General features: G+C 44.5%; 1 protein-coding gene across 3 annotated transcripts; it reads left to right on the top strand.

Moving 5' to 3' along the window:
* The first annotated feature begins 9,606 nt into the window (after positions 1-9,606).
* GARS1 (glycyl-tRNA synthetase 1) lies at positions 9,607-52,897 on the top strand. 3 transcript variants are annotated; one of them, XM_036247026.1, is made up of 17 exons: positions 9,607-9,845; positions 18,774-18,875; positions 19,629-19,731; positions 21,043-21,184; positions 22,674-22,762; positions 23,153-23,229; positions 27,373-27,518; positions 29,451-29,600; positions 34,997-35,159; positions 36,242-36,406; positions 40,307-40,414; positions 41,103-41,248; positions 46,085-46,170; positions 47,713-47,822; positions 50,385-50,478; positions 51,111-51,301; positions 52,605-52,897. In XM_036247026.1, the coding sequence occupies exons 1-17, from the start codon at positions 9,612-9,614 to the stop codon at positions 52,728-52,730; spliced, it is 2,232 nt and encodes a 743-aa protein (XP_036102919.1). In that variant the 5' UTR covers positions 9,607-9,611; the 3' UTR covers positions 52,731-52,897. The 3 variants fall into 3 exon arrangements, with proteins under 3 accessions (XP_036102919.1, XP_036102920.1, XP_036102921.1); XM_036247028.1 differs by lacking the exon at positions 9,607-9,845 and adding an exon at positions 14,906-14,924; XM_036247027.1 differs by lacking the exons at positions 51,111-51,301; positions 52,605-52,897 and adding an exon at positions 50,798-50,814.
* The last annotated feature ends 8,972 nt before the right edge of the window (positions 52,898-61,869 follow it).

The following is a 61,869-nucleotide window of genomic DNA, read 5'->3' as shown; positions in this document are numbered from 1 at the left end:
CGCCCCGTCTCGGCCCCCAGGCCCGAGGACATAAACTTCCGTTGTCATCCTTTCGGCAGCAAAGGAAGAAACAAAGTGAAAATTGAATCATGCAAATCATCGCAGAGGCCGGTGTCTTCACCTTCCCGGGAGAGCCCGTGCTGAGAACTGAAGACCCGTCAAGCTCATCTCTCAGACCCTGGGTCCGGAGGACAACCCCGGCCGGCCGGCGGGGTGCACTGCCGCGCCTCTCCCACGGGCGCTCAGCACAGCTGGTCCAGGGAAAACCCCACGTTCAGAGATGAGTATCCGAAGGAAGCGCCAAGGCCCTCGGAGCTTAGGAAAGGGACAGGCGAAGCAAGGGGCAGGCGTGGGGTCCTCACCAGGAAAACGCGGCCGCAGCGTCACCCCAGTACATTCCTTTAAAAAAAAGAATTGCATAAGAAGTGCAAACAAGGAAAAGGCTGCCGAAGAGCAGACGAACACTGTAACCAAACAACTGCCAGGCATTTAAAAACGGAACGAGATGCCTGCCTCTAGGAAGGAAGAGTACAGCAAAACGGTGGAAAAACAAAATGACGGGAAATGGAAGTTAGCCCGAAATGGGGTGAGGTGGGGGGCACTGCTGCAGATGCTGTAAGGCTACTGAGGCCAGGAATCACCCTAACTCAGCAAAATGGAATGCAAATAAAAGACTTTCAAAGAACGAGCTAGGCAAAGGATGGGTAAAGACACCTAACACCTGTGGATTTACTGAGCACCCACGATATACCGGGCATGCGCTAGGCCCTGGGAATATAGCAACTCTGTAACCAGCACAGGCCAGGCCCTTACAGCCCTTGAAACAAAATGTGTCTTGTTTTCAACTTTTCAGAGCATCTGTAGTAAAAAATGCAAAGACCACCCCACAAAGATCCCACAGTTCAAGTACCTGTGGCTCTCTGTGGGTTTTTCATCCCTGTCCACAGACAATGAAAATCGGGAAACACGTAGACATGGCTATGCTGCTTCTGAAGTAGCTTCTGGGCCTGGCGCTGCCAACGGCAGCCCGAAGGTGCCTCCCAGCACCCTGCATATTGTTCAGACGCCCAGACAGTCCAGCCTTGTTTCTGTCTGGCGCAAAGTCACATGCTTCTCCCAGTGCCCTGGGTCATGCCGTGTCCGGTCGGCCACCAGGCTGCAGGGACTTGGGGACCTGTTCATGTGCCTTAACCAAACCAATGTGGCGGTGATCCGTATGAAATTTACCGGCCAATCTCAAACTGGAATGACCTCTGCCCCTGTGAATGGCCTTTCTGCTGGGGTCTGAATCTCAGCCTTAGGGAAGGGCTTTCTTTCCAAGGTGGCTTCATCCTTGGGTGCCCAGCTACAGGCCTAGAGCTAGCTCCTGTATTTGTTTATTTCATCTGTTGTGGGAAAATGTACATACATAAAACTGACCATTTTAACCATTTGTGAGTGTACAATTCGGTGTCAAGTATACTTACCATTTTGGGTAACCACCACCATTACCTATTTCCAGAACTTTTCCATCATCCCAAACTGCAACTCGGTACCCATTAAACAGTAACTCCCCATTCCCCCTCCCCCAGCCCTGGGAACCGCTATTCTACTTCATCGCCATGATTCTGCCTTACCCGATTCCTCACAGAAGTCGACTCATACAAGATTTGTCCTTTTGTGCCTGGCTCATTTCACTTAGCAGATGTTTTCAAGGTTCCTCCATGTTGTTGCTCGTGCCAGAATTTCCTCCCTTTCTTTGGCGGAATAATATTCCATTGTATGTATAAACCACGTCTTGTTTATCTGTTCCCCTGTTCCTCTATTCTTTAGAATCTTCTTTACCCCTTAGTGGTTAACTTTCTGTTATCAGTTAATAATTATTTATATTAAATGTTCCCTGGGAACACCGGATAGTTTTTATCCCCTGACTGGGACCCTGACAACACACCTGCCTTTGGGATCTGCCTTTCCTTCCTCGATGTGACTCTGATGGGCCCATCATGGACCCTCATGTCCTGTGTCGTAAATCATATCGCTTCATCACTCAAGTAAGAGTGCCGGTCCCAGGGCAGGCACATCACCCGCCAGTGCGATCAGAATTCTTCCCCGGGACCGACAGGTGCATGTGGGAGACACTGACCTATACTGGGGATCCATCCCCTGGGGGTTGCTATGCTGGGGTATGGCAGCCATGCTCCCAGAAGTGTGCAGGGGGCTTATCTTGGGGTAGGAGACATCGAGACCAGTGTGCAAAGAGGCGTGGAGAATTAGTGTCTGCCTCTAACACCGAGAGGGAGGGGAGCCGGAGAAGGGCAGCATTAGGGAAGAGAGGCAGCAGTGAGGGTCAGGGCAGTCGGACTGCAGGAGAAACACAGGAGCCGGTGGCATCGTGCGCTCATGGTCGTCATGCCCTCAGGACAGGACCGGTTAGAGAAGGGAGGGGTCAGGTGGGCTGGAAACTGCCCCTGGATTGGGCGGTAGGTGGAGGTGGACACAGTGAGGGCCGCTCAGCGTGCGGGGGGGGGGGGGGCGCCTCGGGCCTCCCGTCTGGCTCTAGCCATATGGGCTCGGTATGTACTTGCTGTTCCCCAAAAGTTTGCCATGGCTCCCAAGCTCCCTCAGCTCATCCTTTTGACCAAGTCTGACCGATTCTCTAAATTCAGCTCTAGCTCAACTCTTCAGAGAGGCCCGCAGGTCAGGTTCTGGATCCCAGAGAGGAGGAGCCCATCCCACGGCACTTGGGTAGGTTCCCCTGGTGGGTTGCTCACTCGGATCACTCACTGTGCCAGCTCCTTGGGGCCGTGGGCTCCCGGAGAGCACTGACCGCGGGCCTTGCACGTCCTGCTCCTGCAGGCCGTGGGCTCCCGGAGAGCGCTGACCGCGGGCCTTGCACGTCCGGCTCCTGCGGCCCGTGGGCTCCCGGAGAGCGCTGACCGCGGGCCTTGCACGTCCGGCTCCTGCAGGCCGTGGGCTCCCGGAGAGCGCTGACCGCGGGCCTTGCACGTCCGGCTCCTGCAGGCTGTGGGCTCCCGGAGAGCGCTGACCGTGGGCTTTGCACGTCCGGCTCCTGCAGGCCGTGGGCTCCCGGAGAGCGCTGACCGCGGGCCTTGCACGTCCGGCTCCTGCAGGCCGTGGGCTCCCGGAGAGCGCTGACCGCGGGCCTTGCACGTCCGGCTCCTGCAGGCCGTGGGCTCCCGGAGAGCGCTGACCGTGGGCTTTGCACGTCCGGCTCCTCCGGGCCGTAGGCTCCCGGAGAGCGCTGACCGTGGGCCTTGCACGTCCGGCTCCTGCAGGCCGCGGGCTCCCGGAGAGCGCTGACCCAGGTTGCCCGTCTCTGCAGCTGGAGCACTCAGCACAGGCCTGGCCTTGACAGGAGCTCTGCGGTGGACCAGTGCCCACAGGGTGTGCTCACCGTCCTGCCAGGGAGAATGTGACCTGGTTGCCATGGTGCTCAGAGAGATTTCTCCACCTGCTGTTTTCATGAGGAGCAAATCAGAGAGGTGACTGCCTTTGACCCCTGGCCAGCAGGATCGGCAGGATCCAGCAGGACGGACGTTGGGCCAACACTGATGGTCAAGAAAACCTTCCCAGCCACACGGTCCTGGCTGCCCTTTCCTCGCAGCATTCCCTGTTTGTGTCCCTGGAAGGTTTCGTGGGCCCCTCTTCGCGAGCCCTCCCTGAGCTCTTGTGCCAGTTTTTCCTCTGCTCTCGCACTGTCCTTCCTATCTCCTGGCGGCTGTGACCTGGAACACAGGTTTCCACGCTGCAGCCTGGGAGCCACAGTCTCCGAGGACGGCAGTCTGTTCCTGAAGGCCTTCACCTGACTGAACGAGGCCCACCCACAGGCGAAGGCTTACTTTACTCCACATCTACTGATTTAAATGTTCACCTCATTGAAAACATTTCTGCACAGCAACATCCAGACATGTTTGTTTTTTTTTAATCTTCACCTGAGGATATTTTTCCATTGATTTTTAGATAGAGTGGAAGGGAGGGAGAGCCGGACGTGCAAGGATGTGAGATGGTCACATCAATTAGCTGCGCCCCGCACAACCCCGACCAGCAACCCAGGTTTGTGCCCTTGACTGGGAATTGAACCCATGATCCTTCAGTCTGCAGGCCAGTGATCTAACCGCTGAGTCAAACTGGCCAGGGCAACATCCAGACGTGTTTGATCAAATATCTGAATACTGTGGCCTAGCCAAGGTGACATGTAAAATGAAACATGACACCGTGTGACCCAGTTCTGGTCAATGAGATGTCAGCAGTTGTTGAGTGGGGCTTCCAGGAGGGCCCCTGGGGAGTTTCCTGTTCCGCATCTTTCCCACCTGAGGAGCAAGCCCAGGGGTTGGCACTCCGCCAGCCATCTTGTGGGAAGAGCCAAGAGCAGCTCAGAGAGCTCAGCCCCACCACCCTCACGCCTTCCACTGCCCTGGGTTTCTCACCTTTGCACCTCGTTTCAGGTGAGAGAAAACGGCACGTGTTGTGCCTGTCCCTGTCACTCGTAGCCAGATGCAGTTCCTAACGAATTCACCACTCGCTGCTGCTTGGCCATTCGAAGCCGCCTCAGGTCTGAGCATCTTGGGCCTGGCACCCAGGCCTCATCGACTCTGAGTCTCAGCTGTCCCTCCAGTAGATGTCTGGTCATTTGAGCTGGCCTGAAGCGGGTCCTGTTTGTATAAGCAAGGTGGAAGGGACTGAGAGATGAAGCATGTGATGGGCAGGTGGAGATGAAAGAGATGTTCCAGGTGGAGGTATGAGTATGTGCAGAGGCCAAAGGCAGAGGCCACACCCCCTGTAAACTAGAAAGGCTGGATTACAGGGTGTGGGGGGGCTGGCTGGAGCGAGGCTGAGAGGTAGGCTGTGGGGAGACTGGATTTTATCCCCAAGGATATGGGGAGTTGGGGGAGGTTTTACCTGAGTGTGTGTGCGCGCGTGCGCCTGTGTAAGTCACATGATCACATTTCAAAGTTGGAAAGCTCACTGTAAGTGTAGCCAGAAGGAAGGATTGCAGGGAGCCATCTGAAGACAAGGAAGCTTGTTGCAGGGACCCAGGTAAGGGGTGATGGGGGCAGTGGGGAAAGGAGAAACAGAGTTTAGAGAGTACTGGATATAAATAAAATAATCAAGAACTGGATTGGATAAAGGAAAGAAAGAAGTCAAGTTCAGAAATAAGAATTCTGGTTTGAGCTCCCAGATGGATACCATTCCTCTAGCAGGCAGTTTATCATCCTCATATCACACCCCTGAACCCATGCAAGTTTTTCTGGTGGCCAAAGAACCCATCATCTGTCATCCTCTCCTGGAGTCTCGATAGTCACAGTCTCAGATGGTCTTAGGCTACATCATCAAAGGTATTAAATTCAGAACCGGGGAGGTGATACTTTTGCCCTCTTGACTCTGGTTAGAACACACACCAGGTATATCATGCATGTCCAGTCTTGGCTCCTAATATGAGGGGAAGTTTGACAACTGGAGCTTGTCCGGGTAAGGTGACCATCAGGAAACCATACCAATGAGGAACTGCTGAGGGACATGTGACTGGACAGTTTTTAAGGGGACAAAACTCCAGTGCAAATGTGCAGAGGCAGAGGGAGCAGAGTGTTCTGTGTAGCCCTGGAGTACAGAGCAAGGGCTGGGGGTCAGAGCTGTAGTGGGGGCAGGTTTTTGTGCAACCTAAAGAACCTTCTCTGGGTCAGAGTTCCCTGTGTGGATAGGAAGCCTGGGAAGGGAATGAAGAGCCCAACCTGAAGGAGTTTGGGAGGAGGCTGAAGGGTTCCTCCTCCTAGACCCCAGGAAAGAGGGAGCAGGGACCACAGCTCCAATGCCAACAAGAGTCGGGTGAGGCATTGGTAGGAGTGGTCCTGCTAGAGGAACTCAGATTTAAAATTAAAACCAACCACAGCAACAACAAACACTGTGCAATCAGAACAAAACCTGCTGCAGAGGTAGGACTGAGTCAATGCATCGCAAGGTGGAGAGATGCTGACCGAGAGCCGTGCACCATCAGCCAGGGGAAGCGATCCCAGCTCTGCCCAACTGCACAGTCCTACAAAGGTTTGTACAAATGGAACCTTTGCAATCAAATGCTCTTTTTACCCTCTCCTTCTCCTGGGACCCAGCTTACCAACTTGGTCATACATGGCCCAGTGGTCATAGAGAGGTTAGGGCAAGCTCACTACACTAACAAAGAGACCAGAATGCATTATAATTCAAATGCAATGAAAAATTACTTTGTTCATGTCACCAGTTCAAGGAACTTATCAGAAAGAGGTAGGGCAGCCTAATGGGTTCTATTCCACAGTCACTCAGGAACCAGACTCTGCCATCTTTAATTCATGGACATGAATTTCCAGCCAGCAGAAAAGGGGCCAGCATGGAGGAGGGCACACAGGCAGACTGGGAAGCGGTGTGCGGCAAGTTCAATCACATTTCACTGGCTGGAACTCAAGGGAGTTAAGGAGTGGGTTAAACTGCAGGAAACTTCCGGAAAGGAGAAGGAACAACAAAGGGAAATAGAGCCCCAGAGGTTCCGCCTCGCCTCTTCCCTCTCCTGTGGAAAGGGTGTAGGAGAGAGAAAGGCCTCCCTAACTTCTATAGGAATATTATGTGGATGTATGTGAAATGGATTTGTATTTGGTTAGAAATAATACAAGTTGTGGACCCAACTAATAATCATGCTCATCACTGAGGAATTCAATTTCGGAGGACTTTCCATTGTACCCCATTTAAAAATACTCTCAAAATGCAGAGGTTTATTCTATAAAACAATGCAAACAACACAGATACATTTATATAGGAAAAAATATAAGGTTCCCTTTTCCCTTTCCCTCCTTCTTGTCCTCTCTGGCTCTCAATTTTCAAGTCATATATTGCTGTGATATTTGAAATTTCCAAAGAGCAAGTGTACTTTATAATCAGAAAGAATAAAGATTGAAAGGATGAAAAAATAACCATGGTCTCTATGTTAGTTTCCTAACCTGTCATAAAGTAGGGCCAACTGGTGGCTTAAAACAACAGAAATGGATCCTCTCACGGGTCTGGAGGCTGGAAGTCCACAATGAAGGTGTCAGCAGGGCCAGACTCCCCCTGAGACTCCGCGTAGAACACTTCCTTGTGTCTTCCTTGCTTTGGGAGTAGCCATCAACCCTTGCTGTTCCCAGGCTCACACTGGTATCACACCATCGGCACATGGCCGACTCCCGTCTGTCTCTACGGGAAGAGACAGGAGGGGACTCTTGGAGGTGAGGGATGTGTTCTTCATCTTGATTGGGGTGTGGGGTTATCAGAGAGGATTCCTTAACCCACTGAGCTGTACACTTCGGATTTGTGCATTTCAGTGTATCCACAAAATGTGTTCCCTCAAATAAAGAAAAGAACTTTAATAAAGAAAGAAAAAATATTCACCATGTGCATTCAGTATTAGGGCCCCTGTGGGAGGGCCTTGAAAGACCCCATGCAGGTCAGGTGTCCTGAAGCTCACTCAAAGCTTCCAGAACTTTTATTAGCTATTGGTACAACGGCCTCTGCCCAACCTCACACTCTGGCTCTCCCGTCGCTTAGCAGTTGTGTGACTGTGGACACGTTGTTTAATATCATAGTGCCTTGAATCCCGAATCTGTAAAATGGGGATTATTATGGAGCCTATCTCCTTGCGTTGGTGGATACATTACATGCGAGTTTGCAATGCTAACTGGTACGTAATAAGCCCTCAACAATTATAAGGTAGTAGTATTATTATCTGCAGATGTATTTTTCTAAGGAAAGCCCCTTAGGAAATTCTGCTAGGGGCCACGTGGACCTATTGAAGCGCCCTGAGCAAAGGAACAACGCCAACAGCGCTGCCTTTTAGACACAATCGCTGAGGCAGCAGTGGGGGCATGACAGGACCGGGAAAGGATGGACTTGGAGACCACCAATAGGACTGTCCTCACAGGAATGTGGATGAGACGTTATCTATCTAAAGAATTAAAAATACATATATAATTGTATGCAAAATATAATTTTGAATGTTTTAATAAAAATGTAAAGAGCTGATGTAAAAATTAAAATTGTTTTTCATACTTAAAAATACTAAGATAGCCCTGTCCGGTTTGGCTCAGCGGTTACAGCATCGGCCCCATGGACCAGAGAATCCGGGGTTTGGTTCCCGCTAAAGGCACGTACCTCGGTTGCAGTTTGTCCCTGGACCCAGTTGGGGTCGTGTGGGTGGCAGCCACTTGATGTGTCTTTCTTACATCGATGTTTCTCTCTCTTTCTTCCTCTCACGCTCCCTGAAGATAAATGCAAAAATGTCCTCGGGTGAAGATAAAAAAATAATAATAAAATAAAATATGGGGGATTTAAAAAAATACTAAGATAAATTCAAAATTACCCGTTAAAATAAAGCCAAAGAAAACTTACAAAGAATAAATATTAAATCTTGAAATAAAAGTTTTAAAAAGATGAATTGTTCAATATTGCAGAAGGCTCTTCAGCAACCCTCCCAGTTTATGCTCAGTTGTGCGCACTTGTCACGTTATATGGTTTTACAAATTGAAACAGGCAGAAAAGTCACAGGGACTTTCATACTACTGGGAAAGGTGACTTCATTCTGGTGGCCAGTCTTCTCGCGTACACTCCTGGGGTTGGTCACGGGGAAGGAGTATATGGTTGGCTTCGGCAGACACTGTCAAATGGTTCTTCCACTGTGGCCGCATCAGTTGACACTCCTCTTAGCAGGTGGGAGAGTCCCAGTGCATCACTTGGCATTCACCAGTATTTTCATTTTAGGGATTCTCTGCCGTGTGCGCAATGCTGTTTCTATAACCGGCGTATTCTTTACCTTTCTATTCCCCTATGCAAAGGAAATTCAGCTTTTCCAGCTAGCCCACCCTGGCACAGGACGGAGGGGGGGAGACCTCTCTGGATGGTGGTCAGCAGAGGCCCAACCACAGGAAGCGGGTCGGCTGGTGCAAGGCCATGCGAGGGAACGCCAGGCTCCCTTACACTATCATGTTCCCAGCCTCTTTTCCTCTTTGCCTCCTGCCTCTCCTCATCTAGGCTGGTTCGGATCCGGCTGGCCTTGAGTAGCACTGAGCTCTAAAAGCCCGTCCTTCTTCCTCTCCTTCCCCCATTGGCGGGGCCTGGACGTGTGCAGTCGGGTTATCACATTGACCCCTTTTGACCTGTTTTCCCATCTGAGGAGCGTCTGACCTAGAGCAACACTGAACCTAAGTCCCTATGTGACCTGATGTTTCACGACCCTTTCAGGCCCGGGGGCGAAAGAACAGACGCAGATGTGCGGTTCCTCGGGGGTCAGCCCGTGTCCAGGCCCGTGTCCAGCCCGTGCTTTGAAGGTCGGCGTGAGTTTCGGTCCGCGGGCGTCGGAAGGACCGGGCGCATCGTCGTGCAAATGTTCGCAGGGCAGCTCCCTGGGTCCCCGCAGCTCTCCCGGGCGCCCCGGCGGACTCAGTGTCCCGCGGCCGCAGGGCCCCGGGTCCTTCCGCGTTCCTGTGTCGAATCTGCGGCCGGCGGCGGCGCCGCGGCCCGGCGTGTGGAATGTGCGTCCGCGCGCGCGCCGCGGCGTTTACGCGGCGATTTCATCATGCTCCGGGCCGGGCCGCGCGCGCCGCTTCCGCCGCCGCCCCATGCACTCCCCGCGCCCGGCGCTGCTGAGAGCCGCCCGCGCCGCGCTGCTGCTGTCGCCGTCGCCGCCGCTGCCGCCCCGGCCGCCGGCCCGGCCTCCGCTCCCGCCGCGCCGGCCGCTCGGCACGCGCGCCCCCGCCCCGCCCGCCTTCCCCGCGGCCGCCTCCCGGAGCAGCATGGACGGCGCCGGGGCTGAGGAGGTGCTGGCACCTCTCAGGGTAGCCGTGCGCCAGCAGGTACCGGCTTTCTCTCCTCCTCCCCTCCAGGTTCTCCCCTCGCCTCCCCGGGCGCCGTCACCTCGCCGGCGTCCCCTCTCCTTCATCCTCTGCGAGCCCAGGTTTCCTGGCGCCTTCCTCGCCTCCCCCACTTTGGACCCAGGTCCCCGCGTGCGTCGGCCACCTTCCCTCCCGCGGACCTCTGTCCTCGCCTCCTCTCGAGTGACTCCCGCGGGTCCCCGTGGACATCCCGCGTCCCGCCGCTCGTGGCCGTTCTCCCTTCCCAGCCCTGGGGATGGCCCGCGCCTCCTCTCCCCGCCGGGGCTGGGACCCGTGGGTCCCCCTCCTGTCCTAGCTCAGCACCCTCAACTTCAGTTTTCCAATCTCTGCCGCGTTCTTTGTGCGCCGGCGGCGGCGGCGAGGTCCCTGGTTCTCCCTGGGTCAGCCACGAGCTGCCGGTTCGGCCGGACTCGCTTTTAATCCTCGGGATGCTTTGAATCGTTTCCTCCTGGACACCTTCCTGCATTCATTGCTTCGCAAATGACAGGCTGGGAAATACAATAGTTGGAACGTGGGTGTGCAAACGCCCCCCGCCGCCCCCACCACCTCTCATAGCTACGTGGGCTCTTCGTCCTTCGCCCCTGTCGTCTGGTCTCGGTTCCGAGAGGGCCGTGTGGAAGGAGCGAGCGCCTTCGGACCGTGAGCCTGGAGAACCGCGAATGTTGCTGAGTTACTCAGCCTTCCGAATGGAACCTTTTGAAATTGGCTTTTGCCGAAGGGAGGGAGGTTTCGTGCGCTAGAGGGCTTGGTGATTTGTACAGGCCTCCTTTTCCTAGGGCAGGGCATGGATTTCAGAATTTAGAGCAGACAAGGAAAAGGTGATTTCAAATGGATTCTCACATCCAGCCAGGTAGATGCCAGAAGCTTGGGATCGATGACCTAGTAGTAAACACCAAACTGGTTTCTCCTGCACGGGCGGGCGCCTGCTGATGCAATAACTTGTCTTAGCTGGGGAGGGTGGGATCCTCTCTAGGAAATAATTCACTGGGGGCAGATCTGCCACCAATCCAACAAATCCTGCTACTTCGCAGTGTCTACTTCTTGCTGGTGTGGCCCAGGCAGGTTCAATAGTGTTTTATTTTGCAGTTTTCTTCTTTATTGGCATCAGAACGCTGGGTATGCTTATTCTTCATCTCCCTACATCCACTCTCCTCAAATTAAATTTGGTGTGGTGCCTTTGTCTTTTCTGTAACTCTCAATTTCTTTTTCATATCCTTCACTTTAGAAAGGAGAATACATCTAATTAAAAAGAAAAAAAAAAAAAAAGGCCCCAAACCCCTCCCTCTGCCACGTTAGCCTGGAACTGCAGTGCACACTGTCTGTCAGCAGTGAGGCTGGAAGCAGTGAAGTGCACTTTGATGGGTTCCCGTGGGGTTACTGTCCTGCCTGTTGTTTATGTTGGCTCCGTTAAAATTTTACAGATACTTTCTGAATATGTAAGTTAGTTTAGATTCTTTTTTCTAATTTTCCAGGACCACGCATATGAGTTAACTACCTAGGACTTTGGATCACACTGATTCCAGGGTGAGCTGGAAGGGGATTTAAAGATCATCTAGGCACCACCCCTCCTTTTTTTTTTTTTTGCTTATGACAAAATGAGGCACACTGTCACATCTATACATTTTACATATTTCCATTGTGAAGTTTGTGCAATTGAAGACATCCTCGGAGTGGGATTTGAAGGTGCTTAACAACTGGTCTTGTTAGTAGGATGTGTTTCCTGTAATAACATGTTTCATATAAACTTGCTAATCTGCTAGGCTACGTGGATGCTGTTGCTTTTTTTTAAATTTTTAAAAAAAAAAAATAATTTTATTGATTTTAGAGAGAGAGGAAAGGAGAGGGAGAGAGAGCTAGAATCATCGATCAGAGAGAACATCGACTGGCCGCCTCCTGCATGCCCCCCACTGGGGATTGGGCCCACAACCTGGGCAGTGCCCTGACCGGGAATTGAACTGGTGACCTCTTGGTACATGGGTCAGTGCTCAACCACTGAGCCACACCGGCTGGGCAGTGCTGTTGCTTTTTAAAGGTTTGGTTTGTTTGACCAAAATGTATTTTCCTGAGGCATATTCTTAGTTGCTTACTGGAGAATTAGTTATGGAACTTCTAGGAGGGCCTCAGAATGTCAAGAAAAATATGTTAATTTTTGAATGAAGGGCACCCTAGGACAATTGAATTTTTTTAAAAAATTAGGAATTACCATAGTGTGGCCAGCCTTTATTTTGCCAAATAAAGACATTAAAAAAACTAATACAATCATCAAACTGCCATCTGAATTCTGTTTCATGTAATAAAAGAAAAGGATATTTTAATACAATAAAGGCAAACCATAACTCAGAATAAAGAACAGTCTTTTGTATTTAGTAGGTTTAACTTTGAAAAAAGGTCTAATACATTGTCTTTTTTATTTTTATTTTTTACCATGTATTGATGAAAATCTGTCCTGGAGTGTCTTGTTTGAGAACTACTGCTGTAGGGTGGTAGTTTTAAAAGTGTGGTCTGGAAATCCTTGGAAGTCCCCAAGGTCAAAGCCATTTATAATATAACGAAGATATTATTGTCCTTTTTCACTGTGTTGACATTTGCGCTGATAGTGCAGAAGGTGGTGGGTAAAATTGTCCACCCTTAGCACACCAAACCAAGTCATTGTCTTCTCCATCACACTCTAATAGTTAAAAAAAAAGTCACTTTCGCTTTTTAGAGTGTCCTTGATGGAGAAGTAAAAATTACTAATTTTACTATTTCATGCATTGTTTTCATTTTCTGTGTGACAAAATGTGAAGTATGCAAAAAGCATATTGAAATATGATGACTGTCCCAGTTAAACCAGGTGTATGATTGTTTGTACAAGCTGAACCGTCTGCCTCTTTGAACACCGTTTGTAAAATGTCTGACAAAGTCTTGTTACTCGGTCTTGGATATTGGGCATTTATTTTCTGGAAACTGACTGTCGTGAGCTTGTCAAGAAAACAACTGATAGTATTTGTGGCCAATAAGAAAATCAAGCTTTTGGGAAATTTTAGAATTTTGGGAAATTCATTACCGTTATTTTAAACAAATTAATAAATATTTAACATTTGCATTTTAATTTTCAGTACAGTAAACATTGATAGAAATAGCCCATAGAAACAAGAATTTTAGGGTCCTCAGGGATTTTTAACAGTACAAAGGGATCTGAGACCAGAAGTTGTAGAATTGTTGCTTTAGAGGAATGGAAGTGTCTGATTTATGTGAAGACCAGTTTGGGCTGTTACCTGGAATACAGGCTCCTGAAGCTCCCAGGCCCTCAGCCTGTTTTTCTTTTACAGCCCGCAGGTTTCCCCATCCTCTCATTCTCTCCACTTCCTCATTTTCCATTCATTCTTCTGTCCACTGCACCCTGCGCCTGGCCTCCACCGTTGCCCTGCCTACTACTCTCAGGGTACTTTTCCGTGATCATCATTTTATTTTTCTCAGCAATTAACTGTGTTAATTACACTCTCCTGTCAGAATCACTCCCCTGTCTGGTCTTTATCTAAACATTAAGTGAGATTCCTTTGCTAAAGAAATACATGTCTCAGGGTCTGTCTGTGCAAACAGGGCCTGTGGATGAATTTTACTTGAGCTGGAGGTTTAGTGGGGACTGGTGGAGAGGTTTGGGGAGGTGTTTTCGTGTCATTGTCTGGATTTAAGAGGCCACTCTGAAATGACTTAGGTGGATATAGCTTGATTCCCTCACAAGGTAACTGGTATGGAGAAAAATAACCAAGAAGGGTGTTTTTTTGTTTGTTTTTTTGTTTTGATCTGTAGTGAAACTTAATTGTCAAGATAGGAGAAGTTTTTGAAGAGTTGCCAGAAGAGCTTTCTTTATATCCCTGCCCATTTTGTGTTGATGGACCTAGTAATGAAAAGTGTAGGCTCTGAAGTTGATTTTCCAGAGCTTGGATCTACTACACTGTTTGCTGGGGATGCTCAGCAGGTTTTTTAACCTCTCTGTAGCAAAACTTCTTTTTCTGTAATATGGGACTGGAGTTGTAAAAGTTAAAATGAAGTAGTTCAGCCCTGGCTGGTTTGGCTCAGCGGTTAGAGTGTCAGCCCACGGACCGGAGAGTCCCGGGTTCGGTTTCCGCTAAGGGCACGTACCTCGGTTGCAGTTTGTCCTTGGCCCTGGTTGGGGTTGTGTGGGTGGCAGCCACTCGATGTGTCTCTCTCACATCGATGTTTCTCTCTCTTCCTCCCTCTTTCCCTCTCGCTTTATCTAAAGATAAATGCAAAAATGTCCTTGGGTGAAGATTAAAAAAAAAGAAAGAAATAGTTTATGTACGTGCCAAGAATGCTGCCCACAGTACTTAATAGGTTTCTTGGTAAAATGATAGGTATTATTCTGAAATGATTGCGGCTTATTGGAATGTTGACTTTATAAAACCATTGCTGCCATGGAGCTCACGTATTCCTGTGATTGTTGGTTTGATAACTTTTTGAACCTTTACAAGAGGGCTGATGTCCTCTGAATTTGGTAGGATAGGATGATAGAAAAGCCTTTCTAATGATTTCTTGAGTGGTCTTCAAATGATTTCCAGTCTGAATCACTAATGATAGGAATAGATGTGTGAATAACATTACTCGTGTTTTAGTATTTCATATTTTCTTTTATTGTAATTGGGAAGACACAGCTAAACTTCAGATCTCATAGTAGTAAGAAGATAGTGAAGAGCCCTTGGGTTTTCTCTACTTTGATATTCTGAACTGAGATGCCCATTAAAGCTCTTGCTTAAGCCACAAAGGGCAAATGAAAAGTTTATGAAGTTTTTGTCAATAGCTGGAAAACACTTGGAAATATGAGACGAACTCATTACTTTTAATAAGAACCCACATGTGTAAAACCAACCACCTTACAAAGGTAAGGTCTTTGTTGTTTGTTTCTTGGCCAGCTGAAGGTACATCATGATTATAGATGAAGGATCCATGAAGGGCCTGTGGAATGATTTTTCATCTAACAACTGCTTTCGAGTCGCAGGCTGTTATTTCAGATATATGTTTCAGAAAAATGTTATTTAGGTAAGAATTTACCCATCAATTAAGCTTCAAGTCGATGTTTCTTAAGGGTAATATAGAGACGTCGATGACGTTACACATCAGTTTCAGTACACACACACACACAATAGTTGGGTGGTGAAGAAGAGAGAAGAAAAAGAATTAGAAGATAGGAATCCATAAGTACTTTCATCCATGTTTAGATCACCTCTAGTTCTTTTGTTTTCAGGATTGGATCATTATAAGTTATGATTTTAAAACGGACTCAGGGAAATTAATTTTCAGTACTTCCTGCCTTTACCTCAACTGTGAAATTCCAAAAGAAAAAGTAGGTGAAATATGTGGGAGCGGCGGTTCTTGACACGGGGAGATACTCAGAAGAGCTGCTTGCGTGCTTCCCTAACACATTCAGTAGGAATCACCACTTGCCAACCTCCTTCAGCACAGAGCCTCTCACGGCCCCTATCCCCATCACAAAGCACTGTTAGTGCACATGTATGAGATAGATGTTCTGACAAAGGAAAAGAAACACTGAATGAGTCCAGAGTAAATTAATAGATATTTACTGAATGTTAAATGCTTGGCACTGTGCTAGGTTTAGGTTGTGATATCAGTCAACAAATGTTTGAGTGTCAGAATTGATGTGCTACAATTCCTATCTGAAGATAGGGACAGATAAAGCGCATACGAGTAGGTAAGCCAGCGCATTGGTAGGGTGATTGCAGATGTTTCAAGTGTGATGAAGAAGTCGAAATAACATTAGAAGGTGGCTGAGGATGTTGCTTTAGCTAGAGGTCAGGATAGAACTAATTCAGTGGCTCGGAACTTTCAGACACAGTGTCTCCTTTCCCACCAGATGTTTTGGAATTCTCCATTACTATCCTGCAGTGAAATTCATGCAGACTCGTACTAAACCTAATTAGAGAAAAATATATGCTCTAAAGATATTACAAAGAAAAAGTAATTTATAATAAAGTAATGTTCATTTTAATATGTAAATTTGGGATGTGGCCCCACTGAAAGTTGTGCTGACATAAACAGATGCTTATAGCTGTACGGAGATTTATGCGAATGCAGTTGCTGTGTGTGCCCATTGATGAAGGGATATCGTACTGGTTGCTCAGATTCCATGGTTGCATTGCCATTGGTCATGCGGTTCTGTTTGTTTGCTTCAAATAATAACTGTAAAACTCTGAATAAAAGAAGGCATAGTCTTCCTTTAAATTACATTTTCCTAGGTACATTTATGGAAAATTTAGTATATGTTAAAACTGGGAAAATATTTCTGATTGTATATAAGCAGAGTTAGGTCTAGGTTCAAAGAATTATAAACAGTTTCTCATCTCCTGACTGGAGACTGTCACTGAATGAGGGGTAGTAAGCCAAAGCTTGGAGAATGTCAGCAAGGGGAAAGGGTGATGACAGGCCCTTCAAAGAAGCAGGGGTTAGAAGGAGGAAAGAGGAATCAGTTTGAAAGCACGGAGGGGGATAAGGAGGACACCTGTCATCTCCAGCCCCCAAGGATCAAAGGGACATGGGAGAAAACCCAGCCTCTAGTTGAGACAGCTCCAAGGGGAGACATGTCCCCAAAGAGCTGCTGTAAGGCTGGCACATTTGGCAAATGCTTCGTAAAGGATGTGGTAGAATTTTCATTGAGCAAAGGGAAGCACTTTTGGATAAGAGGGTAAATATGACAGACGACATTGGGGTAGGATCAGTCACCAAGTTTGGGATTTTGTGTGCTTGTGAAAAGAAGGCTTACAGAGGTGGGAGAGAAATGACATGAATTAGGGTAATTTGGGACCAGGTGTAATAGTGCAGACGCCTCTGGATGAGAGACAAACTGGTCATCTGTGTTGGCGGTCTCAATAAGGGGTGGAAGGGACAGTTAGATTTGAAATTCTGAAGTGAGATTGACCAGATATCAGAGGTAAAGTAGGATAAATTGGTTTCTCCTTTGGAAAATGCTAGATTTTGTTGTGATTAACAAATGGAGAGCAATACACACGAGAAGGAACAAGTTTGGAGCAGAGGAAAATAATTCAGGTCTAAATAAGTTGGGTCAGACATGTCTGAAAACCAATTAGGCCACAGCTAAGTTGTGTTTTATAGCATAATAACAGCTATCATTTTTTGTATGTCTGCTTTGTTTTAGGTGTTATTGAAAATACTCAAGTTCTTTCATTTACTCTTTATGTCAATCTAATGAGGATGTATTGTCATCTGATTTTATGGAGGTTTTAGCTTGTTCAGGGTTTCACAATTAGCTGATCAGGTACTGAAACCCAGGTCTTTAACTATAATCCTACTTAAGCACCAGGTTTTATGCAGCTTGTCTAGGTGTGGACTTTTGTTTTATATATTGTTTGGATTTCATTGTGCTTCCTAAATCTGAGAATTCATGTCTTTGAGCAATTACAGAAAAATCTATAGCCATTATCTTTTCAAATATGATCTCTTATAAATGCTTTCTATCCTTTTCTTCCAGAATTCTGGTTGGATGTCACACTTGTATTCTCTTTTCTATGCCTCATTACCTAATTTGTAAAATTAAAAATATATATATTTTTATTGGTTTTCAGACAGAGAGGGGAAGAGAAACATCAATTGGATGCCTTCCGCACACCCTCTATGGGGGATTGAGCCCACAACTTGGGCATGTGCCCTGACCAGGAATCCAACTGGCAACCCTTTGGTGCATGAGATGAGACCTAACCAAATGAGCCACACCGACTAGGGCCCCAATTTATAAATTTAACTCATTGTTTCTCTACTTCATTCCATGGATTATCCATGGATCATTTCCTTAGGTCTGTCTTCTAGGTCACTATTCTTTCTTCAACTGTATCTGGTCTGCTGTCTAACCTGTTGAGTGAATTTTTAATTTTCATTGATTCATTTCCAGATGATCATTGTGGTTCTTTTTCAAGTTCCCTGATTGTTTTGGATAGTTTCTTGTTCTTTGCTCATGCTTTTTATTCCTCCTTTTATTTTTTAATAACATCCTAAGCATTTAAAAAGTATATTTGGTCATTCTAATACTTTGGGGCATCTAATTCTGTTACCATTTCTGCAGAAGCTCAATCGTGATGGCTAGTTTCTTCCTGGGTTTTTAAATTTTGAGCTTGCACTTATTATTTTGGTGACTTCAAACTGTGAATATCCTAAAAGGCCTATGTGGAAGTTTTATTCCTCCAGAGGGCAGTTGCTTCTATCGGGCACCCAAGGGCTCTGTCCATTTGACAACTTTAATTTCTCAGCTTGGAGTTTCCCAGACCATGTGTAGTGTTTTGTTTGTTTACTTTTTCAGATTGCCTGTTTCACTGATTATTATGGTAATCAGTGTACAGGTAGGTTGCTGGAAGTAAACAAATTTATCTAGAGAAATTAGCAAGGAAAAAATTCTGACAATTAAGAAAGAGCAGAGGAAGATAAGCCGGTAGTAACTGGAAATGGCCAGAGAAGTAGGTGGAAAACAAAGACAGTCATTTTTGTAAGTAGGGAGATGAGAGATTCAAGGAGAGGGTGATCTGTTGTTTGGTTCTTCTGTGTTCTCCGTACTAATCTTGCTCTTACCTACATTTTATTAATGCTTTTCTCTTCTCCTCCTCCAGAAGAAAAGAAACAGTCACACTAGTAATAATCACCTTAAACCCTGAGAACATAGTTATTTGTTTACTTGTTTGTATATTCTGCTGGATTTAAATCCTGGAGGCAGAGACCTTCAGTTATTCCTAATGACTGCTCATCTAATAAATAATTGAATGGTCTGTTTGTACACAGATACTTTTAAAAGGCATGCTTACAAACACATTCCTGACTTCTCTCAACTTCTGAAACCAATCCTGAGTATAAATTCTCTGTCTTGGCTAGGGAGATCTTGTACGAAAACTGAAAGAAGATAAAGCACCCCAAGTTGATGTAGACAAAGCAGTCGCTGAGCTCAAAGCCCGCAAGAGGGTTCTGGAAGCACAGGTGAGTCAAGGGATTCTAAAACAGGAACGTAAAAAGGTACAGGATTGTGCATCTTTATTTAACCTCTTTGGGTGGGAAGACCTAGAACAGTTTCTGAGCAAGTACTATTTGCTTTATCTCTGTTTACCCAGCATGCATTCCCCTCCTCCTCTCCCTCGCAGACTCCTCATTCTTTCAACATGCAACTCAAAATGTCTCCTTCCCTGTGAAGCCTTCCTGACTCCTGCCTGCCCCTGCCCCCGGATCCTAGACTCAACACGCCTCATGAATTTCCCTGGAAGGCATAGTGCTTCCTCTTCTTTATGGAGTTCTGCCCCCCATCCCCATGCCTGGAAATAATGGTTTTGTGTTTACATCTTTTTTCTTTGAAGGAAACGTTCTGTCCACATGATAGGTGCTCCCAAACCTTATCTCCCATAACCAAAGAGAGGTAGTTTAGAGTTTTAAGTCACTATTTTGCTACAGTGATCCACTAAAAACTTAGATATTATTTCAGTATCTGCATCTAAGCAAACTTAGTCTTGTAATCTTGGAAATAATCATATACTTTCCTAAATAATTAAGTAAAGGTAACTTTTCTGTAACTCAAAAAGTGGGGGAACCCTAAGCGTTTCTATTTTTTTAAGGGTATCAAATCTTGTCTGGTAAATTTTATACTGAATTTTGCTGAGGAATAAACTAAATTCACATATATAACTTCATATTACTACTGATCCCTCCAATTACATGTTTTCTACTTAAAAACCCCTATAGGAGCTGGCATTACAGCCCAAAGATGACATTGTAGACAGAGCAAAAATGGAAGATACCCTGAAGAGGAGATTTTTCTACGATCAAGCTTTTGCTATTTATGGAGGTAGGGGATTAGCAACTGAAAGAATAATTGTGGTGTTAGTGGCTTGAACATTGTTCCTAAATAAAAAACGTGGCTTGCCAATCGATACCAAATCGTGTGAGGTCACCTGAAGCAGAGAATAGATAGTTTGCTTTCGTTTGTTTAGAGTCAACCATTTGAGGTAAAATCTGTTTTTATTTTCCTCTTCCCTAATGACTCTCAAAAACTGCATTTTTTCATTAGGGTGTAGGGAATTATAGGAGGCTCGGGTATTAAGCATCTGAGGTGTCCATGTACAGTTGACCCTTGAACAACATGGCTTTGAACTGTGCTTGTCCACTTACACGTGGATTGTTTTCAATAAATATTGTGAATGCATTTCTCTTCTTTATGATTTTCTTAACATTTTCTTTTCTCTAGCTTACTGTATTGTAAGATTACAGTATATAACACATATAACATACGACTTATGTATTCATTGACTGTTGATGTTATCAGTAAGGTTTCCAGTCAATAGTAGGATATTAGTAATTAAGTTTTGGAGGAGTCAAAGCTATATGCAGATTTTTGACTGCATGGGGCTTGGCACCCCTAACTTCTTGTTTGTTCAAGGGTCGACTGTACATATTAGGTAGACTTCTGAAAATGCAGTGGAGGCTTTGGAGCAGTAGAGGACCACTGTAAACACCTGTCCCTTGCGGTGATGAACCAAGGTCCCTAAATTATTCTTCATTTTTCATAGGTATATAGATAAGTCTCTACATTTTTCTGAATGCTATATGAAGGTATGGAGGTGAATATAATTCACTGATTAAATGTAGAACAATATTTTTCATAGTCAACAGAGTTCACTTAAACAATATTAGACTTAGGGTACTTTGCCCCCGAAACGTGATTCGAGTATGGCTAAGCAGATCTCTTGGTGTTCGCCTTCGTGAGGTTTAAGTAGCCACTCAGATACCCAAGAAGAAATTAGAAAATAGGGTGCTAAAATTATTATCACTATTATCAGTGCCAAAATTTTCTAATTTCTCTGGCAGAAAACTCTAATTTTTTTTTCTGTTCTTGTATATGGAGGAACTTCTTTTGCTTTTAGTTTTTTTGCTAATCCTACTTGAAATTCTTAGAATGGAAATAGTAAGTGGAGTGAGAGCTTTGAAATTTCCCTCTGTCAGCCTGTGGAGGTGAGTCTCTTCGGCACGAGGGGTTTGAATGTTGACTTGAACACATGTTTAGGGAGTATGTGGAGTCTTACAGGTATCGTGTCCCCTTGCCTTCATTTGTGCAGCGTGACAAGGTAAAGTACCTGTTTCCCTTGTTCACTTTTTACAGGTGTTAGTGGTCTGTATGACTTTGGGCCAGTTGGATGTGCTTTGAAGAACAACATTATTCAGACCTGGAGGCAGCACTTTATCCAAGAGGAACAGATCCTAGAAATTGATTGCACCATGCTTACTCCTGAGCCAGTTTTAAAGTAAGATTTACAGTTTGAGGGCTGAAACTTTTTTTTTTAATCCTCACCCGAGGACACATTTCCATTGATGTTCAGACAGAGTGAGAGAGAGGGAGAGAGAGGGAAACATCAATGTGAGAGAAGCCAATTAGTTGCCTCCTGCACAACCCCAACCAGGGCCGGGGATCAAACTGCAACCAAGGTATGTGCCCTTGATTGAAATCGAACCTACGACCCTTTGGTCTGTGGGCTTGTACTCCAACTGCTGAGCCAAACTGGCCAGGGCGGACTGAAACTCTTTAATCATATTTAAGTAACTTTTTCTGATTATAAAAAGCTACCTATGTTTGTTATATAAATCTAGAAAATAAAGGAAAATAAGTAAAATATTTACTACTATTCAAAGATAGCCCTGTTAAAATTGTTATAGTTATCCTTCCTGTCTTTTTTCTGTGTAAGTCCCTGTGTATATATCAATGTTAGCAGCACATTGCTTTTCTTACATAACATAGGTGAACATTTACTTCTGTCATTAGTTTCCTAAAGCATTTTTAATAACAGCATAGCCTCTGTCTTATGGATGTGCCATAATTTATTTAGCTAGTCCACATGGTAGGCATTTAAGTTGTTTCTAATTTTTTACTGCACTGAACATCCTGATAGATGAATTTTCGTGTATATCCCTGATTGTTTCCTTAATATAAATTCTGGGCAAAGGTGTGTGTACATTTAAAAAAAAATTTTTTTCCTTTATTGATTTTAGAGAGAGAGGAAGTAAGAGGGGGAGAGAGATAGAAACATCGATGAGAAAGAACATCCATTGGCCGCCTCCTGCATGCCCCCATAGTGGGGATCGGGCCCACAACCTGGGCATGTGCCCTGACCGGGAATCAAACCGGCGACCTCTTGGTGCATGGGTTGATGCTCAACCACTGAGCCACACCAGCTGGACTGTGTATATATTTTTAATCAAATACTATTTGTATTGAAATTTTATTGCAGAAATTTAGATTATTCGTACCAACATTGTTGAAAGCAGAGCGGGATATTTTTAATGTAAACTGAAAGAGGAATTCTTAGCATTTTATGTTTCATCATTTTATTTAATGTTGCCTGGTAAAGAGCTAAGTTTGCCATTTGCATCCTTTAGGCTCTCTCTTATAATTTCAACCAATTAAGACAAGATGATTTTCTGATGATGGACTGAAAGATCAGGAGAACCTATCCTTTTGCTACTTGCTCCACTAATAGGAACTGTGTAGAGATAATACTAGTGTTCATACAGGGTTCACTGGCAGAGAACTAAGCTTCATTGTCTGTAAAGAGATACGAGCTCTTGGCTAATGACATTCATCATCGTCTGGCCTTTTCTTGTTATCACTAATAATAACAGGATAGGTGTGGATATAAACTATGGATAAACATATAGAAGAGGGATTGTCTTCTAAGGTAAAATCTGTGTGTTAAATTGTATGAAAATGACAAGTTGGCTTGGCATTTGTTACCTTAGGACCTCTGGCCACGTAGACAAATTTGCTGACTTCATGGTGAAAGATGTAAAAAATGGAGAGTGTTTTCGTGCCGACCATCTATTAAAAGGTATGGTTCATCCTCTCAGATAAATACCCTTTCCAGTAGGATTGAGCAAAACAAAGGGTTTAGATGAAATCTTTCTCAGATTTTTTCTATTAAACTTTTTTTGGGATGCATAACATACAGATGCTAAAGTACACAGATCTTAAGTATACAGATCAAATACCTTATTTTTTTTTAAAAAAAAGATGTGTACAGATAATTAGAAATTCAAACTCAGTAAAAGAATGAAGACAGTATCATGACTTTTCCTATAAAATGAACCAAGAGATCCATATCAATTAAGAACATTATTCTTAAATTCATTGTTTTTACCTGTTCAGCATTGAAACTCAAAAATGCATTGTCCCCTTTTCCCCATTGATTGAAATTGACATGTACCAATATGTCTTATAGCTCATTTGCAGAAATTGATGTCTGACAAGAAGTGTTCTGCTGAGAAGAAATCAGAGATGGAAAGCGTCTTGGCTCAGGTGAGTTCTTAAGAGATGTTATCACAGTACCTCGGGTAGGTGCTGTCTTCTTTCGGCATCTGGTAACTTGAAGTCCATGTGGTGCTGACTCTGGCTACAATGGAAAAGAAGCCAAATTTACCTTCTGTCCCTCAATAGCATCTCCTGTTGCATTTTTATTTTCTTCTCTCTCTACCTTTTGTGCTAACCCTTTATTTTAGCCAAAACCAGCAAGTTTGTTTAAATAGGCATAAAATTTGTTCTCTCTCCTTGGAAACCAGTTTTCTGGGTTTAATAGCAAAAACCAGAGGAGAAATGAATGATGAAGTATTCAGTGTCGATGTGGAGATTTGGGGGCAGATACCTTTGTGAGTACTGTCTCATCAGCCACTTGATTTACTTCTGGTTGCCCTGTCCCTGACCGTTATTCTTAGGACCTGATGAGCTGGCCCCTACTTTTCCAATACAGTTTTAAAATTTCTTTTTAAGCTAACAAATTTTAGGGAAGGCAGAAGAGACCATAGCGATGATCTGTTCTGACTTCCCAAGTGTGGGAATACCTTCTATATCAGAAGTAGTTTTTACCCTTTTTGTGGGGTACAGACCACTTTAAGAACATGATGAAAACTTGCATCTTTGCCCCAGCAAAATGCACATGTTCATGTGTATAGCTAATTTCTCATCTAATGTATCCATTGAAGCAAAGTCCATTTCTCAAAACCATGTTTGATCATGAGGTCCACCACAGCTCACCTCTTAAATTTTACTTTCTTCCTTGAGTAAGCACGCGCGCGCGCACACACACACACACACACACACACACCCCGGCCGGTTTGGCTCAGTGGTAGAGCATTGGCCTGTGGACCAATGAGTTGTGGGTTCGATTCCAACCAAGGCCACATACCTTGGTTGCGGTTCGTCCCTGGCCTTGGTCAGGGTCGTGCAGGAGGCAACCAGTCGATATGTCTCTCTCACATCAGTGTTTCTCTCTGTCTCTCCCTCTCTCTCTACCTGAAGATAAATAGAAAAATATTCTCGGGTGAGGATTAAAAAAAATAAAAAACACACAAACTAAAAAATAACTACTGGTGTGTTTATACCTATTTTTTTCCATTGGTATATAGATACGTGAGGCTGGCTGCAGGGCTCCCTAACTTGTGGCTTTTTCCTCATGAGAATTTACTGTATAGTTTTTCACCATTGCCCTAATTATTTTTTAATGATCTAATTTTTCTCTGTGCTATCTAACTTTCTATCATTAGCTGAGAAATTTTCTCCTTTCTCATTTAAATTTAAATTTTTCTTAATCTGGTTATTTATTTTGGGTCCTGGTGAAGTTTATTTTATTCCTTGCTTGAAGCTCATTGTCATTTCTCGTATTTTGACATTCTTATAGCTACACATTTATTTTTCATTTCCTTTTTTTCCCAAAGGCATGAACTTTATTATTATTATTATTATTATTATTAGAAAGAAGATATGAAAAGCATGTCTAATTACCCCTAAATTACTGTTTTCTACTCTGAATGTTTGACTTACTAAGGTTTTGTGCGTATGTCTTTGATCATAATAGTTTCATTTACTTTCAAGTAACTTGTCAGAAGCAGGAAGTAATTAGTTGATTTGTTAAGTCATATTTTATAGTTTGAGCACTGATTTTTCTGTTTCATCTCAGATCCACATTCTAGGAGAGCAGTCTCTCTTTTTTTTAAATCCTCACCCGAGGATATTTTTGCAGTTATCTTCAGATAGAATGGGAAGGAGAGAGGGGGAAGAGAGAGAAACATTGATGTGAGAGATACACATCGACAGGCTGCCACCCACACGACCCCAACTGGGGCCGGGGACAATCTGCAACTGAGGTACGTGCCTTTAGCAGGAACCGAACCCGGGACTCTCTGGTCCTCAGGCTGATGCTCTAACCGCTGAGCCAAACCAGCCAGGGCGCAGTCTGTTTTCTGATTTGCCACTTCAGATATATAGCTGTCACTGTAATTTTCAGTGTAAGGTTAAGGACCCATGGGAAATGGTCTAGTACTCAGACATGGCTCTGTGGGTTCACGGCTGAAGGTCCATTTGTTGCTTGAGCACATAATAGTTTTTTATACCTGTTAGTGCCCGTGACTCTTTTTCAGCTTTATGAAGCACAACAGTTTCTTTAAAAGGCACTGATTTACCCTTGATGGTAGGAAGAGCAATATTCCTGTTACATGGATTCAACAGCCCAGAATTAGTTCTCTTATTTCTCCTCTTTGTCCATTTTTGCTGATCCATTTCTATGTACCTGTTTTTTAAGTCATTTTTAGCTTGTTATGGAAAATGCAAAACATGAAAGAATAGCTAATAGTATAATAAATACTTATATACCCATCAGCTTGCTTTAGTATTACCAAATTTTGTTGAATCTTTACTCACTTTTCCTTCTTTGTTCCCCCAATTTTTTCGAAGCACATCTCAAACATCATTTTATTACATCTGTAAATATTTCATTGTTATCTCTAAAAGATAAACATCCATAAAAAAATATGAACCTTGCTGTTGTTATTTTGGTAAATATTAATAATCTTTAAATTGTCATATATTTAGTCAGTGTTCACATTTCCCTGATTGTCTTAAATGTCACTGGTACGTGTTTGAATTAGGACCCAGATAAAGTTCATACTTTGTGATTGTCTGATATGTTTCTTAACACTCTTTCAATCTACAGGTTTTTCATCTCTTAATTTTCCTTAAAAAAATTTTTTTGAGACATTTCTGCCCTTAGTGTTTTCCACTATCTGGATTTGGCTGATTGCATTTTTTTAGAGATGTTTCACATGCTCCTTTGTTTAGATATTTCTTGTCATTTGGCAGTTGGATCTAGAGGCTCGATCAGATATTTTCAGTAAGATACTTAGTAAGTGGAATGATCTTGGTCATTGGTCTGGATCTTTTAAGTGGATCGAGCTAGGAAATTTGTTTTTTAAGATAGAACCATCATGAGTTCATATTGATACTTCTGCTGAACATGAAGGATAGGACTTTGCTTTACTCACCATCAGTCTGTGTCTCCTGACACATGCCCAGAGTCACAGTTGTCAGCAGCACTGCCCTGTTCACATGCTTTGTCCTATTCTGTGCACGTTGGTGGTCTCAGAATAACCGCACCAACACTACCATCGACACTATGAATTTTGAAACTAGTTAAAAATTATTATTTTTTCTTTATTTCCTTAGGGAGACATCAGTAATGTGAAATGAAAATGTTCATTGGATTATGAGGGGAGAAAATATAAATTGTCATAGTCACCTTTTATTGAGTAGATACTGTGTGCCATGCCCTGTGCTAAGTACTTTACATCTATTTCATTTAATCTTCATAGAAGCCTTGTATAGAGAGGTAGATTTTGTCCCCCCATTTTACACATACGCAAACAGGCTCAGAGAGGTTAGGTAAGAACTCAGTCTTGACTTACACAACCCGTAAGTGGTAGAGTTGGGTGATTTACCCAGGTTTTTCTGACTTCAAAGACAGTTCAATGGCCTTAAGTAGATTTATTTAATTATTTTATATCTATTAAGAGGTTTTTAAAAAAGTTTTAAATATTCTTTACTGCTAGATGGTTTGTCGTAGTCATCTGAACTTCAGTTGGAGGTCATGTATCATTGTAGAGGGTTTGGCGTTGATCATCGATGTATATAGAATGTGCAATAAACTGGAAAATGATGAATAAGACATAGCTTCTGCCTTCAAGGAGCTTCATATTTAGTGGGAAAGGAAAGCTATATGTACATTTAATTAAAAGACAGGGAAGTGCACCTGACTCTTAAAATGCACAGTTTTAAAATTCAACTTTAAAGACTTATTTACATGATTTCAGATTCTTGCCAACCAGTAACCATTGTAATTGAATAAGAGGTATTTGCCTTATCTTTGCTTGTGAAATAGTGAATGTGTGAGTTTTAGGTCATTCCCAGAAAGATACTTTATTTCCCTGTTGGTAATAAAAAGTGTGTAAACTGGTTATGGTTTTACTGTGGATATCTGGAAGGTTCGGTTAATGCTTACATTCTTATTTCGGGTGAGTTTTAATGATGGATAGGGTTTAATATATAATGTTTATCTTGTGCCTTGTTTTTTTCCTCAGTCATTTACATTAATTATTTTCTTGGCATGTTCTTCAGCTCGATAACTATGGACAGCAAGAACTTGGGGATCTTTTTGTTAACTATAATGTAAAATCCCCCATTACTGGAAATGATCTCTCCCCTCCAGTATCTTTTAACTTAATGTTCAAGACCTTCATCGGGCCTGGAGGAAACATGCCTGGGTATGTATCACTTATTGTTTATGGAACAAAGTTACTGAAATTGCTTGTCAAAAAAAGTAAATATCAATATCAGCCACGAAGGAAAAATTTTGAAAAGTGATCAATAGAAAGTGCAAGTAAAAATATTAAGGAGAAATTATGAGATATATTCTTAAATTAGATTTTTTCTAATTCTTTCTGAATATAATTTTTTAGTGTCTGTGTTGATTGTTTTTTGTCATAAAATGAACATAAAGGTCTGTGATCATATCTTGTAGTTAGAGTGTCATAGTGCAGGAAAGAAAGGTGAAGAATGACTTTGAGAGTCGTTGAACTTACTGCCGAGGGAGATGCGAAACCATCTGGTCCCGACCAGCACTGTCCGCAGACCGTCCAGGGTGGTGGGAATGTTCTGTAACCTGTGCTGTCCAGGGTGAGGGCCTCGTCGCCTGCTGAGCACGGGAACTGGGCAGGTGCTTCTGAGGAGCAGGGTTTTACAATTTATTTAATTTTCATTCATTTCAATTTAAATTGACGTTACTAGTGGCCTACCACATTGGACAGCACAGGTTTACGTGCTGATTTAAAAGACATGATTTTCACAGAGTAAAGAAAACCTGAACAGTTCACTGTATGATCCAGAACCAGACTCTGTATTTCCCGATTCCTCGTCTGTTGTTCACACACTTAGCCAAGTATTCCATTTCATGGCTCCAGTCAGTTTCCTGATGGTCTCAGGTCAGAGAGGGTAGGTTTTTATAAGATGAAGTCAAGTAGATCGTGTTTCTTGGAGTAGAAACTAAAGAATAATAAAATTTGATTGTGGCAGAGTGTATTACTAGAATTGCTTTAATAAGACTCAGGGTTAATATTTTGTGGAAAGAGGCCGAAGGTAAGCCTTTCCTTTTGGCAGTACATATAGGGAGTCCTAGAATGGGCCATGCCCTCTGACCTGTCATTCCACTCCTAGGAGTGTGTCTAAGAAAATAATTCAAAAGGAAAGGAAGCTGTACTTGTCAAGGGTATACAGATTAAAAGTAGAACTAACCTATTTATCCTGTAACTTTGAGGGTGGTCAAGTAAATGACAGTAAAGTAGAACATGTTAGAATATTCTGCAGCTATTAAATATGATAAATTTTTAGTTATTTAGAAAAAGAAAAGTATAAAATAAATGAAAGAATGCATGATTTTATACAATCTACTTATATACATGCACCTAAACTGTAGCTATACTTACATTTGGGTGAAATGTGGAAAGGAGCCGAAAAATCAAAAGGGTAAAATTTTTTTGTTTTGTTTTAAAGTTGTTTCCATAAGATATTTATTGTGAAATAGTTGTTGTTTTGCACAGAATATTCTTTGTAAAATTTAGAAAAAGGACAGGGGTTATATATTTAACATATGGAGAAATATTAGTAGCCTCTGGCTGAAAATGTAAAATACCACAAAGAAGAACATAACATGAGAAGCCTCGAAGGTTTCCTGGCTTGGTGTGGTGATTGTGGTGAGTGAGCGCTGATGTTAAATGTTAGCACACATGGGCTTCTTTTTCGTCCCACAGTTACATTGTGATGTACGGTTAACAGAGGTCGCAGGCATGGGTCTGATTTTCCGAAGGATCTGAAATTGCATCTGCCTCCACGTAAATGACTAGTCAGGAAGAATAGATGTTTTAGGTCATCATGAGGGAAGTGGTATTGGACTCATTGGAGTGATTAAAATGACATTTCTTACAGTAGTGTTGCCATACCAGTTACCTGGTACATTCTCTAATACCTGCTCACTAATGTTTGCTACCAGGAAAATACCTATTACTAAAACTTTGTCTTAGGACTCATACAGCTTTGTGTGAAAATAGTGTATTTAGGACTTTTAGGATTTGCATCTAGAATTTCAGATTTGTTGGGAAACATAATTTCTTTATAACAGACTGATTGATTTCAATTTATAGGTATTTGAGACCAGAAACTGCACAGGGGATTTTCCTGAACTTCAAACGGCTTTTGGAATTCAACCAAGGAAAGTTGCCTTTCGCTGCTGCCCAGATTGGAAATTCTTTTAGAAATGAGATCTCTCCTCGGTCTGGACTGATCAGAGTCAGGTACTGCCCACGTTGTTCTTCTGGTAAAATTAGTAAATGGCCGTGGCATTGAATTGCATGTGAAAGCTTGCTATTCTGCTTCATTCTTACATGATTACATAATTATTTTTGTCCTACAAAAAAGCATGTTTTGCATTTGTATTACCAAGTGTAATCACTGGGATGACTGCAGTCTTGAGTAACTAAAGTGAACTGGAAGGGAAAGGAAGAGAGGTCAAGAGCTTAAGTTTCTTCCCTGCTCCAAAATGATCTTTCCCCCTTGTTTATCATGTGTTTTGAGGATGACAAACTCTTGATTACTAAGCATTTTCTGGCCGTGGTGATGCATGTAAGTGTAGGTGAGGTGGGGATGGGTGATGGTTATGGCAGGACGACATTGCCGGGGTTGGGGTGAGGGTGTTTCAGTAACCAGTCGGTTCTTCCAGATCTTTGGGAGGCCTGTCTGAAAGGGAGGCCAGCTAGCAAGCTTACCCCGTCTGCTCTTGTTCAGACATCCGCGGGCCTCTGTTCTGATGACCTCCTTTCGTCAGATGTGTCCAGGCACGTGTGGGAAGGCGTACGGGCGCTGTTTAGTTACATTTTTCTTTAGAAACTTATGACTTATCTGTTTATGACTTAAGTTTTTTGTGATTTCTATATATTTTCTCACTGATGTCATTTTTTAAGGCAATAAATTCCATATAAAAAATAGGATATGTAGGTAACTACCTAACTTTCTTAGGCTCCCTCCCTCCACCCATTCCTGCTCTTCTTTACTTTCTTACTGTGATTACAGACTTCAGGCGTAGCACACCCCAGCTGCTGACTACCTCAAAGCACCTGGCCATCTGCCTAATCTTGTTCATCCCCGTGACGCCCTCTGGGAAACGCACCTGTGTTCTGACCAAATTTATCTTCAGGCCTGTACTCCTTCAGCCTTATGGTCTAGGAAGGGGAGGCTTCATGGAGGAAGAAGCCCGCACAACTTAGAGAAATGGGGTGGGAGGACCCCCCAAAGCCCTCATGCAGGAGGAGGCGGTAGTTCGAAGCTTGAGCCAAGCGTTAGAGCAGTGAAAACTTGTCGGATTTGAGTCGGCTTTGTTTCCCAGCATTTGGGTTTTGGTCTCTTTTTCCTTGTGTTTTTGGCTTCCCCTCTGTTCCACTGGTGTCTGCAGGTCTGCTTTCAAAATACTGACCCAGTCTGAAGCCAGTGTTTGGAGAGGCTGTACGAGTAGCTATCGGAGTACCGGGGGGACCATGCTAAGTACAGGATTGTCTGGCCACTGTGCTGTACGTCTGAAACTACAGGATAATATTGAATGTAATTGGGGAAAAAAGAAAAAAGGTTATAAAGGACCATAAAGTAAGGCAAAACCCGAGGCCTATGGAGTAAAAAGTGGCAAATAGGAAAGCTGGCTCGGAACCCAGGAGCCATCCCGGGAGTTAACAGGTGACGGGCCCTCAGGGCCTCCTGACGGTGCAGCCCCTGGTCATTTGCACTTCGAAGCATCAGCATCCTGTTTGGATTTTGGCTTGTTTTGTTTTGTTTTGTTATGTGCCTCTGCAAGGTCCCAACTAGAAGTTTACTCATTCTTGCATGTCATTATCCCCATAGTTCTTGATGCAGGGCTCGGATTTGTTTAGTGTTGATTTCTTCTTGATGACATAGAGTTACCAGGAGGTTCATTTTTGTATAGCTATGATTCCTTTTGTTTAGTTTTGGGAGTATTAGAGTGTTCATATGAAATTTTAAAATTTTATTTGAATTTTGCCTTGGCTGGGTGGTGTAGTGGTTGAAGCATCATCTCATACACCAGAAGGTTGCAGGTTCGATTCCAGGTCAGGGCACATACCTAGGTTTTGGGTTTGATCCCTGTTAGGGGTGTGTATGGGAGGCAACTGATCCATGTTTCACATCAATGTTTTTCCTCTCTCTCCCTCCCTCTGTCTTTCTCCCTTCCTCTCTAAAATCATAAAAACATATCCTTGGGTGAGGATTAAAAATAAATAAATAAATAAATAACATTTAATGAATTTTGATTGGCTGGTTCTTCTAGGCTTTGTTAAATAACAAAAATTCAACTGAGTAAATTTTATTTAATTAATTAATTAACTAATTAATTTTTTATCCTCACCAGAGGATGCTTTTACATTTATCTTCAGATAGAGTGAGAGGGAGAGAGGGAGGAAGAGAGAAAGAGAAAAACATCAGTGTGAGAGAGAGACATCAATTGGTTGCCACCCTCACGACCCCGGGGATGAACCGCAACCGAGGTATGTGCCCTTGGCCAGAATCGAACCTGGGACTCTGGTCCGTAGGCCGACATTCTAACCGATGAGCCAAACCGGCCATGGCTCAACTGAGTACATTTTAAAGATCTAATTGGCTTTACTGAATGATTCATAAACCAAGTAGCATCCATTCTAGCAACTAGAAAGGAACTCCAAAGAATTGTACAGAGTGGAAGGTTTTTAAAGCCAGAAAGGGGGTGGTAAAAGGAAATTATTAACAAAGAATGCTTTGTTTCAGGCAAGGTCACCCTCCAAAGGGGAATGGAAGGGGCCTACCATTATGTTACTAGTGCTGACCAGGTAATTCCAGATTGACTAGTTAAAGGTTGCATTTCTGGGAGAGGCTGAGAACTAAACTTAGGTTATGTGTTAAGTCTTGGTTTGCTGACAGGCTTAGCACAAGTGACTCCATTTTGGGCCTGTTGCTTCTTTTTAACAGCCTATATGTATTTTAGTTTCCACAATTCCAGGCATAGTCTTTGAACTCAAAGACAAGAGACAGCTGGTAAAATCAACGTTCATGTTGATTTCCATCTCTTGTCGGTGAGCTGGGAGGATTTGACAGCACAGATGCAAAGACTTTGGCAGATTATTTTGGGAATCTGGGCAAGGCCCTTATTTTGATCTGCCCTACATTATAGATTTTCTGTTGCTGCCAGCCCAGTTACAAGCTCTGTGAGGACCGCCACTGTGCCTCTCTGTCTCGCTCACATTTCTGTGTACACAGAGATATTTGATAGTTGTCGAATTGATAATTGTTGAAAGATAATTTAGACGTAGGTGCTGCAGGACTAAATAAGAGATACCATTAAAAAAAAAAATTAAAGCTCTTTGCAATGTGTTTCATGTATTTTTAGACTCATTTAAGCAATTTATCATCACTTCTAAAGCATCTCAGATAATCATAAAAATGCACTAGTAAATGTGTGTGTTTTAAAGAAGAAAGATTTGATTTTACTCATAAAATTAACTTAAAACACTTTTCCCTCCAATTGCTACTAAATTGCCATTCAGAGGAATCTCTGGGAAACCATTACTATGTGCATATTTATGTCATCATTCTGCAATTAGCTTGATGTTAGCTTGTTCAGCACATGCCTTATGTCATCTGCCTTGAATAACACTATTTAAGAAGCTGTTACTCCAAAGAAACTGGCTGTATGGTGCGTTATCAGTCACTTACTTGTTCAGAGCAATAAAAAAAAAGAAATCAAGCTACTATAAAAGCCAAAGAACAGTTTCAATTCACTGTTAATTTCCCATTCTTGAAAAGTAAATATTGGGAGCTTGTAAATATCAGACTTGCTAACGCTTTAAGGAAAAACGATCTTATATGGAAGTCACTTCTGTATTTCATTTCTTTTTGTGTCTGACATTTGCTTAAGTTTTCCTAATTTTAAAAACTACCAGTGTGTTTTTCAGAAATTGTTTTTCATTAAAAGTAATCTTTTGTGGTTGCAGCTGGTGTCAAAGAAAAAAATCAGAGATAGATAATACTTAAAGTTGTAAAAACAAGATTTTATTCAGGACTAGTGCAATAGGGAAAAGGAGACCCCAGTATAGAACAGGGCTCAGTTCTGAATACAGCAGCCCCCTGAAGTTATCCACGGGGGACTCGTTCCAAGATCCCCAGTGGATGCCTGAAACTGTAGAGTACCGAACCCTATACACACGAGGTTTTTTCTATATGTACATACATACCTATGATAAGTTTAATTTATAAATTAGGCATAGTAAGAGATTAACAACAATAACTCATATAGCATAATAGAACAATTATAACAACATACTGTAATAAGAGTTATGTGAATGCTGTCTCTCTCAAAATACCTTACTGTCCTGTCCTCACCCTTCTTCTTGTGATGATGTGGGGTGTTACAATGCCTGTGTGACGAGAGGAGGTGAGGTGAGTGCCAGGCATTGTGACGTGACGCCAGGCTACTGTGAAGGTGACTTGAACACATGCACTGTGATACTATGCCAGTCGATTTGATAACCAAGAGGCTACTAAGTGACTGTCGGGCGGGTGGTATATACAGTGTGGATACGCTGGATGGGCAAAGGGATGGTTCACATCCTGGGCAGGATAGCGTGGGACCGTGTGAGATGGCATCACACTACTCAGAATGGCATGCAGTTTAAAACTTATAAGTTATTTATTTCTGGAATTGTATATTTTATATCTTTAGACCGCACCTGACTCAAGGTAACTGAAACCTTGGAAAGCAAAACCACACGTAAGGGGGCCACTGTACAGCTTGGACAGATAGGGATTTACAGCTGAGGAGCAGGGTGGCAGTCAGTGGGTGGGAATTACTAAGAGGGAACAGCAGGGGTAAGGGAGATTCTGGCTAAACTGACCTAACAGGATTCTTGCTAAAGACATTGACGTGGATGGTGGAGTATCACAAACCTAATAAAATAGCAAGGGAGATCGACGGCAAGGGGAGTGGTTCTGATCAAACCATTTCAGCAGGCTTCTTGTTAAAACTGGATTTTACAAGGAGCCAGATGGGCCTAGAAGAAGGTTCAGGAGCCTGACTGAAGTTTGGTCAAGTAAAGAATCTTTGTTAACCCAGAGACTAGAGGTGGGGTACAGACTGACAAGCCTCAGGGGAGCGGGGTTGGGGGGGAGAGATGAACCACAGAACTTACATGCGTGTGTACATGACCAATGAATATAGACAACAAAGCTGGGGATGGGGCTGGAGGGAAGGGGAGGAGGGTGTCAATAGGGGGAAAATGAGAAACATCTGTAACAACAACAAATTAATAAATAAAACATTAATTAAAATTAAAAAAAGAATCTTTGTCACTAGACAAAATAGACAGAAGGAGTTAATATTTGAGAGAAGTTTGATTGTATCTATTTATTTAAAATACTATTTAAGTGAGTAGTCAAGTTTTCATTATTGTAGTTAATTTTAACAACCACTCAGATAAACGTAATCCAACTTCTTTTTATTTTGGCCATTCTCTTAGGAAACAATTTTCTGTTTAGTGGTAAAAGATTCTTGTAGTGTAAGGACCTATATCATTATAGAATGAACTTGAAAATAAGGACCTTGTTTATTGTTTTTTATAGTTAAGCATGCATCTTTCATCCCTGACATTTTTGCTTCCAGAGAATTCACAATGGCAGAAATCGAGCACTTTGTAGACCCCAGTGAGAAAGACCATCCCAAGTTCCAGCACGTGGCAGACCTCCACCTTTGTTTGTATTCGGCAAAAGCCCAGGTCAGCGGACAGTCTGCTCGGAAGATGCGCCTGGGGGATGCTGTTGAACAGGTAGGTTCCACAGTCGACTTGATTTAGATTGTGCCTGTTCAGGGTTTGTAGCACTTAGCAAATTCTGTGTACTGGATGACAAAATATTTTCTTTTAGCAGTTTATTATTTGTTTTTTATACAGTATATAGTATACACTGTTGTTGCAGTGGGAAGAAATTACCCGAACATGACTATTTGTGGGCCTTTGGGGCTAACATAAAAACATGTCTAGGAGACCACTTGGAAAAGAGACCTTGGTTTGAATGTGCCTTGTTGGTCCCCCTTGTAGCAATATGTGCTACTTTGGGGAGACATTTTGACGCTCAGAGAGAGAGCAGGCCATCTCGATTTTCAACTCTTCTCTATTACCCATAGCAGTTGGGAGAAAGTCTTATGTATAACAGAATTTCTCTAATTATTTGCTTAGAAAAATGTGTAAGAACTTTTCTAACAGCATTTGCTTCCCGACAGTGGAGTGAATTGCCCCGGGGAACAGTGAGCTTCTTGCCCCTGAGAAGCTTCATGTAGAGGCTGGTTCATAACTTGCTGGCCGCTGTTTGGAGGAGAGCCCTTCAGTGGGCAGGAGAAGGGGCTAGATGATTTCTAAGCTCCTTCCAGGACTAGAATTGAGAGATTACATATACTCTGTGGGGCTCACAGAGTTCAGTGGATAAGAATATGTTAAAATCTCCTCAACTCATCTTATTTTGTTAATTCGGAAGGAATATATTTGTTATTCCTTAGGGTCATTATTGTGAATGTCATTTTTAGCATTATAGATCTAGAAGGTATAAGGTATTAGGCCGAATTTTTGCTGACACAGTGAGAGTGGTAGAAAGATTTTGAATAACTCCATTATTATCAGCTTGTTAACTTGACAGTGACCCCTTTGAAAATAGCCAAGATCACCTACTGAGTTTTGAGATTATCCTGAAAGCTGGATAAATTAATTAGCTTACCTGTGTTTCAAATATTTCTCAGTAGATTATGAATAACTCAATGGAAAATGGTACACGGGCCTTCCAAAGTACCAATGTGTGTTTTTTCCTTCCTCTGTGCCTGCTTGCTTAGTTAGTTATGTATTTGTTCATTTATTTTTAGGGTGTGATCAACAACTCAGTGTTAGGCTATTTCATTGGCCGCATCTACCTCTACCTCACAAAGGTTGGAGTATCTCCAGATAAACTCCGCTTCCGACAGCACATGGAGAATGAAATGGCCCATTATGCCTGTGACTGTTGGGATGCTGAATCCAAAACATCCTACGTAAGTAGAGTGGGACGGTGTTTATATGTGATTTTCACGTTGTTAACTTAGAAGCATGGACATCAAAATTGCCTTTTGTGTTCTTGATGTCAGAGTGGAACAAAAAGAAAAGAGATCTTTTCCTGAGCAAACCGGAAAAAGCAGTTGCCCCTGCGTTCTTACAAGGAGGGGCTGCTCCTGTGCCCCAGGAGCCCTTTGTAGGCTTGGGTGTCTTCCACAGAGAGAACGGGAACGCATGTCCGGGATGGGGCAGTGCTGGTGTGTATGCCTGGGCTGGCATGTTGTTGGTAGCACCCTGGCAGCCACGGTGTGTGGCCTCCCTCCTGACGAGGACCCCAGCAAACGCTGGAAACGGTGGTGGAGCTGAGTGGAGAAAGTCATAGGCTCTTAGTTGAGAGAACTGTTTGGATTGGGGGATAGACTAATGGATTCTGATCTTTTGTTTAGGAACTACCTTTTCTCAAATTCTATACATTTAAGAATTCAGAGAAGACCTCTAGGTTACGTCTTCACTGTACCCTTCCACCCCCACCCCTAACCATGAACATTGGTACTGGGGTTTGGGATTGAAAGGCATTTGGAACAAGGAGGTACTTTCTGCCTTGATGTCAGTGGGAACAAAGTAGCATCCAGATTCGGGGGCGGAGGGGGGGTGCTTCTGGTCCTACAGAGGCTTCTTACCCATACAGAGACTTCAGCCCAGGGTCATTGTCCCATATGCCCTTGGTGTTACTTTTTAAAGTGTCTTTCTTTTAAGATTATTTTCTTTCCTTTTTGAAAACTTTGTATTGATTTTCTTTACAAAGAGAGGAAGGGAGATATAGAAACATTTTTGTGAGAGAGATGGCTGACTCCTGCATGCCCCCTACTGGGGATCGAGCCCGCAACCCCGGCATATGCCCTGACTGGGAATCGAACCGGGACCTCCCAGTCCACAGTAGGACGCTCAATCCACTGAGCACACCGGCTAGATTTAAGATTATTTTTTAATTAAAAATAAAAATTAGTCATAAAAAATAATCACGCATCTTTGTAAAGCAAAAAACAAAAATAAAATTCTGAAGAATATTCCCTCGCTGGTCTGGCTCAGCGGTTAGAGCATCGGCCCGCAAACCAGAGAGTCCTGGGTTCATTTCCTGCTAAGGGCATGTACCTCTGTTGCGGTTTGTCTCCGGCCCCGGTTGGGGTCGTGTGGGTGGCAACCCCTTGATGTGTCTCTTTCACATTGATGTTTCTCTCTCTCTCTTCTTCTCTCCCTCCCTCCTGCTCTATCTGAAGATAAATGCAAAAATGTCCTCGGGTGAGGATAAAAAAAAAAAATGTAAAAACTATTCTCAGCTCCATGGGCCTTGGTTTGTCAACCCCTGATCCAGATGTTTTTAAATGTACTGCAAACGTACACAGGTGTACATGTGTAATGGTATACATATATCTATAGTGGCTGTTATTGATGTTTTTGATATATTCATTTTCCTTTGTGGAATTAGGAGAGAATTTCTATAATCTGTTAGGTTTTTCTATTTACTTTTTTTTCTTTACAAACATGTTTGACATAATGAGTACCAAAATGACAGTAGTGATTATTTTTGGATTGTAGGTGATCATTAATTTCTTTACATGTTTTAGATTTTCTGGAATTTTTTTATATTTTCAAAGCAAACCAAGAAAAAATTTCTTTTCTGTGTGGGGAAAGTTTACTTCTTTTCTCTTTGTTCCGTACCATTTCCCTTTCTTAGTTTGCTCTGACTCTAAATTCAAGTTAAACCAGACACAGCTTCTTGCTGTCTGTTTTTAGATTCTGAATCTGGCCTGGATTACATTTCATTTATTGTATTTATTCACTCAACTTTTGTAATTGTTAAGAACTGTATATTATTCTGGGTACTTCACAACATTATTTTATGTGATCCTCACAGTAATCTGACTCCTAGGTCTTATTTCTGAGGGAGCTGAAGTGCGAGAAGTTAAGTAGTTTGTTGAAGTTAATAGCTAGTGAGCGGTGGAGCTGAGGCGTGAACCAGGCTGTCTGGCTCCGCCCTGTGCTCCTAACCATTGTGCCACACTGCTTCAGTGGTCCCTTCTGCATTCCTGCGCATCCTTTCCCGAGGGCCACGTGAGCTGTGGCCAAGCCGTTAAGGACTGGGGATCAGAAAATGTAGGCCTAATAAGCCTGGGAGATGTAATGTGCAGCATGGTGACTAGTTAGTGACACTGTATTGTGTGACAGTTGCTGAGAGAGTGGATCTTAAAAATTCTTGTCACAAGAAAAAAAATTCTGTAACTATTAATGGTGATGGATGTTGACTAGACTTATGGTGATCATTTTGCATATGTACAAATATTAAATCATTACATTGTATACTTGAAACTAATATGTTATATGTAAATTATTCCTAAATTTTAAATTATTAAAGAAAAAAATGAAATAAAAAAGATGACTTAGCCTAGCATCATCTTACAGTGTTTGGTGTGAGGTCATTGGAAGAAGGGACCAAACAAAACCAGAAGCCCCACAGTAACAGACTCTTAAGGAGAGGGGAGGACTTTAAAAATGTTAATACTTTCTTTTTGTGTGCTTCATAGTTAACTTTTTAAAATAAAAAATAGTTACTGATACTGATACTGCTACTGCTCCACCCCCTCCTCGTCTTTCTCAGGGGTAACCACCATCCCAACGTTGTGTACCACTGTCGGGCATATTTTTGTAATTTTACCTTTTAGTACATAAATATGTTCATTGACATCTTTGGTAAATGATAATGATCATGTTTATACATTTAAGAATGTGAATATAACCAGTTGACGATTTAGTAAATGTCAGATGATCAAGGTACATGTTTTCAGGCTTTGCTCTTTAATTCCTGTTTTGTTGTTATTTTGTGTTGTGGTTTCTGAGCTTATATGAGTTTTATATTTGCTCTCTTTATTCCAAGTGCCTCATGTGGTCACATGCACTTGGAAAGCTCATGATGGTTGATTTTTCCCAAACTTTTTTTTTACTATGTTTTTATTGATTTTTTAGAGAGAGAGGAAGGGAGAGAGAGAGAGAAGCATCAGTGTGATAGAGAAACATTGATCAGCTGCCTTCTGCACACCACCCACTGGGGATCGAGCCCACAACCTGGGCATGTGCCCTGACTGGAGGTCGAACCAGGACCGCTCAGTCCATGGGACGATGCTCAGTCCACTGAGCCACACTGGCTGGGCTCCCAAACTTTTTGAATCAAAGGCAAAAAATGATGATTCACAACGACTAACTATGGATATGTCCTAAAATAAGCCTTTTGCCTCTTTTATTCTTATTCAAATAACAGGTTCTTAAGGGTCTTTGAAAACAATTTAGATTGTGCTTTTGAAAAGAATCTTAGGTATTAACAAGAAATGGAACCTGGCACCAATGCTGTTTTAAGCTTTATTCTGTGGCTGAACATTACCTGCCTCAACGGAGTTTTCTTCTGCTGGGTAGGAAACAACCATCTGATGCTGAGTTGTGAGAGCTGTAGACTCTTCATCCAAAAGGCGTAGTGGTTTCTGCCAGATTTATTTTGAGTCCTGGTCACAAATTTGAAACAATTCTGTGTTGTTGTTTTTTTCCCCTAGGTTCACATTTTATTTTCACAATTAAATCCTAAAATGTGTTAGTTTAGCCCACATTCACAGCATGGCAGAACTGTCCAGAAAGTAAGAAGACTGTTTTGTGTACATGTGGGAATTATGTTTTATAGGGTGGGAGCTGCCTGATGTGTAAAACTATCCCCATTTCAAACATTTATAAAAGTCGAGTGGAGATTCTATAATTGAGTTATCACTGAGTATATGAAAGAGTCAGTTATAATCTGCATACGTTTGTAAATGACCTAATTGTAAGGAATAAATGTTTTATCTACTCTGCCTCCTTAGGGCTGGATTGAGATTGTGGGATGTGCTGATCGGTCCTGTTATGATCTTTCTTGCCATGCGCGAGCCACCAAAGTCCCACTTGTAGCAGAGAAGCCGCTGAAAGAGCCCATATCCTTCCTAGTTACCGCTCAGCTCAGGACTGACGTGTTAATGTCCTGGAAGTAGATGAGTCCAGGTCCGCGCCTTGTTCTTTGGATAAACAGATGTTTCATACTGGGGTAACCTGTTATTTTACCCATCACTGCACCTTTCCTGTTCCCTACTTATAATCTGCGTGTACCCACCCAGTGTTTGGTTCTTAAAAGAAGTATTTTCAGAGAAATACTCTAAATGTCTTTCATGGTATGGACCAATTATTTTTAACCATTTCCAAAATGCATTTCTCCATACCTGCACCTACTTACGCACTATTTACATAAAGAGTACCTGGTGAATACTTCCTCTGTTCAAAGATGAGTGCTGTTTTATGGTAGATCAAATTAAAATTTAGCTCACTTGTTAGGTTGATCAGTACAGTAGAAATTTCCTTACTTTACCAGACAGTGAAGTTGTGAGCTGAATTTAGGGTTAGGTCAGTGGTGTTGGGGTATTTTAGAAATGAATAAATTATTATCAGAAGTTATTATGCTATGTATTGGGCTATATTGCTGATTAGATAATATATCTCTCTATCTCACTGTAACTTTGAAAAAAATCTTTACTGATGGTATTTACTTTAATGATTTGTGGTTCTCAAGATTATTTCCCAAAATACTAAAGTAGTTCTGCATTTTTGGATTCCTTGACTACTTCATACAAAACAGTCAATGTTACTCAGTTTGAACCTAATAAGGGAGCAATTGGTAAGGCATATAAGAAGGATGCGAAGCTGGTGTTGGAGTACCTTACCATTTGTGATGAGTGTTACATTACAGAAATGGAGAAACTACTGAATGAAAAAGGGTAAGATTTAAAATGTGTACTTTTACATGGGCTCCAGTCAAATACATCCTCTCTGCCAGGCTCTGAAAGTTAGGGTGAGATTAGTGCCTTTAGAAATTCTTTGCAGGTAAGTACTATCTCTTGGCTACATTTAAAGGACTGGGCTTGCCGAGATTTAGGTACTATAGCCATAAATAAATTTGAAATGGACTATAGAGATCTTTCCCCCCCCAATAACTTTCTTAGAGGAGGAGACTTGTCCAAGGTAGTGACTGAGGAAGGATTAGAAACTATATCTGTCTTCAGGTCAGTGCTGTGTTTTTAACTTTGGAGTAGTCTCTGTAATTGTTTTAAGCATAAATATAAAAGCAGTTGAGAAGAATCTTTAAAGGAATACAACAAAATCCAGAACTAAAGAGTGTAAAATTTACTACATTAAAAATTTGTAGACGTGAAAATGTGAACTATAATGAGGAAGAGTTGATTAAAAGAAACACCCAGAAATTATAAACATGATGGAATAAATACATAAGGATATTAAAACAGTTATTATAAGTATGCTTTATATGCTCAAAGATGTAAGGGAACACATGAACATATGAGGTGAGAGGTGGAAATATTTATGGGAAAAGAACCAATGGAACATCTAAAGTCAGTATCTCAATTGAATGGGGTTAACAGTGGATTAAGCATCGCAGAAGAAAAGATAATTGAACTTAATATAGCAATAGATATGATTTAAAGTGAGGCATAGAAAAAGAGACTGGGAGAAAAAAATGTCCTTTGGGGCAGTAAGAGGCAGTCTAACGTGTAATTGCGAGTCACAGAGAAAGTATACAGCGAAAATATCTGAAGATGCAGTAGCTGAAAATTTTCCAAATTTGATGCAAGCTATAAACCTAGGGATTCAAGAAGCTCAGCCCCAGCAGAATAAAAGAAAACCACATAAAGGCACATCAGAATCAAATTGCTGGAAACTAGTAATGAATAGAAAACTCTAAAGTAGCCCAGGAGGAAATGGCTCGTTACATAAAAAGGAGCAAAGATATTCGGAATGATTAAAGTTCTCATCAAACACTAGGCGAGCAACAGCACAACAGAATGAAAACATTTAACGTACTTATAGACAAAATTCCTAGACCCAGTAAAAATATCCTTCAAAAATGAAGAGAAAATGCTTTCAGACAACAGCTCAGAGAATACATTGCCAGCAGACCTACACTGCAAGAAATGTAAAAGGGTGCTCTTCAAGCAGAAGTGGAAATTTAGATCTACCCAAAGAAATTAAGAGCTCTAGAAATGCTAAATATGTGGGTAAATATAAATGACATTTTCATTGATTTCCTTAAAATGACATCTCTCAATTTCTTTAAAAGACAACGGACTGTTTAAAGAAAAAAAACAATAACAACGTATTGTGAAATTTATAAAAATATAGAAGGAAAATGTATGCCCTCAATAGCTCAAAGGGTGGGAGCAAAGCATTGGGAATGTGCCAGTGTAAGCTGTGTATGTCGTATGTGAAGTGGCATAGTATTATTTGAAGGTAGCATGATAAGTTAATAAAAGTACATATAGTGAATTCTAGAGCAATTACTTGGAAAAAAGACATAAAAACCAAAGGGATATTACTAGTAAACCAATAAGGGAGATAAAATAGAATAATAAAAAATACTCCAGAAGAAGACAGAAGAGAAATAAACAAAGAACAGATGGAACAAATATAAAATAACTAATGAGGTGATACAATTAAACCCAACAATATTGATAACTATACTAAATGTAATGATCTAAACCAGTGATTTTCAATAGGTTTGCAATAAGAATTTTTAAAGCGTGCAATACCTGACTCTTCAGTCAGGAGCACTGGCCTCTTTTCCCTTAGATTGTCAAATGAAAAATCACAACGGCCAACACTACAATAGCCATCCCGGATGAATACCTTCCCTTAAACCACAAATATATAATAGAATTGCATCTTATTGGTCAAGTAGCATAATAAGGTTGTGTCTGATTGCTTAATTCTTTTTTTTTTTTTTTAATCCTCACCCGAGGACATTTTTCCATATTTTATTCAGATAGAGAAGGAGGGAGAGAGAGAGAAGCATCGACATGAAAGAGACACATCGAGTGGTTGCCACCTACACGACCCAGCCAGGGCCGGGGACAAACTGTAACCGAGGTATGTGCCCTTAGCGGGAACCAAATCCTGGTCTCTCTGGACCACAGGCCAGCGCTCTAACCGCTGAGCCAAACTGGCCAGGGCCGATTGGTTAATTCTTGGTGCCAGAAATCCTTTCATTAAAGTATAGGCAACTGATTTTTTTTTTTGAAAAGTCACTTTGGAGCAACAAGGGTAGGTAATTATTATTATTATTATTTTGGTAAATCAATAAAAATTATACCTATTTTATTTTTGTCAGATCATTAAAAATATATTTTTTGGTGTGCTGTAGAATTTTTGTAACTAGTTTATGTGAGCCATGAGATAAAAAAAAATATATTGAAAATCTCTGATCTACAGCTGAATTAATAGCCATTGTCAGACCATTTAAAAAAATTTAAGACCCAATTAAATGCTGTTTACAGGACACTTACTGTAATTGTAATAGAAATAGGTTTAAAAGTAAAAGAATAAAAAATGTTTTCTTGCAAACATTAATCAAAGTGTTCCTATTAATATCAGAAAAAGTAAACATCAAAACAAGGAAAATTACCAGGGGCAAAGTTGCATTTCACAGTGTCAAAGGGTTCAGTTCATCAGGAAGGCCTCACTTCTAACAGTATATGCAACTAAAAACATAAAGCAAACTTGACAGAACTGAAAAGAAAAATAGACAAATCCACAATTATAGTTGGAGATTTTTTTACCCCTTTCTCAGTAATTGGTAGAGTAAGTAGACAAAAAAAATCAATAGGAATTCGAAGATCTCTATTAATCAGCTTTATTGTCAGTTATAGAAAGGGCTAATAGCCAGAGTACATTTTTTTCAGAGAACTTGAAACATCTTTCATTCTGTTTGTGTACAGCCTTCCAGCTAAGGATGAATTTTGCATTTTTGAAAGTTATTTAAGAAAGAGAACACATGGGACTGCATGTGGCTTGCAACCCTGTGTTATTTTACATCTGGCCCTGTACAGAAAATCTGCCCGCGTCTGTCGTATGCTAGGCTAAGTGAAAGGAGGCTTACACAGAAGATCGTGTGTGGGACTCGAGGGAAGAAACCTCGTGTATAGTGATAGGACACACGTCAGTGGCTAACGGGCTGGAGGTTGAGATAAGGGACACGGGAACTTCTGCAGCGATGGTGGCGCACATGCATGTACATTTGTCAAAAGAACTATAGCAAGATGAATCCCTGTAAGTTGAGGGTACAGTTATCCATTTCAGTAGGAAAATTTTAAAACATTTCTGGTCTCCTAGAACTAACATCTGTTTATGTTAACATCAAATCTTATTAAAATGGACATAATGAGATCACTAGTTAGATATTATTATCCACAAATAATGACAGTTTCTTTTTTTAATTATTCTCAAATAATGGCTTCCTTCTTGCTCATTTAAACTTTTTAATATGTTACCCACTCTGTGCTTAGACTGTGCTTGCAGAGAGAATGTACATGATACTGTTTATGTAGTGGGATCTTTAAGGTATGCACACACAAACCGCAGACAGAATGGACAAGTGGAGGGAATCAATGGAAGTCATTGATGTGAGGCATGAGATTATCACTCCCAGAAACTAGCAAAACGCAGAGCAACATGTGCCAGCCAGACAGCTTCGAAGACAACCATAGGGGGGCTCTCTCTTCCCAGCACTGAGCTGCTTGTGAGAAATCCAAACTGATCTTCACAATGTGAGGAAATGCCTTGTAAGTGCTTTATAAAGGTTGAAGTCATAACCTGAAACTGCACGGGTGTATCTCAGGATGGGAACATACAGTAGTCAGTTATTTTTTGGGGGTAGGAGAGGTAATGTTTTATATTGACATATCAAATGGAATAATTAAACTTTTAGCTGATCTTTATCAACACAAATGCCAAAATTTATTTTGGAAATAGTGTGGGAGTTTTAAAATTACTCTCTGGCTGGGCCGGTGTGGCTCAGTGAATTGAGAGCGTCATCCCATGGACTGAGAGAGAGGCCCTGGTTCAATTCCCAGTCAGGGCACATTCCCTAGTTGTGGGTTCGATCCCCAGTTGGGGCATACAGGAGGCAGCTGATCGATGTTTCTCTCTCGCTTCAATGTTTCTATCTCTCTCTCTTCCTCTAAAAAAAATCAATAAAAACATATTTTTAAAAATAATCATAAAAAACAAAATTATGTTCTGTACAGTGACAAGCTGGTCATTCTTCCATTTGTTGGGACAGTCAGGAGAACAGTGGTCTTTTGTCAGCAGGCCTGTTTCTGACAACTTTATTGTAATTATTCCAGAACTGAATTAAAAAAAATTGTTTTTGGTTTTACCTTGATCTCAAAACCCAAAGGAATCAGTCATTAAGTCACATGGAATTTTATAAAACTAGTCATTTTCTTTTGGCACGTGCCCCTAGTGGGAATCGAACCCGGAAAACTCTGGTCCGCAGGCCGACGCTCCAGCTGCTGAGCCAAACCGGCCAGGGCCAGTCATATTTTTTATTGCCTCCCAGAATACTGTTTGGTGCCGTTGTTAGAATAATACTTAATTTTGTATTTCTTAGGAAATAATTTCAGCTTGACTTCAGCTGTTATATCTGGAGAGTTGACTAAGTCGTATTACACTAAAATTAAGAAACAGTCCAGCAATTTGTGAAACTCCTTTCAAGGAAGGCACAGGGATGCATGTTTTCGCTGATAAGTGATGTTTCTTTGTAGGGAATTCACGATTGAAACTGAAGGGAAAACATTTCAGTTGACAGAAGACATGGTCAGTGTGAAGAGGTTCCAGAAAACACTATATGGTAAATTTGTACAAATAATTAAGAAACAAGAAATACTATTACTGCGTAAAGGTTTATTTTTTGTTTTTAAAAAATTTTTTATAACATAACCAATTTACTGAAAATTTGAAGAGGAAAAGGAAATTCTTAATGCCATAACCCTAAATTTAATGTGTTTAAGGCATTATCTTGGGTCTGTTTTAAAAACCATAATTGTGCTCATAATTTATGGTGCCACCTTTAAATTTCCTATGATTTCAGGTGCAAAGAATATCTCTGATTACAAAGATTTTATTTTTTTTTCATTTTAAGGAAAAGGGCTTTTGTTTCCTAAGCAAAAGGGGGGGGGGTTCACCTCTTCTGGGTTTTTTTTTGTGTGGCAAATTCTTAAAATTTACTTAGATTAGTGACCTTTCATGCTTTCTTAAAAGCCAAGGAAATGACTATTTTTTATAGAACAAATTCTGTGAACTGGGACATGAGTATTTTGGAAGGTGTATGAAGGATGCTCGTGGTTAGTGGTGGCTACATCCAAGCTCCTGGACGGTCCCGCCGGGGGAGGGAGCGGGCCTGCGTTCCCGCTCCGCCGCTTTGCAGCCAGGCCCAGCGAGCTGTGCAAGCCGTCCGGGCAGTGATGACAGGAGGCTGGGTTCTCGTGACCTGCAGCCGGGTCAGAGCCGAACCACACCCTTGCTCAGATGCCGCGGAAGGATGGGCAGAAAACGCCTTGCTGCTATTTCTGATGTTTTCTTTAGTCTTTATCACAGACAAAAGAAATAGCCTCTCTTCTTCCACATACATGAGTTTTTAGTTCTAGTTATCTCATTTTCCTTGAAAAGTAAACTCTTCAAGGTTAAGGCCAGTTCCCTTAGACCTGACAGTGCTTAGCTGTGTGTCTCTTCTGAGTAAAATGCACTAACGAGTACATTTCCTGTGTGTACTGCAGGTACAGCCTCCCCCCCGGGAAACGCTGTGTGCCCCTGGGAAATGTCTGTGTGGGTGTCCAGCCCTGAGCAGACACCTCTCTAAGGGCCTGCTGACCGCAGAACCTTGGGAATACAGTGGCTGTCACTTGGCTCTTAGAGTTCTCACCCAGATAGGAAGAAACCAAACAGACCGTTTGCTACTTGTGTGTATAGGAATTATTCTTGTTAATTTTGCCAGCTATCATGGTAAATTGTTAATTCTAGCAAAACCTTACAGAAGCTCTGGAGTTTTAATACTTTCTGCATAGGCAAGGCAGACACTAGAGTATAGCCGCTATTGTTCTTAGCTTACCAACTGGGGAAGAAATACCTTGGGCCTTGTTTCATTTTTATGCTCTATAAACAAAGAATTCAATTTGATGAAATTGTTTTTTCACTCCAACTTTCTCTTTATAGGCATCATGTTCCTACCAGCAAATAGTTTTTAGGAATGCTCTGATTTCTTCATTCTGATGTACAGGATCAGTCAAAATTAATCTAGAATAGAGACATTTTCAGTGCTAATAAGGATCGCTTGGAGAGGACCTGAAATGCATTAAGTGCGGTTTCAGAGAGTGTTATTGAATCTCTCTTGCAGTGGAAGAAGTTGTTCCGAATGTAATTGAACCCTCCTTTGGCCTGGGCAGGATCATGTACACGGTCTTGGAACATACATTCCACGTGCGAGAGGGAGACGAGCAGAGGACGGTAAGCGGCCCTGTGCGGTGTCGTCTTCTCTTACAGCGTCAGAAGCGGAACTTGCTGAAGTGTGTTCATAAGGCTGACGGACACTTAGCTGTCGCTCACTGCAGTGTCCTGGTGGTGTTGCCGCTCATCTTTTCCTGGCTGCACAGAGCAGTGCGCCACCTCATGTTGTGTCAGTGAGCTTCAGGGAGAGTGGGCTGCTCTCAGTGCCGTTGTAGTCGCTTGTTCTCCATCCAGAGACAGAACATACTGCTTCGTGGGAACCATCTTGCGTCAGTGGAAGGAATGATCCTTTCTGGATATAGTCATGTTTTCAGAAAATTAGAAAGCAAGGGATGGCTCACAGAATTTGGCCAAACCAAAAAATTGTATGTTTGCACTGTTTGTAAAGCATGTAAGGGAACCTTGAAATTGTCTGGGGAACTTTTAGGGTAAAGTTATAAATTCCTAGGTTCTAGTTCAGAGATACTGATTTATAAGGTCTCAGATCCAGGGAGCTGTGTTTTTTTATAGGCACTCCAATGACTCCAGTGTGGGAGATGGACAGATGGTAAATTGGGAACTGGTATTTGGGGTGTAGCCCTTCCACCATTCAAGCGTTGCTAAAGATAATACGTATAAGAAGTCTAACTCCGTGAGGTTGTTTGGCTCTGATGCTTCTGTAGCACGGCCCCGTCTGCCTCTTCTCGCTTCATTTCGCCTACTTCACCTCTTCTCTCGCCTCTGCCTGCGGAATTGTACCCAGTGTTCGCCGGAGGAGCTCAGTCAGAAGCAGGGCCGGGAAGAGAGGCCATGTATGTCACACTAACTGAGAGGAGCCTTCTCAGCATGACCTGACCATGCCAAAGCGGAGTGCGTGATTTTAGTCACACTGGCGCTGACTCTGCCGCTCTTCCCGGACATTTAATCTTGAAGAATGGCCAGTGCGCTCGTGATGCCAGTAGTGTAAAGTCCGACGTACTTACACTGGTAGTCTGTAGCTGATAAAGTCGCTATTTTGTTCTCTGCTCTCAAGTTGCATCTTCATTTCCTGACATTTAAGGAGCAGCTTTTGATTCATTCAGTGGAGAGAGAGAACCTGGGCCAGATACCAAGGGTGCAGGCATAAGGCGAGATCTCGAGGAGCGATGACATCCACAGCTGGAAGTGTTCTTCGTAGATGTCAGATTTGCTACCAGCTTTTCTGTTTACTTTTTTTTTTTCTTAATCCTCACCCAAGGACATTTTCCCACTTTTTGTTCAGATAGAGTGGAAGGGAGAGAGAGGAAGAGAGAGAGAAAGAGAAACATTGATGTGAAGGGGCCACATCAAGTGGCCACCTCCTGCACGGCCTGACCCAACCAAGGCCGGGGACAAACCGCAACTGTGGCGGGAACCGAACCAGGGTCTCTCTGGACCACAGGCCAATGCTCTAATCTCTGAACCAAACCAGCCAGGGTTTCTGTTTACTTTTTCAGTAGGCTTTAAAAAAATCTTTTAGCTCTTCCTTTGAATCTAACAATATTGGTAAGACTAGAGTTTTGGTAGAAATTTTGTAAGGGCGAAGCCAGAGTAAATTACTGACGGTGTTTTATGAATTGCAGAGGTTCCTGTCATGAAGAGAAATTAGGCTGTGGGAAGCCAAAAATGTTTTTAAATTATTAGCACCTAGTTCCTAAATCCATTTTTCTATGAATTTGGTATAAAAAAATTTTCAGTGAGATAGATTTTTCCCCATGAAGGCAGGTGCCACTCCTCGCGCAGGAATCGTCACAGGTGGGGCGACGAGTAGGATCTGGGACACTGACTCGCAGCCGCGCCGCTCACGTCTGGGGTTTCCTCCCAGCGGGGTCCACCACCACTTGGCACCAGACGTCAATTAGGTTTTGGGGGTGGGCTAACCTGGGACCCGTGTCATTTATTACTTATGGGACCTATTCCGAGTTTCATCTTCTGAGTGACTCTGAAAACCATTTCAGGGGCGGTCTAAGAGGTCCGTACATTGCGGTACAGGTCTACAGAACGTTTTTGTTGTTGTTTTATATTATTTCTTTTGGACATACCTTTGTGAGCTGATTAAACTCTCTGGTTTTACTCTGTTACTGAGGCTCCTAGATCTACATGAGTTTCTGCTGTGCTGAAACTTCTCGAGGACAATGGGGTTTTGTTTTGGGGCCTTTCCACTTATTTGCTGATTTGGAGGGAGGTTCTTCAGGGATCTCCACAGAAAGAGGTAAGGCTGTAAGGCTTTGCATAGGGTGCCAGACAGCTGACGTGGGTTCTGTCTGCGGTGGCTTTGAGAATGCTCTCCCATCACTTAACTCTCAACAGGCCGGTGAGCGTGCAGCGCAGACGGTAGAGACCTACTGTTCAGGGAGAAACTAAGGTCCAGAGACAGTTCAACCATGTTGGTCCGAATTCAGCTAAAATGTAGATCTTCCTGGTTCTGGTTCTGGTTAGCCTGCTTTTATTCTTTTGTCATGCTGCTTTTCCTAGTGTGTATTCTGATATTTTGGTAGTGAAGTTTGGACATTAGCATTTAGATTTTTATAAACTAACATGTTTGTATTTCTTTCTTTTATCTAGTTCTTCAGTTTCCCGGCCGTGGTAGCACCATTTAAATGTTCCGTCCTTCCACTGAGCCAAAACCAGGAGTTCGTGCCGTTTGTCAGGGAATTATGTAAGCAAATCCAACTGAGCAGTCCTCCTGCGAGCACTGTCCAGCAGACTGAACTTTAGGAAATGTTTTATTTTTAATAAAATCTAGGTGATTTTAGCCTCTTCTTATTTCTAAGCAAGCATAAACTTGCTCGAATGTTTTTCTCCTGGTATTTGAATGAGTCAAGGTGGGACCCAAGAGTCAGACTGAAACTGCCTGGTTCTCCTGTTGACCCCGGTGCTCTGCTAACTTCACAGGGCACCCAGGTGGGTCTCCAGGCTCTGAACCCACAGCACTGGCAGGGATCCTCGTGGTCACTGGTGTTGCTCACTTATTTCAGAGTGGGGAACCAGGAGTGTTCGTTGAGCAGCTGAGGGTCATGCAGACGGAGGTGCTGAGTAAGGACCGGCCCCGCCGTGACTGTTGGTCGGACACTCACTCCCCGGCGCTGTGGGAGGGGTGGGCGTGAGTGGGGGCGGGCTCCAGCAAGGGCCTTACTAAACTTCGCGGATTTTCTTTCTGTTGCAACTGTAACTCATTACTCTCCTGTCTTAGTTCCTTTCATAAGTTTTCTCAATTTGTAAGACAACATTTAAACAACACTGGGACTCTCCATTATTTTATTTTGAATTTACTTAATTCATTTTGACTAGCGGAAGCCCTGACCAGGAATGGCGTCTCCCACAAAGTGGATGATTCCTCTGGGTCCATCGGAAGACGCTACGCCAGGACGGATGAGATCGGCGTGGCTTTCGGCATCACCATTGACTTTGACACCGTGAACAAGACCCCGCACACTGCAACCCTGAGGGACCGGGACTCCATGCGGCAGATCCGAGCAGAGGTGACTGGCCTGCCCTTTGGCCTTGGTGGTCTTAGCGCCATGTGTGGGTCTCTTCTCATTTGAGCTGGGTGTTGTTATTTATGCCCCCCCCTTTCTACTTTTTAATTTTAATCATAGGCTTGTAACAGACAGAGCACGGATTCCCAAGTCCCCTTGGTTGCATTATGAAAATATTCATTAACACTTCTCTAATATCTTCTAGCCATTTGGATCACTCTGGGCTCATTCTCTGGCAGTTTGCTTTTATAGTTGTTTGTTTCTTTGGGCAAGAGGAACGGGATCCCAGGCGGTTGTTGCCATAGTTTTATCAGCAGGCTTTGAGGAACTTAGACATTTTAATCTTTACATTTCTATATAAATATGTACATGTGTGTGTATAAGCTTTTCCACGTAAGTCCATTTAAAACAGTGCATGTGTGTAGTCGTTTTGCTTAATGAGAAGGTAATTCTGGAGACGGAAAAGTACCGAAGGGAAAGGAAAGCGACCGCTTGAGTTGACAGCCGACTGACTAATTTATTAACCTCGAGCAGGTTTTTATTTAGTGCCTGGTGAGTGCAGCATGGTCCAGAGAGTTAGTCATAGGGGAGCAGGAATGAAAGACGCTTTTCCAAGGGAGTTCAGTCCAGTTCAGAAGTCACAGGTTTCCTGGCTTGTCTTCACTGAAGCAGATCTGATCCCTCTGGACCTGCGTTCCCATTTCTCAGTGGTTCTAACGGGTGGGCCTGGCCGGCAGCATCCACATCACCTGGGACGGCACCGGAGAAGCAGAATCTCCACCCCAGACCTGCTGAATCAGAAGCTGGGCTTGTGTGGGGTTGGGGTTGGGGAGGGAGGAGGAGTGGGCAGAACTGTTTTACCGAGATCTCCAGATGGTCGCGATGCTCAGGTTTGAGAACCGTTGTGTGAGCAGCCAGTGTCTGGTTAGGGTGAAGGAGCAAGCTGGCCCCTTCGCGCCCTGGCTCCCTTCACTCTGTCACTCGAGGCACCCTGTCCTAAGAGCACAGCTGAACACGTGGAGTTCTGCGCGCGACATGGAGACTAGAACACTGGGGGCGGCTCTGGGAGGGCTGGGGTTCTGGGCTGGAAGAGGAGCACGCGCTCAGTCCGGGACGGAGGTGAGGCTAATTAAGTAACACTGCAGAGGGAAGGACAAGAAACATTCTGTGGGACCAGTTTGTAGAGGGATCCTGTCATTATTTGAACACTAACTAGCTCTGTAAGGGTTCCCAAGTTCAGGGTGAACCCTTTTTAACAATCTAATCCAGTTGGTTGATCTTGGTCTTTTCTTTCCGTTTATCCTAGGTCTCTGAACTGCCCCATGTGGTCCGAGATCTGGCCAACGGCACCCTCACCTGGGCTGATGTGGAGGCCAGGTATCCTCTCTTTGAAGGGCAAGAAACTGGTAAAAAAGAGACAATTGAGGAATGAGGACAATTACAGCACTTTTGACCACTTGGGCTAATAAAAAAAATAACTCTTACCGTGTCCACTTTACAAAAAAACACAAAACAGCATTGTGATTGCTCCCAGGGACTACATTTTATCCTCACTGGCTGCCTGATCTCACCCCAAATTAAAGTTGGAGGAATTCTGAACACACTTGTCATCTGTTTGCTCATGTGTCTGCGTTCTCGGCAAAGCTGTTTCCCACCCTGGGATCCACATGCTCACAGCTACTGTTAAACGCAACTGATCCTCTTTCTAAATTAACAGCTTTACTGGGGTATATTCACTCACCATGAAATTCAGCTGTGTGCAGTGTGTTATTCAGTGATACTTAGTGTATCTGTGGAGAATGCAGCCACCACCACTCTGTCATTCTCTGTCTGCGGGGTTGTGTTGTGCTGACGAGACAGCTGTGGACGGCCTCGTGGGAGGCAGAGTGGGGACAGGGCAGCCTGGTGGAGGAGGAGGAAGAGGAAGAGGCGTTCTGGTGGGGGGTGCAGGGCTGCCACTGGGATGTTCTGTGGACAGAAGTCTTGGCTCCCCCCGTAGCCCTCAACGTCACTGAACCTCCGATGCTACAGGAATCCCATCTGTCTTATCTGACTTAGCAATTCTCAACCACCAAGTGTCTTCATTCTAGCCTAGCAGTTTTCTGAGGGACTTGACTTCTGTTATATTTTTTCCATGGAACACTCAGAACACACCGACTTATCTGTTAGGAAAAACATTCAAGGATGTGCGCATTTGCAGAGTTGAGACTTTGCCTAGTGTCCCAACTTCTTCTCACACAGTATAGGGGAGAGGGGTGACCTCCAGAATGTTGGCCTTGTCTTGGGTACAAAGGTCAGTGGAAGCGGAGAATCCCCTTTGCCTCTCGGCGACGCCCACCAGCCTGCCCAGCGAGCATTCAACATGCATTCAACGGTGAGTTTTGGATTTCTGAACAAACCTTGGGGAAGAAAGTCTTGTACTGAAACTTATTTCTCTTCTGTTGGGGGTGCTTTTTAAAGCATTATTATTAGAAGGAGCTAGATTTTAAATACACTTGAGTTTCTATTTTCCAGGGAATTCCTTTCACCTCAAACTCCCAATAGCTCTTAATTTGAGTGTATTCCAGCCTTGTCCCGCAGGGCGTGGTCTCTACTCCCCATTCCCCTGCTTCCGCTCCAGCCAGTGCCTCCGCAGTCAGTCACCTCCAGCGCCTCAGACATGAATAGCTCACTGATAAGAAAAGATGCATGAACTATGCAGTGGGATTTGCCTGCTTGGGATCACGGAGGGATTGGAGCCAGAACTCTTCACTTTTCACTGGCAAATACATTGGTCACGACCTAGATGCTGGTATTAAATCCGAAAGCCCTCCCTTTCTCCGCACCTCCCCGGGGACAATGCCAATGTCTCCTGAGAACACTTCTGCAAAGTGTGCCTGAGCTGGGCCGGGAGGGCGGCCGGCAGCAGAACTCTTCCCGTAGCCGCGTGTACTCAGTGTGCTGCTCTGCATGGGCCGGTGAAGAGCTGTTTTCTAAACGAGGAGGCTCTGTACACAGGCGCGTACACACATGCACGCACACTCTTACTCAAGCCCAGTGTGTAATTTACATAAAGCCAAGGTCTTTCTAGCTTGACGCCCTGTGAGGCCTTTTTTATTATTTACGTACTTGATGTGTCAGACTGGGCTGGTTCAGTAAGGGCTAGATGAATAGCATTGTCTCAGAAATTACTCCTGAAATCTCTCTCCCCACAAATAGTGGTGAGGAAGGGTCAGATTCTAACTGGTTTCTGTGGAGTGTACGTAAGAACAGTCGTTTCTTTAAAACTTATCTTGGGTTGGAATTCAGGGCTTTCAAATACTCTTGAGTTGTTTAGCGAGGTGTACCTGATTTCTGCAGGAGTCAAGAATCTTAATGTGGCTTAACAGCCCCTAACAGTGAAATACTGAATACAGGGGATGTCTCAGAAAAAGAACCTGTTGCCTGGAAATGATCGTTCCCATTGCATGAGATTGTAACAGAGATGTCGGATGTCCAAAGTTCTTTGTGACAACTTGTGAAAGTTTTTTGTTCAATAAATCCAGTGAAATAGGTTCATTCTAGACCTTTATTTACTGTTCCTCTTACCCAGCAGAAACTTAGGGTAATGGCAGTGACGGTCTTAGCAAGTGGAGTCTATTCCCGAGAGAACCAGATGCCTTGGAAATAAATCCAAATTATCTCTGGATATAGCCGCATTTAAGTTCTCCCATCACCAGGGAAGACTGTCCGTCTGTGTCTCCTGAGTAGGGTGGGTCGGACAGGTCTTGATAGCATCGCGCCTGTTACAGGGCCTTGCACCAGCATCTCTGCTGATGGTCTGTTTAGGCAGGTTTTAGGGGCTTGGAGTTTTTTTGTTTTTGTTTTTTGGCATTTGGCCACCACCACAAAGACATTTAGTTGAAGATGCAGTATGTGAATAGAGGAATAATTTTGCTGCGCCTCAAAACTCACCTCTTGGTGCCTCTTCAATAATTCTTGGTAATTGCGCTGCCTCTGAGCAGTAATTGCGTTAAGACTCCGTGGACGGAATTAATGTCTCTTCTGAAAGCGGGATATAATTTGGGGGCTTCAGCACAAATTGCCTGAGAAGCAGCGTGTGGTTCTGCCCTCCTGCTGGTAACGGCTGTTCTCTTAGCTGCGTGGCTTTCTTCCTGCCTGTCGAAGGACACACCTTCTAGAACCTGTCAGATGCTGGGACGGACATGGTTCCAGCCCCAGCTGCAGGGTAGAGCTTCATAAAAGTGTCGTGTGTGCCCCTCCGGGGGGCCTGCACATCGATATTTGGAAAGCGCAGTAGGAGAACCATGCCTAGTGGATGCCTCAGCTCAAGCCATAAAGAGCCTGAACCCCCCCGGAGTGGGGAAAGGTCTGCTGAAGGAGGGGTGTCTTCTGACAATAGGGGTCAAGTTGTCAACACCGAAGTGTCCAGAAAAGATGAGTTCAGAGGGTGTTGCTCTATGGAGATGACCGTCACCAGCCCCAAGCACCTCTACAGCTATGCCTCTTCCCTTGCATAGTGTTGGGTGAACCCCTCTCCCCTGCCCCCTGGGCGCGGCCTGCTCCGTTCCCCCAGGCGTCCGGGAGGCTGTACGGCCGTGTTTCCAGGGAGACAGGCTCTGGCCAGGTGCCTACTATGTACCAGGCTGTGTTCTAAGAGGCTCCTGGCTGTTTGTCTCTGAACCCTCGCAGTAATTTAAGTAAAAAGAAAGGACGCTGAGCCTTTCCGGGCTCACTTTGCTCCTCGGTGACAAGCAGTTTTGAACTGAGTTCAAAGTACGTGATGATATTAGGATGAAGGTGACTTGAGATAGTGCCTTGAAGGGCCTGAGAAAGCTTTTCCTTAGGAAGAGAGGTGCTCCGGGAAAGCCACATGCTCTCCCCCACGCGCTCTCCGACAGGCGCTCCCCCCACGCGCTCTCCCCCACACGCTCTCCCCCACGTGCACCTCCTTAAATGCAGGGAAGCTTGCGCTCTTGCCATCAATGTGCCTGACCTGGAGCTGAGAGTCGGCTGAGTCCCTGTCTCAGGGTCTTGGAGTTGGCTCTGCGGCTAAGTGCACAGGCCCCCGGTAGATACATAAGGGATGGAGCTCCTGGAGAAGCCTACTAACTTCTCCCTGTCCTTGTCACTGCCCTAACGGCACCTAAGCCACCCTCAGTCCCGTTACAAAGCTCAAACTGTGTTGCTACCAGGAACACAGTTGCTACCAGGCCAAGTTGTTACTTGGATATAAGCTTGCCCCCCAGCCCAGGACCTTTCCTTCTCGTCCTGCCCCGTGGGGTTGGCATGGAGCAGATTCTCAGCCAGGCTGGGAAGTCTTCGGTTTATCAGCCGTGACTTATTCAGGAGGAGCTGTCCGCAGGCCTGTCCTCGGGTGGGTGTTGCTAACACTAGAGAGGACCACGAGAGGGGCGAGAAGGTTGCTAGAGCACAGGACTGGTTCGCTGTCTCCATGCACCTGTTTCTGTCTTCTCTCCCCTCTCCCCTCTCATCTGGCCTTTGCTTGTCTTTCTGCTTCTGTCTGTTGTCCACTGCTCAACATTAGCCCCTTCGGCTCGTTAGCACGTGCAGTCTCACTGGGCATCAGGAGGTCCTCTCGTAGCATTCCTATTTGCCTTGATGCCTGGGCTTACAAAAGCCAGCGTCACTCCCTGGCCGGTTTGGCTCAGCGGTTAGAGCATTGGCCTGCGGTCCGGAGGGACCCGGGTTCGGTTCCCGCTAAGGGCATGTACCTCGGTTGCAGTTTGTCCCCGGCCCTGGTTGGTTGTGCGGGTGGCGCTTTCACATCGATGTTTCTCTCTCTCTCTCTTCCTCTCTCTCCCTCCCGCTCTATCTGAACAAAAAATGGAAAAATGTCCTCGGGTGAGGATGATAAAAAAAAAAAAAAAGCCAGCGTCACTCCTGAAGCCGGTTCAGGTTCTCCGGGCAGGTCAGCGGTGCGTCGGCAGGGGGTCAGGGTGCGCTGTAGGCACGGGGCCAGCGGTGCGTAGGCACAGGGTCAGCGGTGCGTCGGCAGGGGGTCAGGGTGCGCCGTAGGCACGGGGTCAGCGGTGCGCCTGCACGGGGCCAGCGGTGCGTCGGCCCGGGTCAAACCTGCAACCTGGGCATGTGCCCTGACCAGGAATTGAACCCGACCTCTCAGTCCCTGGGACAACGCTCAGTCCACTGAGCCACGCCGGCGGGGCTGTGTGTGTGTTCACATCCAAGGCTACTGGACACTGGCCAGAGGACGTTGCAGAGGCACAGCCCTGGGCACTGGATGGAGAGGCATCGCCCAGGGTCGTGTAGTTTCAGAGAGAAAGGGGTCCGTTTGAATCCCTAGATGTGCACTAGCCATCCCTCTGGGGGCCTGGCCACTGCATGCACCGTGGGTGGGACAGTGTCCTCAGCGTGGGCTGTGGGGGAGCCCTCAGAGGAGGTCGTCTTCCCCCCAGCGTTTCCCACCTGGCGCCACTGCGCACTTTCTTGCATCTCCCGAAAGGGCTTCAAGATGAATTTGTACGAACCTTGTGTTTGGTGAGACGGTTAGACAAGCAGGTGTGAGGGGGGGAGTGAGCAGTGGGATTTTAGTTTCCGAGTGATCTGACCCAGCCCTGATCCTGTTGGATGGGCTTCGGGGAGCCCTGTGCTGGAAATCAAGTGGGTTCTAGGCCCGGGTCCTCTGGAAACAGCTGTGATAGGCCCACGCTAAACCTCCGTGCCTGGGTCCCAGGCCACAGCCTGAGTCTGAACTAATGGAAGTTTCGTGGGCTTGAGGCTGGAGGGAGCCAAGCTCTCTGCCTTCCGCTGTGGGTTCAGGACTTGGTGCAGAAGTGACTCGCATAGAATTTTTCCAGCCAGTGTCTGCCTTCGTTAGATCTTAAAACTCAATCACCAACAATCAGTGCAACAGCAGTTATGCTAACTAAAACCACTTACTCTAATTAAAGCCTTTTTTGGCTCATCAAAACCCACTGTTCTGTCCTGGCCAGTTTGGCTCAGCAGTTGGAGCGTCGGCCCGGACCAGAGAGTCCCGGGTTCGGTTCCCACTGAGGGCACGTACCTTGGCTGCAGTTTGTCCTCGGCCCCGGTGGGGTCGTGTGGGTGGCAGCCACTCGGAGTGTGTCTCTCTCTCTTTGTCCCTCCCTCCCTCTCGCTCTATCTGAAGATTAATGCAAAATGTCCTTGAGTGAGGATAAAAAACAAAAACCAAAAAAACCCCACTGTTCTACCTCTGAGCGCGAGTTAATTGATAGTGAGATTAAGCAAAATGAGATTGTGGGAAAGAGGGAAAAACAACAAAAACACTGACAGGCTTTGACCTTCCATTTTTCCGAAAGTAATTCCGAAGCCAGCGGGCGAGCGAGTCCAGTCCGACGAGCTGTCCTCTCGGGGAGCGGCACCCCTTGGTGCTGGTCCCGACCCCTCTGCCTGCACTGCCCCTCCAGGCCGTGCACCCCATCTTCACCAGTGTGCGGAATCGGGCTGCCTGACACTTCTGGACCTACTGTGTGCGCCAACTTGTGACCGGTCTTATTTCATTCCGGGGTGCTCCTGGAGAAGGCCCCCACTAAGAAAACAACTCCCTACCCCCAGGCACCAAGAGATGAGTCCCAGGGACTAAGATTGTGTGCGTCGGTGGTCTTCAGTCCATATTTTCGGAATCCTTTGTTCAAGTGACATCTGTCTCGGACCCCTGATATTCCCTGGGCTGGGACAGAAAAGGCCCTGCCTTCCAGCCATTCGCAGACCCAGCCTTAGGTCCAGTGGGGGCGTGGCCACCGAGGAGAGCTCGGCCCAGCTGGAAAGGTGCAGTGCCCCCTGCAGGGCGTGGTGGGCCCTGGGGGTCACAGCAAGCAGCAGGCCAAGGGCCTTTGGTGCCAGCGGCGCCCAGCGCCCTCCTGTGTGCCGCCCACTCCTGGAGCCGGTCAGAGTGCGAGCGCACCTCCTGGCCTTGTTTCAGGAGCCTGGAGGGGGCTCAGAAACCAGGAGGCTGAGGGTGCCCTGGTGCTTCCATGCTCAGGCAGGTTTGAGCACCACGGATTAGGGAAGACTTATTAGCTAAATTAGAACAGTTTAATTCTATCCCGAGGGCAGGGGCTCTTAAACTGGTCTGTGGGTCCTTTGAGGATTTCTGGAGAAATTTCTTGCGCTCTTTAATACGCCGTATTTTTACATTTTATACATTTATCTTTTTCTACGGAAAAGAATCCATTATTTCCCAGGAGGGGCCTCTCCCTCCTGGTCCCTTCAGCTGCGGAGACCTGCACAGTCAAGTCTGCGGTGCTGAGGGAGGGAGGGCTGCCCGGCTCTGCTCCGAGCCGAGGAAGGAGGGCCTAGGAGAGTGGCTGGGGCGCCTTTGCCTGGGGACTCCAGCCACAGACTCCGCAGTGCACACTCAGACAAGCCCCAGAAGGACAAGGCATGTGGGTCGAAGGAGACGGAAGGAGGCAGCGGCAGGCTTGCTCAGGGCCCAGCACCCGCCCTCCCCAGAGAACGGGGACACCAGGCTGGACGAGGCAGGAAGAGTGACCTGGCTGGATTTCTCCACTTTCTTGGGTGGGGGGCCTCCATGGGGATTCGGATGCTGGAGTGTTGATCAGGGCTGGGCCCTAGTGAGCCGAGGGGACCTTGCTAGGTGCCCTGCAGAACTAATTAAGGAGCACAATTAATTACTTGGCTGTATTCACAGCAGAGGCTGAGGGACAATTTCCTCTCGAAGCGAAAATCGCTCCTCCCCACCCACCCTGCTCACTCATTTGTCCAACCAGCAGTCACGAGGGCGGGGCGCGGGCCTGGCCTCGGAGGGCCCTTCTGGGTTCTTTGTCCGAAGTACTAACATGGAAGCTCTGCCCATCTGGCTCCCACCGGGCATCTGTTCAAGCAGCGTCTGTGGCCCCTGGTGTGCGGCCGACAGACGTGGTTTAAGTAGGGGACATGCTTGATGGCTCAAACTGGGGCCCTGGTGAGAGGGAGCGGGTGCTCGTCATCACACCAGGTGACAGTCATACACCTAGGTGAGCTGGCCACCCCGCCCCAGGACCTGGTGGAGGCTCATCCTGTCTCTTGGGCCCCTGGGGTAAGATGACCCCATCATCGCCTTAAGGCCATCTTGTTTCTGCTGCTGGTGCTGGCCTGTCCCCTGCACAGGAGACCAGGGGGCTTGTGGCTTCAGCCCTCAGGAGACACCACCACAGACCCTTCACCCCACGGATGACATTGTCTGCTGGCGTGTTTGTCATTTCCTGGCTCCTACCCCAGCCGGCTCCTTATGGCCCCTCTTTGAGTGATGCCGGGGTCAGGGCTCTGTCTGGGGTCTCAGTGGGAGTGGGGCCAGCGGCTGGGGTGGGGAATACCCTTCTGAACTGGAGCCTCCCCCAGCTTTATCAATGGCAGAGGTGGGGGTGAAAGGGTTAAGCAGGAGCCTAGGAGCCCAGGAGTCTGGATGCCCAGCCTCGGAGGGGGCCTGCTAGAGCGGACACTTCCCAGCAAGGGCCAGCTCAGCCCGGGGCTGTCCACATGGAGGCCCTGGTGGCATTTCAAGGCCGGAGCTCAGCGGGGGGCCATGACCAGGGGCCTCCTCCAAAGGGGGTGGATTCCAGGCTTCACGCCCTCAGGGCAGGCCTCCCGGGACTTGGCGCTGAGCTCCCTGCAGGCCTGCGTCCTGCCCTGGCTTCTCTGATGAGCCCTGGGTCTGCTCTGGCCCCACACTCTCCCCTCTCCGGTGGCCTCTGGGGGTCGGGCACTGATGGCTCCTCGCCCTACAGGAGCCCCCCCCCCCATACTAAAGACAGCAGCCCTCAGGCCACTTCTGTCTCTGGGTGCAGTGAGACCTTCGGGACCTGCACGCCTTGTCTCTCGGGAAGGCACAAAGTCAGGGCGCCCCACCAGAGGACAGTGCGCTGGGGTGCCCTCCCCTGCACACCCCTCTCCGGCCCAGCCAAGCGCCCGCTGGCAGCGAGGTGTCCGTGGTGAGAAATTAAACGAGTCCCTGCCAGGGCGGCAAAGCCCTTGGAAAGTCTGACAATTCTCAATTTGTGTTTTCAACCACATTTAAGGAGGACTTCGTCGATGGCCGGCGATGGTCATTTGTGACCCGGGTCACTAGGCAGCTGTTGGCCTCGACCTCAGTTCAGAGAACCGAGTGGCATCTACTTATTTATGTGCGAAGGCGTCTCAGCTTGTAGCTCTGCAGAATGAAGAGAGGAAAAGCCGCCGGAGCCGCTTCCTTCTTGTGATAAATATCCTCCCATAGACTCAGGAAGACTTGAGTTCCTACCCACTGCACTAAGATGTGTTTTCTTTCACCGGGCGGTGTGGCTCCGTGGTTGGGCGTCGACCCCTGCACCAAGAGGTCACAGGTTCGATTCCCAGTCAGGACACATGCCCCGGTTCGGGCCTGATCCCCAGTGGGGGGCGTGCAGGAGGCGGCCAATCGATGTTCTCTCTCATCGATGTTTTCCTCTCTCTCTAAAATCAATAAAGAAAAAAAAGTTTAAAAAAATGTTTTCTTCTTTTTTTTTTAAGGTAGTAGGGACGGGGGAAGAGAGAAGGAGAAAAACATCAATGCGAGAGAAGCACGTCGATTGGTTGCCTCCTGCACAACCCTG

The sequence above is a fragment of the Molossus molossus genome, unplaced genomic scaffold, assembly GCF_014108415.1.
Source record: "Molossus molossus isolate mMolMol1 unplaced genomic scaffold, mMolMol1.p scaffold_m16_p_7, whole genome shotgun sequence".
In the NCBI taxonomy this organism is placed as follows: domain Eukaryota; kingdom Metazoa; phylum Chordata; class Mammalia; order Chiroptera; family Molossidae; genus Molossus; species Molossus molossus.
This window is presented reverse-complemented; position numbering and strand designations above follow the sequence as displayed.

Coding starts and splice junctions, on each gene's coding strand:
- GARS1 (XM_036247026.1), top strand. CDS start 9,612: ATGCACTCCCCGCGCCCGGCGCTGCTGAGAGCCGCCCGCGCCGCGCTG. Junction 46,171..47,712: donor GTTCCAGAAAACACTATATG/GTAAATTTGTAC, acceptor TCTCTCTTGCAG/TGGAAGAAGTTGTTCCGAAT. Junction 47,823..50,384: donor AGGGAGACGAGCAGAGGACG/GTAAGCGGCCCT, acceptor TCTTTTATCTAG/TTCTTCAGTTTCCCGGCCGT.